The sequence below is a fragment of the Lepidothrix coronata genome, unplaced genomic scaffold (assembly GCF_001604755.1).
Source record: "Lepidothrix coronata isolate B3197 unplaced genomic scaffold, Lepidothrix_coronata-1.0 Scaffold49, whole genome shotgun sequence".
Lineage (NCBI taxonomy): Eukaryota > Metazoa > Chordata > Aves > Passeriformes > Pipridae > Lepidothrix > Lepidothrix coronata.
This window is the reverse complement of record NW_016690229.1, coordinates 743,368-815,456: the sequence shown is the minus strand read 5'-3', so window position 1 is coordinate 815,456 and position 72,089 is coordinate 743,368.

The window sequence follows — 72,089 nt, the reverse complement described above, 5'->3', positions numbered from 1 at the left end:
TGTACCCGGTGGCCTGTGTGGAATAGAGGTTTTCTTGAGCTCAATGCCATTGGAAAAGATGTTTGTGAAGCAGAAGAGTGAGCTCAGCCCAACCAGTCCTTCCCTGTCCCGTTTTCTAGTGGCATTTATTTTCACCCTGAATTTAGGAGATCATTTAATCTGCCTCAGTCTCCTAATGTGTAAAATTGGTCTTCATGAGACCACAATGAGGGCACAAAGGTCAATCAGAGCTTGAAGCTGTGAAGTGCTTTGCAAGTGCAAATTATTTTCCTGCCATGGACTTCTCAGCGAAGTTCTGGAGATAATATTTTAGCTTTTATTTTTTTTTTTGTCTTGCCCAGTTTTAAATTGTTATCTTGAAAACACACAATAGCAAATTTTAACAAACTTTAGCCAATCAGGATCAGCCCTCCCAGATAATGTAAATACAATTAGTTGATTTAAAGCACATTTCATGTTCTGCTTATCTGCTAAGTGTTTCAGTTATGGCGTTCATACAGAATGAGTCACTCATACATATTCCTCAAGGAAGAGCCAAAAGATGGAAGGAAAATACAGCCTGAGGAAAAAGTCTATAAAGATTTCTCGCTTTTCTAATCCCTTCTCTCTAATGTTTCTTTGTAAATTTGTCAGATGGGAATGAAATTGCCTCATAACTCTCCAGATGTGAAGAGCATCACTGCACAAAATTACGTACTTGTCAAAGCAAGGGGGAATTTATGTTGGTGTTCCTGAGATGTGATTTTATTCAGTCTATTTCCTTTGTGCACATCATAGCAACTAGAAAGACAAAAACAGCTAGTTTATGTATATCTTCTTTTTTGCTCCCCCCCCTTTTTTTTCACCTCTGGTGAATTTTTTAGCTTCTATTTTTCCCTTTTGTTTTCTTATCCCCCTCCCCTCCCTCCTTTTATCTACTGCTTATTGCTAGTGACAGTAAACTTCATCCAACAACAGTGTGATGAGAGCAGCTCTGATTCCACCAGCACCAGGCAGTTCAGACAAGTGCTGCAGTAATTTTCCCTCTGGAGCACGGAGAAAGGTGTGGCTTCTCTCCTGGTTAGGAAAGATGTTAGTTTAGAAACCTGCAGTGATTCTTACAGGTAACCAAGTTATTATTTAATTTAATACTTTGCTTTATGTTTTAGTATTTTAATTTAAACCTTGTGCATTTTCACCCCAAAGCTCCTGCAGTTATAACTGTTGTGGTTAAACTTGCTGAAAACTTCTAAGTCCAGGTTCTTTGTGCTATTTTGAATAATATAGTTGGAGTTTGTGCAGTATTTCTTCTTTTAGTTTAAAGCTCTGGTATTAAATGAAGTCTAAGGCATTAGGTACATAAACTGCTCTGAATTTCAGCCACTGCTGGCCATGACCTTCTTGAGACATTCTAAAAATTTCAGCTTTTTAATCCTCCTATTAGTGTTTCTCCAAGACACCTAAGATGTTTTTAAAACCATTATTAGTGGGGGAAAAAAAAAAAAAAGACTAAATGAGATCTTCAAAGTATTATCATGATGGATCTGTGAGCCTCTTCTAAGCAACTGGGATGACTCCTCTCACTTAATAGGGACTTTGGGTACCCTCTCATGGTACAGGATGAGAAGAGATACAGATCTATCTATCTATCTTTCATACTTGTCCTAAGCACAGTCCAGGGCTTCCCCTCTCTTGGGTGCACCTACCAACCATCTACTTCCATCAGCCACCAAGGAGGGTCTGGGTGACTGACTTAGCCTGGGCATCTTACAGGTGAGAGGAACCTGGATGCAGATTCCCAGCCAGCTTGCTGTTTTTTACTCCATATCACTCTCCTGGGCTTGTGTTGGACCACATGCCCCTCCAGCCCCATTTTAGGAACAGTTAAGCTCTGGTTTCATCTCACTTAAATAGCAGCTATATTTTGGCTCTTACAAACTGGCTAAATATGAAGCTTTGTATAACTAAAAATGGGTGAGAGTTGTGAAAATCAAACGTATCTTCTTTTTTTTTTTTTTTCTCTTTTTCCCCATCCCTCCTCCCTTCTTTAGTGTTCACTTTGGTGTTTGGAAATTGATGTTCACTTCTCTACTTGTATTTACAACCATCCATATTCTGAGAGTGCTAAAAGGGTAAACTTTGGTTTGCTCACACACCAAGTCAAGCTGTGTATTTACAAGTGAAAGAAACATTCTCGATTTGATGAATGTGGTGATATAAGAGTAGGTGATATGCTGAGGATGTCATAGTTTTGCAAGGGAATGTTAGAAAAAGATTATTTAAGTGGATGTTAAGTTGTCTGGGAGGTGGACTGTGAGGTTAGAAAAAAATCATAAATATTAAGCGTGATTTGGCTCTGTCTCTGCTAAGAAATTATTTGTAAAAAATACATTTGAACTAGTTCTCAAACTGGTTTTAAGTCACTTTAAACACATGTTCAGGCTTGAACTAGAGGTGTAATAGAGCAGAGAAGAGTCAATCCTGGGCTGTTCACCAGGACAGAGATGCTTTGTGCTACCTGTTGGACCAAAAGATGAGAGTGTTTCTTTTGCCTCCATCATGGTCTGGTCCTGTAAGTGTTTGTGAAACAGTCCTTGAAGTCAATGAACCCTTAATGCAGTTTGTTAAGATTAGATATCCATCAGCATTTTATCCTGGCGAGGGTGTAAAATACTGGCTTAGAACAATGAAGAAGAGTTCCTGGAGCCACCCCAGTGTCTTCTTAAAGCAGTTTTCCCTGCAGTGTACAAGGTATAAAATTATCATATATTGATGGAGGCGGAGGTTGGTCTGAGCAGCCTCAACCAGGAGCCTGGAGATCCCTGCAAAAAGCAGCAAAGTAGATGGCAAAGCCACATATTGTGAAGTAACAAGAAGAATTTTTATTATTGCTTTTTTTTCCCTTTTGTATTTTCCTTCCCATTTTGATGGGATGTACATTGTTTATAACCCCTAGTTTACTGGCCCCAAATATCATTACAACGTCTGCACTATGATGTATGTTTGGTTGTTACCCTTTTAATGGATAAAAAAAGATTTAAGTACTTCATTCTGTTGCATTTTGACAGCTGTTAGCCATCATTTTTCCATTCACCTGCATTTAGCAATCCCATAAAGGGAGGCAATCTCAGAACTAACAAGAGCTGGGCACTGCAAGGTGATAATTCTGTATCACTTTGGCCTATAAATACCTGCCAGGCTTTGGGCTGAGTCAGCAGTCTGTAACAAAGTGGCAGCCGTGCCCTTTTATCTGTGTGAGTGTTTCACAGCAATTGGACTATCAGCCCCTGCAGTGAAAATCCATAGTATCGATCAGGCTATTTCTCCACTGTAATTCTTTTGTAGGAAATCCCTGATGACAAATTTTATCTGCACCACTTTTTGATTGCTGGTTTGATGTAAGCGATCTCCAAGGGCAGAGTTAAGCTCCTGGCCGTTCCACATTATCAAGCACCAGCTTTATTTACTGAAACTACACTTGTGGTCACCAACCAAAATAAAAAAGGGAGAGAGAGAGAGAGAGAGGGAGAGAATGAAAGGAGGAGGCGGAGGAGGCTGAAAATTAAGAGCAAAATAATATTTCAAAATGCAGGAGCGAGGGGGTAAAACGAGTTGCATCCGCTGCTTGATTCTTAAGTAAAAGCAGGTACTGCATTTATAAATGCAAAAACAGGAGAATATGTTTTGATTAAAGTGTCTGTGTGAGACAGGGCTGCGTTTGGAAAGTGGATTGGGGTTGGACCCGATCCTGCGAACTCTTGCTCATGTGGATGGTCCCAGAGGTGCCCCCAGGACGCCCCTGCTGGGAGTGCACATGGGGAAGCAGAAAGAATTGGATTTCATTCTATCTCCAAACTGATAAATATTCCTTCAGAGCCGCTTTCCTTGAACTTATTGCAGTATGACTCTGGCCACACAAGGGCTTGCTGTTGTGACAAGACATCAGGTGTCTTCTGTACTCCTGAGGAGTGTGGAACGGGCTCTGCTCAGACCAGATCCCAATGAAAAGCTTCTCTAGGTACAAACCTCTGGTTTAAACATATTCATAGCACAACCTTGTATTAGTGATACCACTCTGTGGATTAGCTGAGGCTCTTTAGCCTACAAATTTAGCTTGAAAATCCTGCAAAATGAATCTCACGAATCTTCCTCAGCTGAGTAAGGCTGAGGAGCATCAGATATTACAGAACCCATCGCTGTGAATTCAAAATTTATTCCAGTTTTGATTTCAATGTAGGTTATTGTCTCAGCAGAGTTATTACACATTATTCCTTGCACACTCTAAGTTCCTAACTTTTCCATTCCTGATGAATGAACCCTTCACTCCTGTACCCTCGGGGAGGTTTTCTTACAGGCAGTTGTACATTGGTGTTACTCAGTATGACTTTGCAGAGATGTTTTCTTTTTACCTGAGTAATGCAGCATGAAACAGGGAAATGATGTCTGGTGTTTTTATTTAAAGCCCTGAGTCACTGACACATCCTGAACATGGCACACACAGCACATATTAGGAAAATACCCTACCTCCAGTTTGGTTTTTTTCACCCAAAACATGTTAAGCACAAAACTAAAAATAGCTTTGCATAGCAATGAGTCCTCCATCAAGAAAATATCAGTTTGTATTACTGGGCTCCTGCCTGTGACTATGTCACTCTGCTAAAATTCAGTTGCCTAGAAAACATATATCTTGGGATATAAACATATATCCCAAGATATATGTTTACTGAGCAACATATATTGGATTAGGCATGGAGCCAGTCCAATTTCGTGACTACACCTTTGAAAAATTGTCTGATTAATACTGAGAGGAATAATTGTATGTGAAAGGAATAGCAAACATTACCCACTAGAATGGATTTTCAGCAGATAATGTGAAATACTTGTCCATTCAGAACCCTATCCCAATGAAAGCACTTTAATCATTTTCTTCAGCAGTAGCTCAAATTAAATAAATTAATACCAATTAAGTGTTGAGAGTAATTGGGATTATTTGGGAGAAGCTGTTTTGGCTTTTTATACGGCTGAGCACATTCAAAGTCTGAATAAGTTCAAAGTTTGCAAATTTGATTCATAAAAGTTGAATCATAAAACCCAGAGAGAGACAATAAGATTTTCAGGGGGAGTTGAATGAATTTTAAAATCAATGAAATCCTTTATGTGAGTTTTACGGACTACAGATGTCTACCCAAGATTTTTGATATAATATAGAGAACCAAATTCCAAGCATGCAGTTTAGCCCAAGGTCTGTTATTATTACTGAATTATCATAAACCCCAAATGCATTGCACAACACTTTTCCTCTAAATTACCACAGGGTAATCGCTCATCCTATCCTAAATCCATGGATGCAATTTTGCCCCGTGCTCAAAAGGTTAGTGTTGTCTGTGACTGGATTGACCAATGGAAGATCTAATTCATTAATTACTGGTTTATGTTCCAACCTGGTTTTCTAATAAGGCATTTCAAAGGCTGTTGCCTCCAGTACCAGGGAGAGGAGAAAAGCTCTTGGGTAGGGCTTAACCCATGTTAAATATATTTGTCCTTCTGTGCTGGTGGCACTGGTGGGGTCACACCTCCAGTGCTGTGTCCAGTTCTGGCTCCTCAAGACAAGAAGGACTTTGAGGGGCTGGAGCATGTCCAGGGAAGGGAATGGAGCTGGGGAAGGGTCTGGAGCAGCAGGAGCAGCTGAGAGAGCTGGGGGGGATCAACCTGGAGAAAAGGAGGCTCAGGGGGGACCTTCTGGCTCTGCAACTCCCTGACAGGAGGGGGGAGCCAGGTGGGGGTTGGGCTCTGCTCCCAGGGAACAAGGGACAGGATGAGTGGAAATGGCCTCAAGCTGTGCCAGGGGAGGGTTAGGTTGGACATCAGGAGGAATTTCTCCATGAAAAGGGTTGTCAGGGAGGTGTTGGAGTCCCCCTCCCTGGAGGTGTCCAAGGAAGGACTGGACGTGGCACTCAGTGGGGGACAAGGTGGGGATGGGGCACAGATTGGACTCAGTGGTCTTGGGAGGCTTTTCCAGCCTCGGTGATTCTGGGATTTTGTGTTAGGGCCTTACAGACTGATGCTAACTTCGAGATATCAATGACTTATTTGAAAAAGTAGATGACATGGACTGTTTAGAAATTACTTGCATTTATTTGTTTTATGTTTTATCTTTAAATTTACTCCCGATGAAAAGCACTAAATTAACATCAACAATCTGCTTTTTTTGTGTGTGTGCTAAAGACAGGTGTTCACTCAATGCTACATTAAGACCACCATCCCATGTCACTTAAACTACTGAACAGCCATCAAGTAATAATGACTTCCAATTATTACTACTCTGAGCTAGACTTGAACCAGTGACCTTGAAATAGTCTGTATCCCATTAACAGTTCCCTAAGCCATCCAGTCCCATGGTGTTTGATTGTTCTGAATACAACAAAAGAGCTCTCCTTCATTTTTCTTTATTTCATTTTTTTAAAAAATGCTTAAAATTAGGGGTGGATAGGTATTGAAATACTCAATTCACAGTTCCCCTGTCTCCCTAATACCACATCTAGAAGAACAGCTTTCATTTGCACTGAGAATACCTCCCGCTGAAATGAATTTCTCTCTCCTCAGTCCTTGATGCCTTGTCTGTCACTGATGGATTTTGCACACCTAGATCTCAAGGATCAGTAAAAGCTGCCATGATTCTGCCTTGTGTGACATTATAGCGTGGTCTCAGACTCTCCTGATGATTCCTGGTACATCCTCTGTGTCGTGGGAGGACGTTAAGAGTGAGACACACAAGAAATGAGCCATTAGGTGCTAATTTCTATTTGCAGAATACCTCTCATTAAATTTTCTATATCAATTATATTTTTTCTTTTTTACTGTCTGCTCAGAAACAGATGCTCACATATTTGATGATTTCACTGGATCAAGTACCGTGTTGTTCTGTTTGATACCAGCACTGAAGCATCTGGTGCCCCTCACTGTGACACAAGGTTGGTCAAAGGTTGGAGTCAATGATCTTGGGGGTCTCTTCCAAACCTAAGTGTTTCTGTGACTCTGTGAAGTGCTTGCAGGGAGGGAGAGGGCAGTGGGGCTGCAGGTTCACCTGCTGGGGTGGTTTAGCCTCCTCTGGTGTCCTAAATAGGTGATTTGCTCGTTGTAGAAGCAAGGGGGAACAGTACCTTTGCACTTGAATATTAAAAAAATAAACCTTTCCTGCAGCATCTCCCCAGCTGTAAGGCTTTGCCAGTTCATTTGCACTTTTACAATCTAAAATAGGTTCAGCTGCAGTGCTTTGGTGCACCTTTCTGGGGAGAAAAGGTGTCAGTTCATTATGGTTTGTAACCCACCACCTGCTTGGCTCACATTAAGAGATCCAGTGATATTAATGGGAAATTTCATCCCACTTTCTTCTCCAAATTTCTGCTGCTTTGGGGCAAATTCAGTGTTTTCATTAACATTTCAGACAAATCTGGAAAGAGCACAGGCATTAATGCAGATTACAGGCCAGAAATGCTAAGCAGCAGCAGCAGCTTCCTTTGATCTACTGAGATATGTCAGTTGTAAATATTTCTGCAGCCCTGAAAATCAGCAACATGGAGCCCTTGTCCAGGCACACAGGAATTCAGCCATCCTGGTGACTCCTGCTCTGCTGAGCACGTCTACCCTACAGTGCCTTCCCAAGCCTGTGGTTTGGGGCTGGTTTAGGGCTGATACAGATGAAACCCCATTTTGGCAGGTTAGACCAATACTCACCTCACATCTCAGCGTGTAAGCAGGTCCCCCTTGAGGGACTGGTTTCAGGAGATGTTTGCCTCTTAAACTACCTTGTTGTCCTTTAGAAAAGGCACCAGGAGCACGTGCCCTCTTTTAAAACACAGGAAGAGGCAGGAAGATCTCTTTTACAAAATAACTCCTCCTTAGAGTACCTGCCTGGCAAGGAGCAAACCCGAGCCAAGCAGGTTTGACATAAGGAACTGAAATGCTCCAGACTTCCTCTCTGTGGAAGTATATCCTTCCTCCTAAACTGTGGATTATGTTGCACAGCATAAGGAAAATTTTCAGTTTTCCTGCTGAAGTTGTGCTACTGTGCAGAAAAAATCCTTGAGATTCACGATGCCAGGAGGGTGCACACCTTGGGAAAAGACCCTCTGAGGGGTCACTCTTCCAAGAACTGTGCTTTATCCAGCGGCTCTCTGCTGTGAAATGTGGAACTGTTCTTTGGAAATAACCATCAGGATGAAAAGGAAGGCACATGTTTTCTTTTTCCACAGCCTTCCATCCACATCTCCCCCTTTTTTAATCAAGTGAAACTTCTGATGAAAATTACATTCTCTTTCTAAGTCAGTTGGTTGTAATGGCACTTTCCAACAGGAGAGAATTAAACCTGGATCCCCCTACCTCCATCTGAGTGTTCCCACTCTGCAACCTGAGTGGGTGTCAATGCTGTTATCCAGCTTGAAAGGGAAGAACTTAAGCCCTTCTTTCCTGTACCAGAAGTCAGGAGATTGTTTTGGACAGTGGTTCCTGAGCAGACAGAGAGCAGGAGAAGACAGGAATATTATTCATACAGGCAAGATTTAAGGATTAACCCATATCCTTATTATTTCCTCATTGGATAAACTTAGGTTTGTGCTCTTCCCTCATAGTGCTGCTTTTGGTCCTGTTCTCAGAGGTCTCATTCACTTATATATTTCAATTATATATTCGCTTATTCCAATATATGCCTGACCAATATATGATTTTACTAGAACAGTCTCTATTTAGGCTTCCAAATTGAATCCTTTCTTTACAAGGACTTTGAGATTACCAATGTAAAGTAGTAGGCTCAACACATGGGAAATCATTCAGGCTGGAATTTACAGCTGAGACATGCTGGTCTCAGATTTACCCCCGAAAAATGAAACAACTCTATTACAAATGGTATTTGTAAACTAAGATGTTTCTTTCTCTGCTCCAAACTTGTCATCTTGGTGGTGTCCTGGCTACACACAACCTTTGACTAAAATTTTAGTATGTGACAAGGTAGACCCAGTTTGGTTGGGTCTAAATCAATGTATTCTCAAAGGTAGCCAGCAAGAAATCACTTGCTTTGCCTTGGCAGTTTGTACCAAAGAAAATGATTCCTTTCAGCACAAGGGCACTCACCTGGGGCAAACCAAAGCTACAGGAAATGTATCTTCCAATGAATTGACATCAATGTGTGAGTGAGGTTTTTCCCTTTAACACACCGATGATATTAATTATTCTTGTAAACTGCATGTCAGGTTTCATCAGACCTGTCTCCCACCATCAAACAAAAACAGCCTGATGTCAAAGCATTGAAGTCTCCCAGCTGGCGGAAATTCCACCTCCCATCTCCAAGTGTTTTTCTTTACCACAAAATAACAAGCAAGTCCCATGTGTTTGCATCGGTCCTGGAAGTGCTGTCTGTAAAAGTCATGTCATAACCTCAATCAATCACTCAGCACTGGCCAACAGTTTGGTAGATGATCCAGAAATGCTGCTTTCTGGCATTATACTTCAGGAAATAACACACTGCTGGCTGACAGCAGCAGCAAAATGCTTTATAAGGAGGTTGAATAACCCAGAGTTACCCAATAGTTCCTTTCTGTACTTTTTGGGGCTTCATCTATTTACAGACCCCTAAGTATGTGCCACAAAGTGCCACATGGAAGTTGGGTGACAGAGAGAGCACTTGGAGCTGTTTATTGCCATGAATATACCAGTAATTATTTTTCTGGAACTAAATCCTAAATATAGGCAAGTATTTATTAATTCCTTTCACTTGCTCATGAAAACACATTAAATTTCCTAGATATGAGCATAATTCACTAATCAATAAATCTGTTATGGAATAACAAAATGCCACTGACCACTTAGACCCATGGAATACACAGCCTGCAGATCCTAAGCCTGTCTTTTCTTAGACTGGATATTCAAAATTTATGGATCTGCCAGTCAAGATATAATAAAATGCAAAAACATGCTTGTAAAAAGAAATGTGATATTTACTGTTCAGCCATGTAATATCTTCTACTTATACATCTCCCTTGAGGATAACTTGATGTTATTGGAAGAGTAGTTTTCTTAGACAGGCTCCGTTTTCCTCTTTTCTAGTTCTCTTCTTCTTTTATTTGTCATATTTCTCCTTTTTTTTTTAATTTCTTCATTCTCCTTTGGAAAGTGCCAACCCTTATATTGCAATACTAGAAATGAGTAGCATTTGAGACATAATAGTAGGTTTATTTTAATTGATTTGTGACATAAGGCTGAAGAGCAGTTTAGAGCGAGTGTGTTTAAGACCACTGAGGCTTTAGACTTCAGTTATTTGTGCCAGAGCCAATCTGAACACAGACTTCATGGACATCCACCACCTCTAAATGAACATAAATAAAGCCAGAATTGGGACCTTTCAGTCTTTCCCTGCTGACTTTAGCCAGTAGGGTTCTGACTCTGTTTTCTAGCAAACTTTGGGAATTACAGAGCAATTGCCTGCAGGTAACTGGCTTAAAGAAGAGGTCAAGTGGTCGTATCCAAACTAGAACAGAGCTCTGAATTTAAAAGCCTCACAGCTTGTCTCTGTTATCCCGATGTGCTGCGTGCACAGGAGCCATGAGGTCTCTGGTGTTACATCTGTCTGTGTCCATGAGTCTGTCTGTGTCTGTGTCTCTGTCCATCAGTCCGTCTGTGTCTGTGTCCATCAGTCTGTCTGGGCCTGCACTTTGCATTCCAATGCGGTGCTGAAGGGATGGCAGCTTAAGGTCTTTGAGGAGGCAACAGCATGTGTTTTGTAATAGTCAGTAAACCCAAATGTCATTTGATGATGCCTGCTGGTGAAAGAACAGAGAACACACCCTGCTACACCTTGTAACTTCAGGTCTCCTTGCTTTTATCACTCTCCTTGCTTTTATGACGTGTTGTGGAAAAAAATGTCTCTTGTGAATGGAAGTCTGGCTTTCACTGCAAGGGTTTGTAATTGTGGAGGAGCAGCACAGGCCCCTCTGCTGCACATAAAAGGTGTTGCCTATGTGGTCAGGCAGCTGGGAACAGGAAGGGACTGCCTTCCCATGAAACCAGTCTCCATAACCATTTATATGATAGTTTGGGGAAATCCCTGTGACAGGCCAAGGAAGACGTAGCGGATCGACTCTGTCTTGGAGCTCCAGTGCTCAATGCAGTAACTCTGGAGGAGATGTAACCGCTCCTCCAGCATCCACAGAGGACTACACTGTATGCCAGATTCATTTCATGAATTCCTCCCTTCGCATTGCCTTAAGCACAATTACAAATACATTATGCAGTGTGAATTGTCACCCTTTTTTAGCATTCAGTGGTGCTATGAAACACCATCCTTTCCCCTTGGTGTACCGGGTTGAGATCAGTGCATTCCCCAAATATCCTGCTGCCTGTGCCATCCCACTGTGACCCACAGAGGGGACACCACAACCAAATGCTTCCCCTGACGGGGTTTAGTCAATCACATCCTCAATATCTCCCACCCTCAGCTTTCACAGAGGTCAGGAATCCAAGTGTGCTGCTGATCCCTGGGCAGCGCACAGCGAGCTGCCGCCGGGAGAGCTCTTGATTTTCAGCCGGGGGAAGAGTGGGATGTACAAAACAAAACAAAGTCAGATCCATTTGTCCACTGGAACAGGCACACGCTTCTCCCTCCTCCTGGAGGAGCCCCTGCTGCTCATTAGACTGCCTCCTTTCTGCGTGTTCTGGCAGCAGGCACTGCACAGCACCAGGCGTGTGGAGCTCCAGCGCGGTGCGGGGCACGAGACGCCGCGTTGGCATCTCCTGCGGGAAACGGGACTCGACAGAAATTTAGAAAAACTTGGGCTTTGGCGTGAGAGGCAGTGATCAATTCTGACAGCGTCCTGATCTGCTCAATATTCTCTCTGAACTGCCTGCAACCAAATGCCAGAGCAGAGCGTTCCTCCCCAAGTTCAGGAGGGGAGATGTAAACACAGCCCGTAAAAGACCTGCATGTCTCGAGCTTGTAGGGGTCGTAATTCTTCCCAGCAAAGTTACCTTTCCTGTTTCTATGAATTACTCTTACATTCTTGTAAGAGATACGGTTTGAGGTATTTATGGTGCATTCAATTCTGCTATCATTGATTTACTGGACTAAACCTGCTCCAGGATATGATGTAAAGCCCCTAATTCCAAAAAACTCTTACATCTCAGCGAGAACAGCATTTTCTGCCCTGTTGCCCTCAAGCAGATGACCAACGGAGATAAACAGAGGGCACTCCACTCTCGGTTGCAATGTGCTTGGTGATGTGAAGGAATCAATCAGACAAAAGCAGATTATTAGAGTGTCTGAGAGAGATCAAACATTGCTGGCATCTTCACCCACACACGGTTGATTTACAGGCAAGCTGATAAAGTGCTGCAGCTCACTGTCAGAAGTACATGACAGCTCCTCTAGCTCTATGGATAAATTATTGCTGAAGCCCATGATAACATTTCTCCACCTAGCAACCAAACATAACAGGATGTGGCTTTTAGTACTCAGAGCCAGAATGATACAAAGAGAAAACACAGAAACTCTTCAAGCAGTGAGGCAGCACACAAAAAGCGAGGCATGAATAGATTTTCACACGCACACGTGAGTTGTGTGTGTGTGTCTGTGTCGGCTCTGAGGGCGTAAAATTGATTCTGTGTTAGAGGATTGGGGAATACACGTGTCAAAATGCACATGATTGGGGCAGGCCATGGTTGCAGGAGCAGGAGGGCAGTGGTTTTAATCATGCAAGTGTGCAAAGTGAACCTGGGGGCTGTGGGAAGAGCCCTTGGGTGGGTGGATGGGGCTGTGCAGGTCACCCCGAACACCCACAGCAGCCCTACACACCCAAGGTGAGGCTGCACGAGCAGCAGGGAACATCCATGGAAAATATTAGGTGTTTCCTTTGGCTTGGAGAAGTGCCAGCAACATGAAACCAGCAAATGAGCCAGGCTTTAAATAACCCCCATCCTGCTTTAAAAAGAGGCAAATCAAAATAATGCAGTTATTTGGAAGACAGTGCTAAAGGAAGGTGCCATTCGGATATTCTCTTTATTTTTATCTGGTGTCTTATAAAATAATAACTGATATAATCTGCTAAATATTGCATCATGGCTATTAGACATTGGGACTGTGCTCAAAAATTAAGTTGGGTTAATTAGAGCATGTGCTCTGTGCCTATAAAAGACTAAATCAGGCTCTGTCTCGGGAGCCAGACGTGAGTGCTTTTCAAAAACTGAGAATGTGACCCTGACAACTTAAAATCTAAAGTACATTGAAAGTACTCACAGGTTAGAGGTTCTGCTGCCTCAGATGCCTTTAACAGATTCTCTGGCTTTGAAATACACTTTCTTATTTAAAAATTATTTTCTTCTCTTTGTTGCTCTATCAGAAGTCATCCCACAGAAGAGTAGGGAAATGAATATGGAAATAACTGTATGAAAGGAATTATGGAACCTGTTTATCTGCACTGTTCTGCCAAATGAACAATCAGAAAATGGGATTTTTTTTTTTTCTCCCTGTGGCTTTTTCAGTTACAAGAATTTAGAAAAGGTGAGAGGTAAGTGAGACATTCTGAGATGTAAAAGATGTAATCTGATTATATCCCTGAAGTAATTCTTTATATTATTTGTTAGTTTGTCATATTAAGGACTCGATATTGTTTTTATTAAGGACTCAGGACTGTTCATCTGCAAACTGAGATCTAAGCCCAGTTTGCATTTCTGTGTTTCTGTTGTGTTTCTTTAGTGGCTGCTGTGATTGAACAGTGGCCCCAGCTCCTGAGCTGCCTTAATTAACCATTTGCTCTTGTTAATACCTGCACAACTGCCTTATCTGCACCTGAATGGGAGGACAGACCTGACTGGAATGTTTTCCTTACTAATAAGCACGTTCCTGGCTGGATCGCTCCAAGTACATCTTCCCTTTCTGCCCACTGGGTGCAAGGGTGGATTCTGTGACTGTTTATCATGTTTTAAAATCTCCATCTGACGTTACCATAGGCTCTGCAGCCGTCCAAACACCTCACAGATCAGGCTCTGCAGGACCTCACGGGGAGGATTTACCAGTGCAACCCTTGCAAAAGCCAACAGAAATCGTGTGGCTTAATCCTCGTGCGCTGCCTTGAAAAATTACCCATAAATATTTCACCATTATGTTTTATTATTACAGTCAAATTTGTTTTATGTACTTATTATTTAAGGGATAATAGGGCAGGTGTCCCATTTTATGAGGCAATAATCTGGTTCACGTTGGCTCCATAGTTTATCCCTACCGGTGAGCTGCATTATCGCCAAGGGACGTGGGGAGCTTGTCTTATTATAGTAATAATAATAATAACACCTCCTATTTCTACAGCACCTTTCCTCTAGAATGATCCTAGAGTATTTTATAAATCCTGTTTGATTTTTGACAACTGGGGTCATCTCAAGGATTATTTCAATAATGCCAGCTCTGGAGTCAAGATAGAAACCAGATTTTAGACCATCCAGATACTCTCTCCTGAATCTCTGAAAATGTTTGCAGTTTATCTCTCTCTTACTCCAAGAGCTGGGTCTACACGTGCAGGGGATGAGGCTCCAAATACTGATGGATGTTCTTGGCTGTGGCACCGTGAGTTCTGGAAGTGGAATGTGATACAGTTTTTTTGTGAAAGTGTCTCTATAAGATGCACCAGAAGCAGCTCTCTGGGGAGGGTGGGGAGAGCTGTGCTGCAGGCACAGACAGCCCTCACAGTCATTGGAAGGTTCTCTGGAAACCAGATCAAAGGGGAGTGATTCCCAGCCCTTCCTTAGGTAATGCTGCTTTTCCAGGTGATTCGGATTATGCATCCTCAGTATGGCCATGGTGACAGCTGATGGTGGTGCCCTTTTGGTACATGCAAGTGCTGCTGACGAAAGAAACCATTCTAATTTCCCCTGTGCAGACTTAACTTGTGCCCTAGTTTGGTTTGTACTGGTATATATATATTAGCAATAATCAAGTGAATAGAGTGTATTAACTAAACTCAAGCTTGGCCCAGGCTGCTATTATTTCTCCTGAATAGCAGTGACTGGGTATAAAACTGAGTTGCCTTGAATGCAAGCATCAGTGTGAGCCCATTCCCAGCTCCCTTGGATGAGCCTGTGCCACAAGGAATCTTGGATAGAGTCTGGATGACGTTACCAGCTGTGTTTGCCTTGTGTGCTCAGCCTTCAGCTGACATGAGCAAGTATTGCAAGCCTATGGATGACTTCTGAGCTTGTGATTCCAGCATTTCTCCTCAGCCCAGCCTGCCCCAGGGAAAACAGTTGCCAAACTGAGATTAGGCTTGCATTTTATTAAAAGTAAAAAGAGGGTTTACCTACAAACATTGCTGATTTTTTGCTTTTTCTGCTCCTTCTCTCTTTAACATTTGTTCTTCCTTTTGTTCCTTTCCTTCAGCTGTGAACACAGAAAGGCAAAAAAATTTCCATGTTTTGTGTAATGTGAGTATCTATTAATTTCCAGTAATAGAAGTGGTTTATTTCTACTTGAAAGCTGAAGCCAACTCTGATGAAGTTATATATTCTTTGACTAAGTAAGATATATAAGGCTGAGGCTGCTCTCTTAACATCCTAGAGCCACAAGGGCTTTAGCTACTCAGAGGCAGTGTTACTCATTCCTCCCTTATCCACCATCCCAGGCTGACCTAAAAAACTTTCCCAACTAATGCCTCACTGAAATTGCCAGATTTCCACATTAAGTCAGAATTTTACAATTTGAATTTTCCCCACAGGGAAAAAAATACCTTTAAAAGCAGAGTTTTGCATCCTGCATGATTCAGCATTCTCTGAATATGCCATTTCATTTTGTTTTAGAGGGAAAAGGACCACTTCTGCCATCTTCATAGAGAATTAGTTGATCAACCAGATATTTAAAGTGTAAGTGCATAAGTCTGCCAGTAGCTGCTTAAAAGGATTTTTATTAGTCCACACCTGTGTTTCTGAGCACCTAAACACCTTGAAATGTTTCATCTCATTACACTTCAGCATTGTGGGGAAGGGATAATGCTTTCATTAGATCTATCACCCATTCACAAAATATGGCTCTGTGCAACATTTACATCAGGAAAACAAATCATATTGGGCCTCAACTTTCCCCCATTAGTAACTGAATGGATGTCTTGCCTCACCCAGGCAACAGGACATGTCAAAAGTTCATTGGATTTACGGATAACAAATCACCAGCCGTCTCTCAAGCTTTGTACAAATTATCAAATGTTATTTTATGGCACCCAGTGAACTGACTGGGTTGTGATTCAGGCATGTGCTGAAGCACCTTGTTGACTTCAGCATCTAAATATCTAAAATGAGTGTTTTGTATGAGAAAAAGATGTGACTTCTCCTTCTTCCCTGGACTAATGTGTAGGTTAGTCCCTCATCTCATACCTCAAGGAGAATCAAAGTTTATCCTGTGGTTCAGCAGATCAGCACCGGGTATTGTGAGTATCTGCATCTAAATTTCCTCTTTTCATTTGTTTGGGTTTGTCGGTGCATTTGTTTTTTTTACTTGCTTATTACAAAATGTCAGGTTTTAATAACTTCCAGAAAGTTGATATTGCAAGAAAAATAAAAAAGTTTCACTACCTCATTATATTAAAATGTTAACATTTCTAATATTTCCTAATGACACCACTATAAACTAAAGATTGGAATGAAAAGTTCTGTGACAGAAGTGGAGCCTGGAGACAGTTAATGTGAATGTGTTTCTGGGGTAGCTCAGGGTTTGCTTTGGGGATGTATAGAAGATTATAGAAAATTGGTTCAATTACACCTTCAATTACAATGTGTAAAGTCATTGTACCCTGCAACTGATGGCAGAGCTGGGACCAGACGGTGCATGTTGAGGAATAGGATGCAGATTTTATGTTGATTTCAGATTTTCTGCTTGTGTATCACGTTCTGTGTTACTGCCTGTTATTTATGCAAGACAGTTTTCCTTTGTCATCTGGTTGTTATTTTTTTTAAATAATACCCCAGATAGAGCCCGGAGGGCACATCCCACAAATCCCCCCACTACAATTTTTTTATGGACTGGTGAAAGTCCCATTCCTAAAGGAAACAATGGTGGTTTTTTCATGCCATGTCCAAGTCCAGATGTTCAAACTCAGTTGAAACCACTATGCACAGAAACAGTTTTTTTGAGAATGTGGATATCAGGACTTAGCTGTGTGATGCTTATGTGAACAGCAGTGCAATTCTATATTCATGAGAGGGTAAAATATGAAGTATAGTGTAAAGTAGCTGTTGCATTCGGCTTTATCTTGAAACAGTAATTGAATAGCTGCTAAGTGCTGAATCCTGAAGGGAAAAAAACCACCCTGTATGGTTCTTTGGCACTCTTTTGTGCTGCAAGAGTTCATCCATCCAGCCTGATTTATGAAATGCCTTCATATTTTTGGCCTTCCAAAATTCGACCAGATACGTTTCAGACGCAATGTCTTTATTATCTCGTGCTTTATCGGCGGAGAGGAGGAGAGCACTGAATTTCCATGAATTCTCATTGTTGTTATCTCTCTGAACACGCAGCCCAGACAAAGAACTCTTGGAATGCTAAGCAAGAGAAGCCCTAACCCTGGGCTGCAGCTCGGGGCTGAACTCTCACAGGCACGAAAACCCTCCTCACATCTCAGCACGTGCAGCAGCTCTGGCTGCTCAAATACAATCGGAGAAGGCACAGCCCAGCCCCAGCACCACGGGGAGGTCTCAGTAGCCTGTTGAAGGTGCCATTCATCACATCATTGAGGGCATCTGTGATCTGATCAGCTCCCTGACTCCCACTGAAATAGGAGCTGCATAGGTTCAGTTCCTTTTGGGCAACCTGCACCTCCTAAAGGTGCCCGACCTCCAACAGAGGGGCCACGTGCTTGGGCTGACAGCCCACAGCAAATACATTGGGATTTTGCTCTTAGTATTTGAGCTGCTTCAGCACCAGCTCAGACATCACAGAATCACAGTCATTAGGGTTGGAAAAGACCTCCAAGAACATCGAGTCCAAGCTGTGACCCATCCCCACCAGAGCAGAGCTCTGAGTGCCAAGTCCTTGACACTCCACTGTTCTGCTGTCCTGGATTTAGACAAAACTAGAACGTGGTGCTTTCCCACCAGGATCTCTGGAGGGAAACAGACTGCAATATTTCACAGGAAATTCAAACAGCAATAGCCCTGGCAAAAAATATTGACAGCAAACAAAAGCTCCCTGTAGTCACAGAGGGTCTCATGGAGCTGAGGGTATATCCATGGACTTCCAAAGCCCTGAATGCTGAGAGAATTGTGGGATTTGGCTCAGCTGGGCTGCCTCTTTCCTGCACCAAAATTTCAATGCAAACGTAAAATGAGAATTTCTTTCTTCAAATATATTTAATTGCTTTCAAGTTTTGGCACTTCTGTTACTATTGGATTTCCAGGGCGTCCCATGGTAATGATTAGAACTAAGCAAATACCTCAAAATATTTTCCATGAAAACTCCCTTGAATAAAACATTGAATAGCCTTCAGCTGTGTTCACACCCCTTTCATATTTGCTTTCTCTGAATATTCCAGTGACTGATTTATGGGCAGAAATGTTAACTGAAACAGCAATTTTTAAGGGAATGTTGCATAACATTTATGGAAAGCAGATTTTAAATATGGATATAGTATCTCCATGCAGCCTAATTGGAGCAAAAATAACACCAGGTGATTTGAGTCCACTCAATCTCAGTAACCCATCTCAGTGTCCAAAAGTGAAGAGACCACTAACAAAAGGAGTCTCTGTCCACCACAAGGACCAAAAATTAGCATCAGATACAGGCAGAGCTTAGGAGATAGTGAGTTTTGAAGAAGTACCTGAGCAGTCAACATGTCCAGCTCCTGTTGACAAAAATACCTTCGTAAATCTGGCCATAACTCAAAATAAATGTTGGGTATTGAACACATTTGAAAAATGTGAAAGTAATTCAAAGTTAATTGTGAGCAGCAGAAGAGACTCAGCTCATTGACTAAGTTGTTTACTATGAGTAGGTTGATTGGCCTTACTAATGATACAGGAGTCTTGGCTGCTTCTTGAAGATGTCATTGTCAAAGAGCAAATATTTGCATATTGCTCTTCAACATCATTAGTTTTGTTTTGGGAGGTGAGTCATTAAGACCAAGGTTTAAAAAAAAGTGTACAAATATTGCATGTCTAATTTGCATCCGTGACTAATCTGTGCATAAATCAGGTGAGACTGCACAGAGCTGACCCATCCTGGCATCCTTGGACGTGCAAGGATGCACACAGGCCACCTACATTATCAGCTGGATTTAAAGAATAAATAGATAATTTAAAAAAGCTGAGCACAGCTTTAAAATATGGTCTCAAACCTCAATTTTTGCATATGTAGCTCTTCTCCACTCTGTAGCATGTTCCAGGGAGAGAGAGCTGTGCTGGTACAGGGAACCTTCGACAGATCTGCATTATTCCCCTCAGAGTGCAAAAATATCTTCATGCAATATCTGAAAAAACCTCATTTAAATGCTCTGTGAATACAGCCCTTCCCAAAGGCCACAATGTATTCATGTATTTTGGATGATCTTCAGCTAGAAAAGCGTGCAGCTAATGCACCCATCTTACCACGTAAAAGATTTAAACAAAAACACCAGGAAAAAAAAAAAAAAAAGGAGAAAAGCTGAAAGGCAGCCCACAGCCTCTAACCCAGATTCATGCTTTTAAATAAAGATGGTCTGAGGATGTTCTTGTTACCCAATTCCAACCACAGCTACAGTTTGTTCTTTAAAAATGAAGAGCCAGAGTATCTTTGTAGGGACACTTGCACTGAATTGTACCTTTTTCACCATTCTGGGAAAATCCCTTTAAAATACCCAAATCAAACAGCAATTTCAAGGCTGGAGAGTAATTTGTTTTCTTTTTCTATGGAAATGGAAGGATTTCAAGGGATAAAAATTATGAGCAGATATTAGAGGTGCTTTATCCAAGAGCCAGTAACATTCAGGCTACTAAAGTTACTCCAACACCAGGTCTTGGGGCAGGAGGGATAAATTAACACACTTCTCTTTTTCTTCCCTAAAAAACAATTTACTTACCCTACTGCCATCACATGCTAAATTAAGCCATGTCTTTCTTTTATTAATAAGACAGCTCGTTTCTGAGCTCCTTAAACTTTTCTAAATTTTCTTACCACAAACACTGCTCATTTTGTTTTTTATCCAGAGACTGATAACAGGGTTTCTATAAAAATGAACATTCATGATCAAAGAGCAACTCTGTATCATAAACAAATTACAACAACTGGGCATGCTTTGAAATAGCTTAACCTAATTAAGCTCAAACACTTTTGCAAAAGCTTTAAAAAAATGGGTGTAATTGGAGCTCCGTTCAGGTTCAGCTGACTTCATATTTTTAGTTTGTTTGGCTTTTTTTTTTTTCCTTTTCAGAGCTTTGCATAAACAAAACATTTTGACAGTGTTGCCTTCCTGGGAAAAAAAAAAAATGTTGGTGGTGCTGAAAATTCAAATTTCCAAATGAAATGCAGTTTTAATTGCTCATTTTTGCAGCTCTTGTGATTCCTGTGAAATGTGCCAAATGCAAACCCAAGTGGCACGTGGCTGTTCCACACCTGTGTGACCCTCCTGTGCCACAGGAGAATGAGTTGGTGCCCATCACATGCTGAACCACCAGGCACTCTGGGTGTGGATCAGAAATGCTAATCTTGTATTTATTTTCCTGTACAAAATCATTTACAAAGTAGGAGTTTGGTTTTGAGGGCTAAATTGGATCCCTGTGGCATCTTCTTGTGTGTCAAGAACGTTCACATGGTAGATGTTAATCCAGCCACGGGGTGTCTTCCTCCTTTTCATGGCATTGGTTCCTTGTTGGTTCCTTATGGAAAAGTAACATTTAGGTTGAAATTATCAGACACTCAGATTTTTGTATCTTATTTAGGATCTCAATCTCTACCTCCACTTTAAAAGTTTAATGTAAAACTTTTCTCAATTATTTATTGGTGATAAACAACCAAGTTACAACCTCCTTCAATCTGATGCAAGGATAATTTGCAATAATAATTTGCAATAATAATAATAATACACCTGAATTCTTTGCTTACTCAAGTCAGTGTTTTAAAGGTACAGAAACACCTGTCCATGGTAAAATGACTCCCAAAATATCTCTTTATTGAAACATCAATTTTCTTAAAATTAGAAAGAATAAATCCTTTGTAATCTATATAGAATTGTGTACTACCCTCATCACCATAAAAACTGAATGCTTTGGTTATTACCTGTTGTGTGTTATCTGGCCTTTTCTTCTGTAGTGAATTACTTCCTCTTTTTTAGAAGATTTTAATTGTATTGATTTTTTATTTCATCATGAAAACAATTTGCTGTTTGCCCAGCTGTGGAATTTCCATAAGGAGGTAGTGATTTTCTGAATGCTCTAATGTATACTTATCAGGAATATTTGTGGAAAAGGAATTTCAAATTCATTCTTATCTGCTCCAGGAATTTCTGCTCAGCTGTTAGCACTAAATTTTACTCTTTGCATACCTATGCTTGTAAAAGTTTACTAATGATCACTGGAGGCCTTAATTGAAACAAATTTATGTATATAGTTCAACAAATATTTTTGTGCTCTAGTACTTGAATTTTTTAAGTATTTTTCATTTCTTTTCCATTTCTTGAGAGGAAAATTTTCTGTCAAATTTATTTTCATAATTGAGGAGCATTAGAAGTGCTAAGCCAAATTACCTGTAATTATATAACCTTCTGATTCTGACTGTGTTTAACAGATTAAATGTTCTGTCTTTACAACTTTCAAGGTTAAGTGCCCATAATGGGACATGCTGGTGAGTAGGTCATATAATCCCCAGCAAGTGGTGCTCAGCAAACCAAATGGAAGATAGTTATTAAAATCCATAACATGCAACTTTAATCTAACACTCAAATTATAAGGGAACCACTTGGAAAGAGCTAAAGGCTATTTGCAGGTTCAATATATTCACTTGGCTCTCAACAGTGATCAAAGTTTGGAACTTCACATGCCTTGGACTGATGTAAGAGCTAATTTGGAGGAGCTGCACAAAATGCTGTTGTATCCCCAAGCTACAGAGGTTTCTAATTGGAGTTTTACACCTGTGAAGGAGGGAGCAGCCACGTGCACTGCCCAGCTCTCCCCAGGGTTACACCAGCACGTCGGGAAGGGTTAAAAGTCAGGGAAATTAATCTGAGCACCAAGACAAATTACACCTCTATTTTTTACAGAAAGTTTTCTAACTGAAGTGGTTCTGTTTTAATTGGGGACTATTACTTTAAATGAGACCCAAGATTGAGAGTCTTTTTTGCAGGGATATTTCAGTCACTGTCAAGACCTCCCAATAAGCTCATTCCTGCCTCTGTTCCATATATTATTATTTTTTCACCTCGAATTTTCTTGAATTTACTGATATCTTCTTCCCCTAATCTACCCCAAATACCAAGTCTATAAAGCAAAGTCCAAAACCTATCTAGCCTTGGGGTGGCACATTAAAAAACAGGGTGGTTTTCTTTTTTTTTTATATTTTTTCCCAAAAAGGCCACTTTTGAATGTGTAACTCTCACACTGAAACAACTGCAGTGAGAGCCCTCGATCAAAACAACCACCCCACCTTTGCATTGCTGTTTTTCCTCTCTGGCTCCTTGAAATGACCTTGGCTTAATTACCTGCATCTCAATGAGTGAATCTACATAGCAAGTGAAGGTTAATTAATGAAGGATCATTTCTTACTTTAAACCCATCAGGCAGTGGCTGACAAGCAAGCCTGGCCCGTGCAGTGCTATCCTATATCTCATTAGAAATGGCCAGATTGATGTGCAAGCTCTGCTCTAGAAAAAGGAACAGGACAGTTTGTTAATGAAGAGAAGTGATGGTCTCTCATCACCAGCGTTGCTGAACTTCAGCTTTTCCCACCAGCTCCTTAATTTCCAAAGAGTTTAATCTGCGCCTTTTAAATTTATCAAACTTCCAAGTTTTCCACCCAAAAGTTACTGTAGTTTTTTCTACCTGGCTAGAACTGGTAAAGCAATTAGATCCTCTCTCATGTATTTGTGTGGCTGTCACAAAGCCCACCCAATTTGCACCATTTCAAATCTGGTGGCTACAAGAATTCCTGTTGTTGATCTGTACATCTGCATCCCTGAGGGATGCCTTGCCCAGGAGTGCATCCCTGTCTTTTAGAGCAGGATGCCCCTCTCTTAGCATTTCTCATACCACTCACAGACATGGCTGGAATGGGCTTCCCACTGGAATGTGCCTCCTCATACACTCCAGAAAGCTGTTTTCCAAAGGAGAACAGTAACTGTGGAGATGACAGAGAGGTGACACTTGGAGTCACACTGTGACACTGACATTCCCACACACTGGGTAAAATACCCACAAAGAGCATGAAGACCAAACCAGAACACTTGGAGGAAGACAGTTTCTCAAACCAAAATTCAGAAGGTTTGCTGAGAGCCCTGAAAGCCCCTCTGTGCCTCTGCTCCTGAAGAGACAAACTTACACTGCCCACAAATCTTCCCTTCCCAGTCGCTCGTGCTGGTGGTGCAAAGATGTGTGCTTGTGATTTTAGGAAACCCCTTGCAGTTCATTTGTTTTGAAGCCCATGGTGGAGAATGTATTTTTAAGACACTAAACAGTGTCCTACATCTGGCTATGGCTTCGTGTCATGATAGAGGGGGTTTGGTCCTGTGTTACTCAGAACTTTTCAGAACATAAAGTGAGACTCGGTTTACATAGTAAGTCTTTTCAGAGACATTTGCAGACAGATGGATCACACCTGCAGTGATTAATTGCACTCTGAACACATTGGATTGCAAAGAGCAAACCAGACCCTATTTCAGCACAGGACTGTACCTTCCAAAGGCAAAATACACCACTGGAATAAAGAGCAGGAAGATTTCCAGGCACTGCAAACAGAGCAGAGGGATCCAGCTTCACCTACAAAACCATCTTGGGGCATTTTGGGGTTTCAAAGCACTGATGCTTTGAGGTCAGAAGGTGTTTTCTTTTCCCACACCCCCCTTTTTGTTTTAATTAGGAAGTCAGATGAGATTCATAATTGCCGATTTTCTCATCATCAACAGGTTTTCCAAATACACCAGTGGCCAGAGAGGCAAACACTCGTGATGCTGGTGAGCAAAGAATGTCTCAAGAACAGAGGTTTGTTTCCTTCCATGTTTTGACTATATTTGATCTTGCAAATGTAAGAGATTTTGGCTGCCTTGCATTGTCTCTTTGCTTCAGGTTATAATATGCTCTTTTGCATCTTGCTTTTCCTCCACCTTTTTTAAGGTCTTCCCTTCTCAGTCTTACCCACTTTAAGAAATAATAACAAAATAAGTCTAAAATATTTGGCCTTTTCCTATCATTGCTTTTGAAGGTTTCCATGAGTAAAGGTGGGATTGAGCTTAAAGGTAAAAATAACACACTCTAGAAAACAATTCTTTTAATAACAACTTAAATGGTGATTTGCTCCCACCTTATACTAACTGGAAAATATCTTGTGTGCTGGTGCTTCTGTCTGGTCTATAAAATATGGAGTTTTTTTCTAGATGCAGAAGTATTAAGAATTGTCTCTGGTTTGGGCATGTGCCAGAATTTAACTCATCCCACTTCTATGTTTTCAAGTACCGGAAAAAAATTATATAAAAACTTTTCTGTAACTGTGAAACAGAGCTCATTTACCTTTGTAATTTTCTATTAATTTACTACTAGGATTCATTTTGCATTTAATTCAGTCCTCTAATGGCTTAAAACTGTGTCTTTGGTCTTTACACATTTGTGGTCTCAGCCATGTCAAGCTTTTTCATCTACTTTATGTTCATTTATTTTAACTTTTAGTGGTCTTCCAGCCAATTCTTTATTCTTTTTATTACAAGAGCATGAAATTTTATAATGCCCTAGAGCTTTGTTAGTCAGCTGCTACAAGGTTCTTAACCTTAGTTAATTTATTCTTTCACTTTTGACTTTCAGATATGGAGCATGCTTCAATATTTTGGTTTTGAATATGAAAGCAACTTTTATTAAGTAGGTTTATTGCATTAATAGATCCTTACTTCATTTTTACAGTAGTGTTTAGGTATCCTGCTAGACACAGAATGTATAATTTTACATAATTATCCATAATTTTTGTATTATAATTTAAACTGTACTAAATGACAATATTGCTAATATAACAATCATAACATTTTTAGGTAATTTTACTAAAGAATCATTGTAAACAAGCACAAGAATGTTCTTTTTCCCTGTAAAACCTGATTTTTTTTGGTTGCTTATTACATTAACAAATCCTAAGCAATGGAGGTTTGTTATGTACAGAAAAAAAAGGGAGAAACTTCTAAAATTATCAGTTGCTTTAATTTTACATGAATATTCTGAACACATCTCATATCCCTATCGATGATGTAATGCTGGCCACTCTTGTAGTTTGGGTAGTCCCACAGGAATTCATTAAATCCCTACAGCCATGTTATTATCCAAGATTTTCGTCTTTCTATCTTTCAGAAGTAATTATTATCATCCCCATCCAGAGAGCAAGGCTTGGAAAACTGAACTCTGGTCCCTGATTTGAAAAGGCTGATGAAAAACAAAATATTACAGGGAGGAAAAAACCCAATCCTGTTCATTTCTGGTTTAAATTCCCCTTGTTCTAAAGCTTATATTCAAATTTTATTGGTCTCACTCACATTATCCTTGGATGACTACATAAATATCAAACTCAGATAGAGGAATTGTGATTTTCTTTGGGACCCACAGCTGGACATACTCTGAAATCCACTGAAATAAAGGCCTGGCCCATCCCACACCCACCCTTGGACCCACCTGGGCAGCACTAGAACAAGTGGAAATGGGAGAAGACCCAACCTGGAGGGGGACAGGGATATGAGTTCTTTCCAACAGGTGAAAACAAGGCAGGTTTGAAGTAAAGACAGTTCAGGGTTGGGTATTTTAATTTGCTTTCAAGACCAGATGTACCAAGAGACCAAAACACCAATTCTGAGCAGCACACCGAGCAATCACCAACCCAGAAATAGAAAATCAATAGCACAGGGAAAAAGAATTCTTGTGAAATCCACTGGCAAGACTTCAAATAACCACAGTTGTCTGCACTATCCCATTTTATACCTTTTGGCTTACAGGAATCTCCATTAATCTGTAATTTCCATAAAAATGCATTTTCCCTTCAGAAGAGGTAAGAGTGCTTGCTGCAATTCTCATCCTCAGCGTGATGGAGTTGTTGTTCCACCTACATTATTTACTTGTGTGTAAGTATCAAACTCACTCCAGTACATTGGAGGTTCTTTTCTGTTCTACAGGGAGCTAACACTTAACATGATTTTATATATGTATATATATATATATTTTTTATATATATACGAACATTTCTTTGTCAGGTAGAAGCTTTTAGTCATCCTGACATGAGGCTTTCACACAGCAAAAATATTACTAATACTATTTTGCCTCTAAAGTACATTTGTTATCAATATGCACTTAAACTAGTGATCAAGAGTTGGTGGGAGAGACACCTGCTCTGCATTTCTTATCTTTTTAATACCTTAGGGATACATCACTTAATAATTTAGTGCTAAACCATTTAGCATTTTAGCCCATCATCTCTTATATTACACATAGGATTTCAGTAATGTCTGATAAAATTATGTGTTAGCTGCCTTATGTGTGTGTAAAACTTAATAAGTCTTCTTCCCCCCCTCAAGTTTAATAACTGATTTCTTACATTTATGGATGTGAAATTTTATTGCTCATGGATATAGTTTGAACCTAAATCTTCATATCTTATAAATTGATTTTTAGTTTCCTTTTTGACCTTATGAATTTCAATCAGACATTGACCTCTTGTTGCTCATGAATCTGACTGATTTAGTGCCATATAACAATAATACTGTAGAAAAGCATTATCATAAGAGCCCACAGGGTTTGCTGAAACCCATAACTAGATTTTGGAGGCCTCTAGCAATAATAATTCTTGACCCAAGACTATTCTCTAATGCCTTCATCCTTTACTGTTTTGGACTGGCCAATCCTTGTTTTAGTACATTCAAGGAAAGTGGTGGAGACTCCCAGGAGGGTACAAGCTAAAACTGTATGGAGAAGATAATGCTGAATATACTCCCATAAAATGAAGCTTATAAAAGACCAATTCTGTCTGGGATTTGTCACATTTTGAAGTGAGAGGGAAAGACTATTTAAAAGGAACCTTTTGTGACAAAAATTAGTATTTATTCAGTGTTTCAGATTTTCAAAAAATATAAATTTAATAGTAATTGTCTTTACTGGAATGTGTTGTTATTCTTCAGTCTATCACTGGCTGCAGCCTAAACAGAGGACTTGAATCATTACTGCTTTGTTTGCTTGGCTGTGCTAATTTAATTTACTTTAATTGCTTATATGCTTTGCTTTACTGAATAACTGGGTGTTGATGTTCATTATTCCTTATTAAGAAAGGATCTTAAAGTGAAAACAAAAGTGTGAAGGACATGGGCCTGTGGCATTAGTTTACAAACGCTGCATGGGCTGACTTTGGCCACAAATGTTTACTGAAGGACTATTTTTTTCTGTGCATGTACATATATAAGTTTATGGGAGTTTTATTTATTAACTGATTGTAGGGAGTCAAGAAATTCTGATAAAACTACTTGTGGTAAACAGGGCAGAGGGTAAAGAAACAAGGCATGAGCTATGAGCTGTGAAATGCTCCTGCCAGACTCAGCCCCAATGATACAGGTGTTCAGCAGGACGGGGGCAGACAGATCAAAAGGGCCCTTCTGTGAAAGCCTCCTGCTGTTCCAAGGCCATGGTCACTTTATCAGGGGGTTATTTATGAGGAGCAAACTGACACAGGCTCTGTCTTGGAGGGTTAAAGGATAATAGGTCTTAAGTACCCAGCATCATGTAAAACTTAGGTAAGAGAGACAGAGCACATCGATCAATCTTTTTTGCTTGTTCTTTGTTAGCGAAGTTGCCACAAAGAGAGGCAGAACTTGCAGCTGAACATGAGAGTCTGTGTTGCTCATCATAGAACTGGATGCAGAATTCAAGTGGTCTGTGGAAGCCAAGATTATCTGATCACTTTACAGTGGTCTGGGAAGCAAATCTGAAGCCCAAGCTCCTGCAGGAGGTGCTGACCTGGTCACCTCTACATCCTGTCCTGTTCTATCCCGTGCAAACACGTGCTCACAGAGGTGCTCCTGCATTACACCCAGCACCAGCATTTCGTGTTGGAGGACAAGAGAAAGGGACGATGGTCCTGTACTTCTCATTAAGGATATCATGTCCTTGATGCTTCGCATTTAAAAATTAATTAAAAGTGAAGACCTCTTCATGGCAGTCCAAAAACACACTGGCACAGAGCCACATCCATTCATCTTCCTCCAGAGAACCCTTTGCATACTGATGGCACTGGGCACTGTGGGCAGGTCTGGCCTGGATCGTGTGACAATGCTCACACCGAGTTCCCAAGGTTTCCAGTGCAGACATAAAGGTTAAAACCTGCATTTCCACAGTGCCACTGGGTTCTCACAGCTTTCTCCACCCATCACTATCCTTAGATGATGGAGTGTAAATAGGGGCTTGTGTTAGTTTTGAAGAAAATACGCCAAGTGTTGCTTAAAGACTAAAAATTAGACTCTATATAAGCTAGTGAAATAGGATTTCACATGCTCCTTCTTGTAACTTGCTGGGTAATGAGCTTTTAAAGTGAGAAGTTTGTGTCTGGTATATTAATGTTCAAGGCTTTCCAATTTAAACACAGAATACAATAGGTGAGGAGTCCAAAATAGTAATATATGAGTGGAGCTGTGCAGTATTACTGCTCTGTTTATGATGCTCAAAAGCCAAAACTGTGCCAAGCCATTCTGTTTTCTTATAAACTATGTAAATTATTTATTGACATGTAAAGTTAACAATTCTCTGTGTTTACTCCAGCTTGTGTTATATCTAATATGAATGAGGCTCTTTGGACCTTGCATTTTTATCTGATTTTCTCAATTTTGCTGTTTCAATAACTGGTCTGATTCACCTGCTGCTAAAAACACTTGTCAGGTTGAATTACATACCCTGCACAGATACTGTTGCAATTAGCAATTACAAAATATGACAACAGAAGTGTACAAAGGTTTAGAATCCAAACTTTTTAACTGTATGTAATCATGTCCTAATTTGCTTAAACGTGAGCCAAGGAGTTGTGTTCATTTGTACATCCTGTTTATTGATCTGCACGTGCAGGCAGTGTAATTGCACATGTAAATTTGGAATCACGTGACATGAAAATAATATGAAATTCCATGTTTGTCCTCATTCCCAGAGTTTCTGGCTGGTTGGTGGCCAGGCAGAAACATTGGGCCCACGGGCCTGGGGGAACTGAACCCATCTGAATTCAGGGCATGTCTTTTCTCAGTTAGAAGATTCCTGCCAATATGGTTTTTGAAGACGCCGAGTTCATGCATCAGTTCCCTTCTGCGAACGAGGACCTCCAAGGTAAGATCCAACCAATTTTTTTGTGTACGAATTTCCTTCCCTACTCTTCCACCAGCATTTCCAGGTGTGGCTGATGTCCCCCATCCCATGGCAAAAAAGCACTTGTGACACCATGTAATTGTCTTTAGCATGGAGCCAGGACAAATTAAATTTGAATTTAAACCGGTGTAGGGAGGGATGGTTTCCAGGGAGGCCTCCTGGACCCACTGGAGTGTGTAGCTGTGCATGGGTCACACATCAGCAGCATCCAACCATCCCAGATTTTTAGTGGGAAATGGACAGCTGGGCAGCTGGGAGACTGTGTGGGAAGTGCTGGTCTGAGTGATGCAGGACATGGGATGGGGAAAATCAGTGTGTTTGAATGGTGGTCCAAATTATAAGGATATTTTTCCCCCATTAGTATATGTAGCACACATAGAAATTACCCACAGTGCCATATGTTTTTTTTAAGAAATAAAAACATATTTTTATATATATACATACATTTGTGTGTGTGTATAAAAAAAATCTTTATATATATATATGTATGTATGAAAATATTTTTTAAAGAAATACATGTATATATATAAATAGACAGGGGAGAAAGCCCAGGAACATTTATTGCTGCTGTTCCCATCCAGTGTCTTGATACATCACTAACCAGTGAGTTACTGGACATCAACAGCTATTGCTTCTCTTCTGGCTCTCCAGCAACTTGAATCTATTTTGATTTCTTGGTGTCCTTTCTAGTTGTGCTGGATTACTCATAACTGCAGCGCAGTGGTAGCTGCCAATACAAATTTAGTCTTTTCTGTTTATTCTGTACTGTCCTGTCAAAGCAGATAAGTCTGCTTTGCATTAGAGCTCAAAAATTTAATTGTGGGAAAATGATGAGTCACTCCAGCGAAGGTAAAACCAACGTCTGTGTCAGGGGACGTTCTTTTGATGTACAAAGCAACAAAATGACATCAGGGCCATGAGCCAAACTTGCCAACTCTCACACCAAGGTGTCATTTACATCTCCCTGGGACAAGGAGGCTTTTTGAACCAGCAAAAAGATCGATTTGGGGTCAAGCTGGAAAAAAAGAAAAAGATAATAAAACAGGAAAAGAGAATCTTCCAAGCTTTATTAGCAATTCAAGACACCTACTTGTGAACGTCTAATGAAATTCTCTCAGGTGACTGCTCAGGATTGTTGGAGTATTATCCTTTCTTGTCCCTCTGAGGTTTGGATGATGGGCAATGGAATGACAGGAGTGACCATCTCTAGGAACCAGAAATGCAACCACACTGAGAGGAGCAGAGTCAGACCACAGCTTCCACAGAATCATCAAGGTTGGAAGAGACTTGCATGATCACTGAGTCCAACCATCAACCCAGCACCACCATAGTCACCCCTGAACCACGTCCCCAAGGGCCACATCCAGACACCTCTTGAACGTTTCCAGAGCAACGACTGCACCACCTCCCTGAGCAACTTATTCCAGTGTTTGACCACTCTTGAAGGGAAAAAAATTTCCTAATCTCTAATCTGAAGATTCCCTGCTGTAACTTAAGGCCATTTCCTCTCATCCTTTCACTTGAGACGTGGCAGAAGAGACCAACCCCCCTCACTCCACCCTCCTGTTGGGGAGAGCAATGAGCCTCCTTGAGCCTCCTTTCCTCCAGGCTGAGCCCCCCCAGCTCCCTCAGCTGCTCCTCATAGGACACGTTTTCCAGACCCTTCCCCAGCTTTGTTTTGACAAGGTTTGTTAGAATTGCTCTGCAACCATCTTTGAAGGCTTTTCCTTTCCCTTTTCCAGGATGGAGATCTGGCAGCCTGTAGCTGTTGTTACACATTCCCTGGCACCATTCTCCCTCGCAGAGCTGCTTCTCTGAAATCAAATTCATTTCCAGAGCTACACCAGTCTGGGAACTACATTCAACATACCTCAGGAAGGAGAGAATTGGGCCTTCCACGTGTCTGGTGGTGCTGTCTAAAGGAAGGACAGCTTGAAAAATGCAGCCAAACTGTCCTCTGGTGCTCCCTCAGGCATATTTTGAATCTCTCCCAGGTTAAGGTTGCCATGGGCCCTTCCCTGATGGCTGGAACTGTGGCTGTGAAGATCCAGTTTGTTTTGAGGGCTGTATCAAATATGCATATCTGAGCTTCACTCTGCATTTGAGGCTGTTGGAGACCTTTTCAAGGACAAACGTAGCAAGTCACATGAAGACTAAATTAAGTGTCTGCAGGATTTCCTTGTGATATGATAAATTTTCAGCAGAACAAAGCAGAAATTGAGTAGAAGTGCATAAGGAAATCCCAGGAAGGATTGATAGAAATGAATTCAAAACCTTTTCTTCAGCATAATTTGGACAAGACATAATAGAGTTCACAGTTTACAAGTGAGAAGCAAAAAGTAAGAAGTGTATAACTAGTAAAACAGCTCAATTAATTTACATTTCCTGCTACATCTTTATGGTGAAACTCAATTAATGATGCTCAGAAGAATCTGGACAACACCGATGCTCTACTTATACTTCTTATTAAGGGTAAAATTCACCCTATTGAAAAGGACAAGCTTAAGATCTATGCACCCACTTAGTACCACTTATCCCAATTTTCCCTTAACAAGGCCATAAGTAGTGTATACATCTGGATTGTCCTCCTGCACTAAAGTGAATTTGCTCCCTAGTAAATTAGATTGGGCTGATGTGTGCTTAAAAGGAAGAAAATCTTTGCTTTCATTAGGGGCTGTTCTGGGAAATTGCTGCTTGACTTATAACTTGAACCAAAAAATTTCAGTTCTTCCAAACTTCTTTGGGACGTGGGATATTTACACCGTTTTCCATCTGATCAAACAGCAAAGCTGAAGCAATGGAGCCCATCAATCACGAAGGGGAACAAAGTTTTTGAGGCAGCTGCTCATTCCTTTGCTATTCAGATCCTTCCTGGGGATGGATTTTTTAATATACATTTATCTTGATGTTTGAGTAAAATTGGTACAGAGTGGGTTGAGTAGCATCATGAGACCACAAGCATATCCCTGGGCAGAAAACACAGAATGGTGGAGTGCAGTTATATATTTAACTTCCATCTAAGTGAGATAAACATAAACACGAGAATTTTGCAAGCCAAGAAGTCATGACAAAGTTTAATTAAATGGAAGCTCTTGTGTGAATGCAGCCCTGTGCATCTTTTCCATGTTCAGTTTGGCACTGATGATAGGTCAGACTCACCTGCCTGTGCATCCACCTTGTTCCAGGCACAATTCCTGTGGCTGTACCAACACACATTCACCCTCTCCCAGACACAACTATGCAGGGCCCTCTAGCTTTAGCCTTTAAAATAGGCAGCTGGTTGTACAACACACTTTGGGGCACACAGGATACCTTCCTGTGGCCTCAAAAGCATGTTTTTATTTGCAGGAACACAGGCTTTGCCAGATATTCCAGTCACAGTTAATGAAGTCCTTAATGAACTGACAGGCCTGTTTCTTATCTCACTTATGCCAGATTTAAACCTATGTAACTCCATTAACTTGTTGAGTTGATCCTAATTTTACATAAGTGTAAAAAAGATGAAAACCAGACGTTTTATATTCTCATTATCTAAGAGAATACAAAGTATGAAGTTCTTAAAAATCTTCTTTCTGTCTTGTATCAGTTACAAAGAGATTTAAGTGCTCCTCCACCTTTGACCCTCCCCACTTTCCCTACATACCAATTTCTGCAGCTACTTACTCTGTTTTCCAAGTTAGTCTGATGATGCAAGTTTTGATCTCACTGTGGTTTTGTAACTCCTGAAACGAGTTTTGTAAACTTTATTCCTATTGAGCACATTCCTTCTCTCATGAATCAAACTCTGCATTCCTCCTTCCCACGGAGCCCCCTCGAACAGTGCAGCCTCCTCCAGAACATTCATAGCTTTCTCTAATATAAAGAAATTACCAGCACAGAAACCAGTCATACAATGTGAGTGTGAAATTGTGGAGCTGAAGGCAAAACCATTTTCCTACTCACAGTTTAACTTTGGTCGTGTTTAATCCGTTGTTTTCAGCTGATTACGCTGAACCTTCTCTGTCTCCAGTAGTTTACTTTCCATGTGAACTCTGAATTGAAAGGTCAGTTTTAGGAGACATACTCTGTGTACACAGAGAAAATGATTTCAGGAGTTTTGTTTAACTTTTATTGTGTTTTGATATTGCCTTGATATGATTTACAGTAACGTGTTGCACTGGTCTGTCTCCACAGCCAAGTTCAAACACCAGTGTGAACCTGATCTTCAAGAAATTCAAGGCAGTGATTCCTGTGAGAAGCTCATGCAGCAGGTCCTTTTGCCAGCTGACTCCAAGCACACACAGGACTGAATGACAGCAGTGGGCAGCAATACCCCAGCGAGACATCTGAAATCCTGAAAGCATGAATCTGAGCTGACCTACACCCTGTTAGCAGTGGAGTAATGCCTCTGACTTTGATGGAGTCACTCATAATTTACAGCTCTGTGAGATCAAATATATAGCCCAGAGTACAGAAATGTTAACATGGATAGTCTCCATCAGAGGAGAGATGTTTATTCTAATGGTACCTCCTGTCAGTCAAGTCATAGACTGGATGTCACTTATGAGGACAATGGGTCACCCTTTTTCCTCTATTCTGAATATGATTAAAAATATAAAAATGGGAGTTAGAATGGAAGAAATGAACTATTAAGAAAATAAATAAGAGGACTGAAAAGAGAAATCAGAAAGGAGAATGAAAGTCAAGTGCCTGAAACAGCCCCAAACCAATGACCTCTGGCTCAGCAGAGGCTGAGGTGGTGTCTGAGTGGCTGGAAATGAACCACATCACTCAGCTGGGTTACAGGAGTCATTTCTTATTCCATTCTCCCAAGGCTTATGCAAAGCTCCTCCAGGAAGTGCCAAGTTTCTGCCAAGGGAGGCAGGGAGAGCTCCAGGATCCCTCTGCAGCCAAGGCCAATGTGGGATGAGGGCAATCCCCCTCCAGGAACTGCATCTGGTGACATCAGAGACAGTAAGTGAGAGCAGAGCAATGGCCATCCAGTAAAGTCGTGTCAGATATGACTAAATAAACATCATTCAGGGACTGAGCTGAAAGAAAAACGAAGCAATTTCAGGAGGTGAAATGCTGACTAGGTGATTATTTCTCCTTTGTGTAGTCCTGCAATGTGCCCGACCCTTTGCACTTCCCACAGCAGTGACCAAAGGTGAAAATGAAGGTTAATGTTCCTTTTGTGCTGGATCATGCATAAAAACAAATGACTTTTTTTTTTCTGGAGAAGAAAAGAGGACCTAGGTCCACTGCTCATAAGGGAGGAGAATTTTCTGTACCTATTTGCAGGCCTAGATGTGCTGAGGGCTCACATCAGTTTAGAGACACACGAATTCTGCTCTCTGTCATAACCTTATGATGCCAAAAGAACCTCCAGCTTCAAGTGACTGCTGACAGGATGGGGTTTGGCCCTGAATTCCAAAGTGAGATGACTCTGTTCAAGGACCAACTATTCAGAGATGCCCTTGGAGCCCTGCAAATGCTCCTGCAATCTGAGGGCACTTACTGTGAGCACCACTGAAACACAGTCCTGCATCTCACACACTGGAATTTTTAAAACTGAAGACATCTGGAAGTTACAGGAGGCTTCCAAAAAGGTAAGCTGGGGATGATGTGCTTTTTAAAGCACAGCAATACCTAAGTATGACAAATACTACAGAAGTGCTAGTGCTGTTTGGCAATTTCCTGGGAGGTCTGTGGAGTGGAAGTTCAGTTCATTAACTGCTGCTGATACCTCCACAAGTCATTTCAGATTGTTTTCCTGAAATAAGACTTGAACCCAGATGGCAGAGGTGAACCTGCTTTGCCAGCCTGCAACAAGAGAAGTTGCAGGTTCAGAAACAATATTTATACTCCCAAATCTCAATATCTCTCTCTTTCTTAAGCTTATTAAAATTAAAAGCATGACCTGCCACATCACATTACATCAAAACATGATGTAACTTCTTAATTTAAAAAAAAAAGTTTTAATTTATGATGTTGCATTATGCCACAAAAAGCTTTTGTTTTCCCCAGAGAAACTATAAATTTTTTACAGTGACTGTTTATCCAGTATCTTTGGCAGACTGAAACACCGAGCGTTGGCAAGAAGCAGATATTTAACAGCTACTGACGAACAGCTTATGAATCACCAGCCTTGAATCCTGGCACACATCTCCCTGCAGGTACCTGTCTGAAATCACCATCCTCACTCCCTTCTCACTGCAGTAACACTGAGGAACTGACTGGTCCTGAACCACTAAACTTTATCTACCTTATCTTTTCAAGCCTTTATATTTTTGGAGGAAAGCACTCTTGCTGTAAAAGTGCCTCTGCAATAACAGTCCAGGAGCAGGGTCCAATATGGATTTCCTACTGATTTTGAGCAGCCCAGGAAAATACTTTTCATTACAACAACGCGTGGCATTTACATGTTTTTCATTTACAGATGTAAAAGGCCCTTGCAAAAACTCTTTACAGTTATATATGGGGGGAACTGAGGCATGAGCAACAGAAGATGTCATCAGTAGAGGCAAGAATAAGTCAGTCCAGGTCTGCTCTGCTGGTCCAAGTATCTCCAGATGATGAATTCTTAAGGTTGGACTGGATGTGAAATGATATCTTTGTTGGCCTGGGTCTCTCTCAGTCTGATGTGTTTTTTTGGGACTGCTCTGGCTGAAGTGAAGTTCAATAGAACTTGAGAAAAAGGACTTGTTCTTGACCAGAGGAGGGTTTTCAAGCCCTTGGTTCCTAAACAATTGCTTTAAAGGGTGCACTGTGTACTGTAAATCTGGAGCACAGGGTATGGTCATATTGGCTTAACTGTCTTACTAAGGCTGGACTTATTTCTCACACAACTGATAAAAGTCATAATGCTGTCAGTCTCTGGTATAGTAGCTGTGCTGAACTTTTACTGCTTCCTAGTTCCATGATCCATAGTGCACATATGGGGTATAAAGCCTCCTTAAAATCACAGCCCCTTAACTAAAAGCTTTTTCTGGGAGACGGTGTGGTTTGAATTATATTGAGGACCCCAAACAGCAATTACTCTTGGGCCACTGCCTTTGAAATAGATCTATTTTAGGTGGATATTCCTCTTTGGAAGGGGTTGTTCTAACCCTATTTATGGGCCTCACTGCTCGCCCCAAATAACCTGCTGGGGGAGTGAAGGCTCCCTGAGCACTTTTGATGTAAACACATAACACTGATGTTCATCACAGGCAATGTGTGGGGTGGAAAGGGGACCGGGCTTTTTCCCCACTGTCACTTGGGGTGCCCCAGTGAGAACCAAGACACAAGGCTATAACCCATTTTCCATGAGAATCCTGGAAGAATGTCTGTTCTATCTCAGTGTCAACCAGGGGAAAGTTCTAACTTCAAAACTTGTCCATTCCTGGAAACTATTCCTGATTTCATTTCTAGTATTGAGCACCTTTTCCATTCCCCCCTTTTCTTGGACTGGTGAATTAACCTGGACTGGGTCTGCATGAGGTCAAATCTTCAGCATGGTTCCATAAATGGTGTGCAAACAGCTACACCACCAAAACTGTCAGAGCACTGACTCTCACATGAGCTGGGAGCTGCTTAAAACACATTTGTCAACCCACACCTAAAATATGTTTGCCCCACTACAGCCTAAGAGAGAACACTTGGCCAGTGAGAGGAAATGGAAGAGGTCTCAGGTGAAAATGTTGAATGAAGGTGAGCTAAAAACATCTAAACTCTCTTCCAGATGTGGAAGGAATTATCTTGGATGAATCTCCTCTTGACTTGACATAGGAGGTTTCAAGTTTTATGGCATCTTACATTATTGTTTAAATTTGTTTCAGGCAAGAAACATACTTTTTAAGGTCAGGAATACAGATTTGTTAGATGCTAAGACACCTGAAAAGCAAGAATACAGATTGTAGGATGAATATTTCACAGAGTAATTATTTAAATATATTCAAGTATGAGCATCTTTAGATCCTAAATTTAGTATTCCCTAAAAACGTAATCTTACAATAGAAACTCACATTATTTGTAACATCCCAATTCTCTGCTCGAACCAGTTGTTTTTCGAAAGTTGTGTCTTGGTCGCTTATTTAAAGTGCCCCACTGATATTTTTGCCCCAGACTTTTAATTTTTTGGCACAGCACTTGCACATATGTTGATGATGATGCACATCTGAAGTTCTCAAAACATAAAGGCACAGTACTGCTGGTGTGTGAACCGCTCAGATGTGTCGGGCACAGGCAGCTCCCTGATTCCTGCACAGATCCCTGGCCTAGGCTGGGGGTTAAGTGCCTGTCTGGAGCACACAGCAGCAACCCAGAGCCTGCAAGATCCCTTGGCAGCTCCACTCAGGAGCAGTTTGGGCATTGAGAGTTCGGGGACCAGGAGAAAAATGGTCTTGGAGAGATCTGACTTGAAAGAGATGACAACGACTCAAGTAGTTGGGCAAGTAGTTAAGATGTTGAGAGGTCTGAGGATGCTGCTGAAGGAGGGGGGTTGTTTACAGCACAGTAAAGAGGAGAAAGGAAGGGATGGGCACATGCCTTTATCTCTACATGTGCCTTGGAAGTTAATAAAACACCAGGAAGCAGTAGAGATGCTGTTGTGAACTCCTGAGCAAACCCTAAACTTGAGGAACCTTGTTGTAGCACAGGTAAGAAATCCATCTGCTCCCCTGAATTATTCACGTATCCCATTTTCAGTTAGGTTCTCCACATCCACACACCAGGGTGAACTCAGATTTTAGGGTTCAACTACTTTGGGCACCGTAAACAACTGGATCTCTGAGTTTTATATCTGATTATACCTCTCACAGCTCTGAGCTTTATGTCTCATTATAGGGACAAAACAGGCACCTGCAGAAACGTGAGCCTGCCTGCAGCTGGTGACAACAGCACAGCTCAGATTCAACCACACCTGCCCTATTTATAACCAGGAGTAAATGGTTATTACATGGAAATAGAGAAGCCACTATTATGTTGTGTAATGATGTCATAGAATGGCACAAAGATCTTTTGTTATTCATGGTATCATTAAGCCTATAAACAGCTTCAATTCTGGATTTAAGTTAGGGCACCTTATTATCAAGTATTGGCCATAATATAATTGTTGATACCCTTCTCCAACCAGATATCTTCCCGGTTTTTTGAATGTTCTGACTGAAGATTTAATCTCCTGAGGTGCCCTCACTGTTCATCTTCAAATAGAGTGTGCAAAGATAATAGGGATGGTGCAAAAGAGCTCAAAAAAATTTCCATACCTTCAGTATTACCTTATATCTTTCCTACCAGTAAACCCACCTAATTTATGAAAATCCAAAAGGGATTGCAGGAGGCATTGCACAGGTATTCTTACATTTGCCATTGCTAAACATAATTTTGAAGCCAGAGAATGGTCACAAGTGCTGTATTTGGACCAAGGTCTAACTGTGGTATCCCCACTTTTCTGGAAGCAGCAGGTCAGAGTCACAGGAGCAATTTGAGGGTGTTAACCAAAGATTTCAGTCTGGACCCTTGAATTATTTCTCCAGTTTATTTCCCTGCTATCAAACCCTCCAGTAATCCAAACTAAATCTTCCCTAACGAAAAGGCCCTTTCTCATCAAGACTCAAAGCAGAATGCTTGGAGTAATTTACAATACAAATGTGCAATGAAATACCAGGCTGGGTGATGCTATGAGGAGGGAGAGTGTACAGTGTGCTTTATGTGCTTTTAGCTGTTCTACCCTACACTGCAACATGTGCACCCACTCTTGTAACCTTTACTGCTGTGCAAAGATGATCTGTCATTTCTACTATATATATAAATATATTTATTCCGAGGCAGCTTCGAGTCCTGACTGCCCTCTAGAGAAATTCTGCTGGAAAAGCTCAGACCGGCAGAGTCAGCAAAAAATAATTGCAGCCCTAATCTTAACTCCAGCAGCTGCACACGGTGTCGGTGACAAGATCTGGAGAAACAGAAATGCACTTAGAGGACCCTTTTTCTCTTGCCTCTCCCTGTCACTGGGAGTTGGGGCCAGACCCAAACACACCAATCCCATTCACTGCCTGGGAAAGCTCAGCAAAAACTGAGTTTCCATTACCTGCGAGCTGAAGCGAAAAAGAAATGGAAACGTTTTTTTGTAAAGAAATAAAAGCTGCCTTATATTCACATCACTGGCATGTGAGGCTTTAATTATTTAAGTTGCACACGTGTAACTACATGGTCTTACCTTGGCCTTCTCACACTTGTAGTTCACGTCGAACGTGCCTGAGGATGGTGGATGGAACTGGCTGTGATTCCCTCTCCGGAGACATTCCAAAGCCACCTGGACACGTTCCTTAATCACCTGCTCCAGGTGACCCTGCCTTGGCAGGGGGGTTGGGCTGGAAGATCTCCAGAGGTCCCTTCCAACCCCAAATATTCTGGGATTCTGTGTCTAGGTGCCAACTCCTGGGCTGGAGCTCATCCTCTGGCAGAGGCTGAAGTCGTGCACGTGCAGGTGAGCTCTTACAGGTATCACTGACCACTGCCACCATCCAGTGCTGCTGCTCCAGGACTATTTTTTTAGCAAGATTTATTTGTAAAATATTTAGCATAGAATATTCTAATAACGTAGGACATTTTAATTCTGTAAAATCAAAGTATTAGAAGACACAGCAGAAAGCATGTGTTTTGTAATGCCGTGGGAGTGTTGTTTCATGTGGTTGGGCCATCACAGAGAAAATGGCACGTGAGCCATGAGGGATAGTGCAGCTCAGCCCAGGATACATTCAGCAGAGATCCTATTTTGACCTGACAAAAAAGACAGCAAAAAAAATGTGAAATGCATGTCTCTGTGTATAATTTTTCCCAAAACAGCTGAATCCCACTATCCTGCAGAATCTTATTCATTGAACAAGCTGTCAGTGCAAGTTCCTTCACACAGCTGAGCCTTTTCATGCCTAACGGGGTTTGCCCTGAACCAGACAAAGCCTATTAAAGCTGGCAGAGGAGCAGGTGATGGAGCACTCCCAGAGCAGCCTGGGCTGCCCTCTAATGGCCCCTGTGCCAGGAGCACACACTGGATCCCCGGGATGCCAGCAGGAATGTTGGTCTGGGGTGCTTTGGATTGCCAGCAAGAGAAATGTTCATATCCTGGGAAAAATGAAAACATGGTGTATTTGTATATGTAGCATTGCTACAGAGATCAAATAAAGGCTGGATCACATCTGGAGGGTTGTGTTCAATTCTGGGCTCCATAGTTCAAGAGGAGCTACTGGAGAGGGTCCAGCAGAGGCCACAAAGATGGTTCAGACTGAGTGAAAGCTCCTAATTCTGGATGTGTGCTGAGTCAGAATTTTGTAACTGTTCACCTGATCTGAGTGTGTACGAACCTCAGAGCATGTAGGAATGAGCTGGGCACTTAATCTGCAAAGCTGCTGAATAACTGTAGAACTGTACATGTAGAAGAAAATAACCCTCTAAGCCTGAGAGTACAAAGTTAGAATTGGCACACAGACACAAAACAATAACAATTGTTACTATTGTTGTTGGTTTGTTACTGGAGTAGGAAGGGGTCCAGTGCATCCCTCTCTGCTGCCAGATTCTCTTACATTCTGAATAAATAAGGGCTGGAAAGGAAATTAAGGGTTTGGTAATGAATTATTTTGCCCAGTCTCTCAGCAGCTCTGGAGTGGAGCTTCAAACTGAACACAGAGCTTTTCAATCCCAGACTCTTCTGTCATTCCCTGAACCATTGATGTCCCTTTGCATCCTCTGTTACTTAAATATTTCGCTCATCAGGTTTTTTGAAATCTCTGCTTGAATTGGGGAGTAAAGAAGCAGCAGAAATCTTATTCACTTGTAGGAAAAATGATTCAAACTTCTCTGAAACTTGAAAAAGTTTCTGCTCAGTTTGAGGCAAAGTAGCAGTCAGGGTTTTACTTTATGTGGACTATATCTTATTCTACAAATGTATTCATTTCTATTGACTCTTTCTTCTTCTCCACTGAGTAATGTGGATGCAAAGGATGAATGGAGGCTTTGAGCTCAGACAGTCTTGGTTGTTTAGACACTTTTATTTATTTTCCTAGTATGTTTACTCTGAGGCAAAGGTTTGTTTTCTCTCTGAATAGGGACCATCACTCTGATTTTGTTATTGCTGCTTAAAAATGGTTCCTGAAGATCCCACATATTCTCCCAGTGCATTGATGATCTGCAGGTAAGTTTTGTGACAGAGACAATAAAGGCTAGTTCAGAAAGCAAAATGACCATTCCAAAAGAGTGTCCTGCTTGGGGCAACTTACTAAACTCAGATTTAAAAAGATCTTCTCCAGGGCAAAACTCATCTGCTCACGTGTGAGTTTTAGTGGTGTCCATGGGATTGGACCAGCACTACCTGGTTCAGTTTTAGGAACTCCATGTCTGGGGGAGGAGGATGACACAAGTACCTCGTGTCTTCATCACTGGAAATGTCAGAAATGCATTCCCAAACATTGATTTTTCTCATATTATTCACGATTGTTCACCTCTGTGTTGGTCAGTGTGAGGATGGGAAGGGGAATTGTAACAGCTGATGGTTAAAGTGATGAGGGAACTCTGCCTCCCAACCACGTCCATGGAAAGAGTTATTTGCAACTAACTTAGCACTGTGGTCCCCTGGATCCATTAGCACACCTCTGAGCCTGCTGGGAGGGGAATAACACAGCCAGATTTCTGCTTGACCTGGCAACAAAATCAGCAACAAATCTTTTTCTTTTCTGAAGGGGCTGTTTGACAGTGTCTCCTTTCTCCTCCCCAGGTCCGGAGAGGGCAGTGAGCTCTGAGCACGACGTGGAAGGAGTGAGTGGACAGTGGCTGCCCCTCATTGCAGTGTAATCAGATACAGAGAATGCTTTCTCTGCTGGAAGAAATACTCCAAATATTCTGATTGCTGCTTCATTGCTCTCTCTATCTCCTCTCTGTGGAAGGAGGACCTACAAAAGAGTAATCTTAACAAGCAACCAACATCATGGAGGCATTTGAACTCACATCTCTGTTGCTGGTGAGTGTCTTACCTACCATTGGTTCTGTGGTTTATTTTGCTTTGGACTAGAAAATCCTCTTGACACTCAAGAAATCTTCCTGATAAACACTTACTCAAAACTGATACATTTCCACACAAGAAATGGGTTTAAATACTGAGTAATTTCCAGTGAAAACCTGTTCAGGCAAAAAAAATTACGCAGGTAGCTCTATTAATTGACCTAATCCTGCCCTGCTAGTGATAACTAAGCATATGTTAGATAATGCCTGCTCAGCTCATTAAGAGGGCAGACTGTCCACAGAGGAGCTTTGGTTTGTGACCATTATCCCTCCTAGTGATCCATCCTCTCCTATACCATCCCACCAACAGCCAACTGTTTGGCTTGTGTTTTTATTTCTAAATACTTCCTCACGTTCCATTTTCAATTTTTTGTCTTCTCTGAAAAACTTCCTGACCCAGTTAACAGGGGAACCAGCAATCTGGTGACTTGCTGGCAAATCAGATAACTTGTGTGGTGATTCTCACTGATCTTCAACCATCAGAGGACTCTGCCATTGGTTTCTCACCGTAAGTTGTGGCTGCCCCATCCCTGGAAGTGTCCAAGGCCAGGTTGGACAGGGCTTAGAGCAACCTGGGCTAGTGGAAGTGTCCCTGCCCATGGCAGGGGGTGGAACTGGATGAAATTTAAGGTCCTTTCCAACCCAAACCATTCTGGGATTCTATAACTGAATTTCTGATGCATCTCATCCCTGGCCCATTATGTCAGATGTGCACTAAATTGGATACTTTGGGGTGGAGTCCAACACTGGCAAATTTTCTTCATTGCAGTTGTCAGTTGCATTATTCAAAACAGCTTAATACTGTCTGGCTTCTTGCACGAAAATGTAACATGCTGATAATATCCATTCCCTTTCTTCTGTACCTTTGTCTCTCTCCATTATCATAATTCTGTCTTCCAGCTTTTTCCTCTGCTGAGCTTTCAGAGACCTTCCTAATCAACATTCGACACAGAGGGAAGGTGGGTGGCACCAGGGTGGGTAAAAGGCTGTGCTGTAATTTGAGGGGCTCTACAGTCATCTTCAAGAGTGACAGCACAACCCAAGCAGCAACTACAGCTCTCTCACTCTGGGGAGAAATTATTTGATTTTAGATATAAATGTATTTATATTTATGTGCATATGCTTGTACACGTCAAATATTAATTTCTTTTATTCTAATTTTCCCTCATTTCCATCTGTCCCTGTGCCTCATCAGTCTGGGGCTGGGCTGGCTCTGCACGAGCTTTGCCTTTGAGGTGGCACAGAGCAACAGCACCCTGGGAAAGAAACTGTCCAAAAGGCCAGTTCTCATCTGTTCCTCCCTGTCACGGGACTGTGGGCTGGGCTGGGGTGGCTCTGACACCCCACATGCCAACCAGTCAGTGCTGTAAAGTACTGGGATAGAGGCTCTGGGGTCCCCAGGAAGGACATGGACCTGTTGGAGAGAGTCCAGAGGAGGCACCAAGAGATCAGAGGGATAGAGCAGCTCTGCTGGGAGGAAAGGCTGAGAGAATTGGGATTGTTCAGCCTGGAGAAGTTTCGGGGTGACCTAATTGTGGCTTTCCACAGGAAACATGGAGAGGGACTATTTTCAAGGGCCTGGAGTGACAGGACAAGGGGGAATGGCTTCACACTGACAGAGAGGAAGCTTAGATGGGATATTGGGAAGAAATCCTTCCCTGTGAGGGTGGGGAGGCCCTGGCACAGGGTGCCCAGAGAAGCTGTGGCTGCCCCATCCCTGGAAGTGTCCAAGGCCAGGCTGGACGGGGCTTGGAGCAACCTGGTCTGGTGGAAGGTGTCCCTGCCCATGGCAGAGGGTGGAATGAGATGTTCTTTAAGGTCCTTTCCAAGCCAAACCATTATGATTCCTTGATTCCAGGAGCAGTGGAGCGAGATCCAGTGGGGACCCTGAGTGTGCCAGGCTGGACTGTGGGGACTTGCACAAAGAGGTCACTTGAAGAACCTCAAGCAGGTGAGAGCAAAACAGGAGACACAACTTGATCCAGGCAGGGATCCAAGACTGATCTCAGAGAGGTGCTGTCCCAGCCATGACATCAGATGTGACACAAACCACCTTTAATTATTAGCCCCTATAATTTGTAACTCTTATAACAAATCTCCCCGTTCCTTTTGATGTGTACATGAGATTCTTTATGTCCTTAACAGGAGGAGGAATCCTCTTGTCTCCCTCCATGCTATCCTGGAGGCCACCAGGTTAATTCCATGCTCTATGCACGGATAAAAAGGAGGGTGAGAAAAAGAGTAGGTCATGCAGTGGCAAAGGTTGAGAAGCTCTGCTTTAAACACTTCATGGGAAATTGTAAAACTTCTAAACAATTTAATAGATTAACTTCCCCTTTCAGTGGCATCAGTAAAACTGAATTATCATCCTCACTTTTAACTGATGCCCAGACCCAATCCTCATCCATCAGGGATCATTTCCTGATAAAGCAATCAATCCTGCCATGGTGCAGAGGGGACAAACTATTCAAGATACCATCACCAAATATCCTTTCCACCCCAAAGCAGCCTGTGAGGCTTTGTCAATGAAAGTGCATTTGTCTACTCTTATCTGCTGCAGTAGACGTGGAATACAAAGGAAGAAAGTAAAATATGCATTTGATGTACATGTGCAGATGCCAAACACATTATCCACGCAAGGAGGACTCTGCCTTCTCCCAGGAACTGAGCACAGCACCTGAAAACCAACCCCTGCACCACCACCTCAGGTACCAAATTAATAGAAATGAAAGCAAACGTGAGGCTGCCTTAAAATAATGCTGTGACACATGAAGGATTTGAGAGAATAATGAGAGATAATTGTAGAAAAAATGTGTTTCTGCCTTATCCTTGTTTCAGGAAACCTTGTGTGACTTAAGCCAGAATCTCTAAAACGCCGGTCATCTTTTCAGATCATGCAAAATATACTTTTCTTTTTTGACTCTTTATCAGAAACAGTTTGGGTTTTGATGTTTGCTTTTCTAATATATTAAAGAATTGTTTTATTTATTTATACATGTATCAAGATGTTCACAGACCAAAAAGAACTGGGAAAAGTTGTGAAATTTCCTGTAATTTGTTTAATCAGCAATTGGATTTTATTAAGGTATGTATCATGTACAACTATCATTTGAAGAAATAGCTTTAAAATAATTTTTTTTTACTCAAAATATCCCTTGTCCATTTCCATTCCAAAACAGGGAGATTTTTAGTAACAGGAAATCATGTTTGAATGAAACATATAATAACTTATTTGTTAAAACAGGGATGATTTTAGAAGTGATTGATTTTCCCTCTCACTGTAATGACATTTCTGTACTATCTGACTACAAGGTAAAAAATTAGAGCAAGTTTATTTCTCAGCCAGATGTGAACTGTACAAAGACCAAGCTCCTTGGACATTTTGTGAATGATAATGTGGCTACTGGAGCAAAAGGAAACCTTTCCCTGTTGCTGCCGAGGAGTTGGGATTTACATCAACAAACAGGTTCAGGGTAAATTAAGAGGTTCAGTGTAGCAGAGTTCTTCAAAGGCTTTCTAGTTGTTCAACTCCAATTAAAAGTCAATTGAATTGGACACTTAATTCCCATTTGTGTCTATGAAAACCTCTCTTCTGTAATGCACTGTGTTACAATTCTGGGCTGAAAAAGCAGGTGCATGTATAAAGAAGGCATGGCATGTACTTATCTTGAGGAGTATCATATCAAATCCTCAATAGTTACAATATTAAACAAAGAGTAACTCCATAGGAGCACACACATAACCGGATAATAACAAATTAAGAATTTAATATCTGTATTTATGTGTGTGATCTATCACCCAAGACACTATATGATTTTTATGTCCAGAAAATATGTTTTATTTTGTGTGCCAAAGGAAGCTCTGAGCAGCTGATGGAGGACAGCCAGTACAAAACAGACCTGCTGGTGGCACAAAACTGAACATCTTTTTAAGGGAATTAACAGGGGCAGCAACTGGAGTGGGGCTCAGAAGTGATGACAATAGAAAATTCTTCAGGGAAGATAGTCTGACTCTGCAAAAAGTTACTGACATATGTAGGACAGGAGAAACAGCCCGAGAGCAAACACAAATCCTGTCTGAAGATCATGTGGTGAAATGTATCAGAAGGAATTACAGGAGATGAAAATGCAAAGGTAAAATGTAAGGCAGAACCGTGTGTGCAGAGGAAACCAACAGTGTCAGAATTACAGGAGACCCTGGAAGGGTCAAACTCTGATATTCAGTCTGAAATACTTTTGAATTTATATATGAGTTGGATTTGAGTGAACGGACCAAAACCCACTGTGCAAGATTTTGATTTTGAGAGAGATTCACCAGCAGAAGGACTTTATTCCTTGTTTCTGACAGGGATGTGAGTGAAAGCTCCCAGCAGCAATCACTCCCTGCAAGTCCCTGTGATCTGGGGCTGAAACACTGTCAGAAACCTTCTCAAACTTTCCATTTCCCTGAGCAGGCCAAGCTGCCAATCTGTGCACCTGAATCAGATATCACAGCAATCCTAACACAAACTGCAGGCTTGTAAATCAGTTAAAGCAGCTGGTAACCACTGCACTCCCCTCACCATCTTCCTCTGCTGGTGTTAAATCAAACAAACCTCTGGTGTCCACCAAGGAGCTGCTCACAGGAAGCCACCCACCAGCAGAGCTGTAGCTCCCCCCATCCTGCTTGGGGTCCTGCTAAGCTTCTGAAGGTTATTTCCCTGAGTTGGAGTGCTTTTATATAAACTGTCTTTAAAGAGACTGGTCCAGGCTCTGAAAGCAGAACAGTAATTAGAAGGAAAATGAATTGCATCCTTGAGGTGTGACCCTGTTGAGCACCATTTGGTCAGCAGCAGTTTTGGATGCCAACAGCATGAACAAGAAGTCAGCCCCACTGGCTGAAGAATTATTCCTGCAAGCTTGAAGTCTAGTTTTACCCAGGCAGTGCTAAGCAATAAAAAGCTCCTGCTATCAGTATGCTGATCACTCATTTCATAGAGGACACTATCCAGCACTTCTCTGTAGAGCAAATACAAGAAGCATTTCCTAATTCTGCCAACTAGTCACTGGCTGATGGGAATTTCTGCCAAGAATTTGTAAATGATGTAAAGCAAGCTGAAGAAAAAAAACTTGCCCAATAACACAAAATATGGCATGATATGCACACATCCTCTGCTTGGACAAATAGGAAGGCACAGAAAGAAAAGCAAATAAGTGAAAACCTCGCAATGAACACAAATGTGGCAAAGAGAAGCTTGCTGAGCTGAGCAACATTATCTCTCCATGACATCAGGCAAGAGCTGGAAGGTTCACCATGTGTTTTGGTTGCAGGTGTTCATCACCTGGCTGCAGGTGATGGCAAACCAAATGTGGTTTGGGGGCCTGTGGAGCTCAGGGCCTGTCCCCACCATGCAGGGGATCCACTTTATCCAACACGAACCAGGCAGGATGAATGGGAAAAGAAAACAAACCCATCCCCAGAGGAATGGGAAAAGAAAACAGGAGCTTCCCAGAGGTTTTTCCAGCTCTGCTCTGCCAAAGGCAAACCAGTGTTCCAAACATGGCATGTACACCCAGTAACTGCTGTGGTCACCAAAGGGTGAGCAGCATCTTTATGCATGGGCTGTCATATCATCTTACTCCAATGCATCCTACTCCAGGAATCTTGTTTCTTAAATAGTCCCTCTGGCCCCTCTGGAAGCCATCCTGAGATTGACTTTTCAATACTTTTTAACAGTATTAGAAGGGACTTTTTGCCTCTGTGCACACAAATGATTGGAACTACCCCTGTTTACCACTGTGACAGATATGTGTGCTAATTAGATATTCTTTTAAATGTCCAACCAAGTCCCAACTCCTTGGAAAATCAGAGCCTTCACTGTGCTCCTCAAAATGGCTCCTTCCTCTAAGACAAGACTTCCCAAGCACACTGCATCCCACCCCGAGGAAATGGGGCTGCCAAAGGTGCAAACAAATGAATGCTGCTCAAGAAAGCCACGATAAAACAAGCTTTGGAGGTGTAATGATTTCCAAGTATGAAGTGAGACTGCAGGTTGTACCTTTTTACAGCTAAGTAAATGAAACAGGGCAGAGGAAACACGTCGGTGTCCTCCACACAAATGATCTTTGTGTTGTGTTACTGAAACCAAGAGAGCTGAAAAGGCAGTGGCTGCTCATGCAGCAAGATGCCTTGGATGCTGCCTGGCTCCTTGGGAGCTCCAGGATGAAACAAGGAGCAGTTACAGCATCACTGGTGGGGAGTGAGTCCCTGCTCGCCTGGGGGGAGCTCCAGCCTGGGTTCCCCCAAGTGCTCCAGCAGCAGAAGCCAAGAACCATGAGAAGGATTAAAGACCTTCCAGGAGAAATTCTGTGCTGGTCTTTCTCTTTGTACACCTGGCACTTGATGGGCTTCACAAGAAAGCAATGGAGGGATCCTCACCGGGGGCTCCAGACCCTCTGAGAGCTCAAGGTCCCACCACAAGGATATGGAAGGGACTCTCATCCCCTGGGTAGCCCTGGGAACTGATGAGGATCAACAAATATTAAGAGGTAAGAGTCACATGCAAATTCTCAAAACACCTCAGGGCCCGTTTCTATATGTTTATTACTCTCCACAAACTCCTGATTTCCATAAGCACTTTGTTTCTATTTAATGAAATGAGTAAGCCCCAGCTTTGTCAAAGTGCTTCCCAGATCCCACCGCACTGGGATACCATTGCTGAGCTCATCTGGGAATCTGGCTGCAAGGGCGTGTGCTGAGTGCTTGGAAAATCCAGCTCATTCCGATCTGGCAGCTGATCCTGAAACAGTATCTGGAAATCCACTTGCAGCATTTGTAAGAACTATCCATTTGCATATACAAAAGCTGACTTTTGGCATGAATAAAATTTTCTTCTAGCTTCCTTTGAAAATCTGATCCAGACTGTCTAGACAAGTCAAAAGGCTCATTTGTGCTTAATATTTTATAATTTATTATTTCGCCTTCCATTCTGATTAATTTGGAAAGGTCTCTCAGCAAAGTTGCAGTGATGGGAGGATATAGTTTTATAGGCTACTCATATAATCCCACTGCTCTGCTCAGACATACCCTTGAAGTTTGTTCTAAACTTACACACATAAACCCAGCCTCATAAATCTAGTTCTACCTACGGGCACGAACTTTCAGACATCCACAGTTCACCCAAACACACACACATTTGCTTTTTATTTCCTCCTATACCATTTTTTTTTAATAGTAGCACTGTAAATGTTTCAGCAGGTGAACATTGTAGAGCTAAAAGAAATTTAAACGTGCCATGTATTTGCTAAGCAGAGATACCATGGCAAGACACTGAGACACCTTTAAAAGGGTCTGTCTCTCTCTTTCTTACTCAAAATACAGCTTTTACAAATATGACATCTTAAAATTAAAATGTTTGTTCTGAAAGTAATAGCCAAGATCATAGAATATTTATGTGATCATTAATATTTGAATTTTGAATAATGTATACTTATATATTTCCACAAAAGAATGCAATGTGTGTTTTATACTAAAGTCATATTATTTTTCCCATAACAAGTACAGAAGCAGCTTTATTTGCATTACTCACTTGCAGGTATGTAATATCAGATTACACTGTTAATTCCCTTTGTTTCCTGGAAATATCTATGTCAGGCTTTTGAACTTTGCATACACAGGAGGTCCATATTCATAACAGCCTGTTTGAAACACAGCAAAGATCTGGGCACTGAGTTGTTTGTTCACTGTTAAGCAACTTCTCTTTTAATTCATTCCATTCCATTTGTTACTAATTGTAACTTGCTTTTAGCAAAAGGCACTCAGAACTGTAATCCCCATCCTTACCACTTCATCCATAAAGGTCTGTCAGGTGCCAAGAGGATGGTGCCAAGCTCTTTCTGGTGGTGCCCAGTGACAGGATGAGGAGCAATGGCCATTAACTAAACCACAAGTTCCACCTCAACATGAGGAAGAAGTTCTTCCCATGAGGGTGGCAGAGCACTGGAACAGCTCCCCAGGGCTGACATGGAGTCTCCCTCTCCGGAGACATTCCAAACCCACCTGGACTCATTCCTGTGTCACCTGCTCTGGGTGACCCTGCCTGGGCAGTGGGGTTGGACTGGGTGATCTCCAGAGGGCCCTTCCAGCGCCAGCTATTCTGGGATTCTGTGTCCAAGGACACAGAGCTGCACATCTCCCTGCACTGCCACCCCCACCCCTCCTCAGGGTGCTCATGGATGTGCTGACAGACATTGTCAGGTTTCACAGAGCCAGATTTTGATGACACAGGAGAAATAAGAGACAGAGCAGGTAATAAAGGAAGTTTAGAAGGAATAGTAACAGAGGTATAGACAGAGAGGATTTCATGCACACGGCCTGAAATACAGGAGGGAACTGAAGAACCCAAGAAAAGCACAAAAACACGAAAGAGGGAAAAAGCAAAGGGGAGCCAACTCAGTCCATAGTGCCCCTACAACACAGAAAACATCTCAAATAGGAAACTGGGTTTGGGTGGCACTGTCAAAACTCCGATCTGCTTCACTGAAGTGCTTGTGTAGAGTTCCTGAACCTACTAAGCAAATGTGAACCCATTTTCATAAGAGCCTAGACCTGTATTTTGTATTTCAAATGGTGGGCTCAGCATGCAGCAATTTCACCTGATTTTCACCTTGAGATCTGGGTGCAGACACAGCCATTACAAACGCAAACATTCATTAAAATATTTTGCTGGACGTTCCCTGACAAGCGTGATTACAGGATGTGATTTATGCCCATCGGTGTGTTTTTGTGAGGCTACTCGTAAATGGACAATTCCAGGCACACAGACACGGAGTTAATTTGAGCACAGCCCAGACTTGACACTCCTTGATGCTGCCTCTTACCATGGTTTCTATAGCACTCAGGTGCTGGAGAGCTGGTCAGGTCTTTGAGCACAATTGTAAAGCTTAAAACCTGAAGAGGGCATCTAATTTGAAAACCACCTGAGAAAGATGCTGAGAAGTAAAACAAACCCACGAAATCGTCCTCAGACAGTTTTTCTTTAATTGCAACTGATTGGAAAAGGATTTTCTACACTTCACCCTGTAATTAAAAGAAGATTCACAGCCTCTGTTGCATTCTTCCATTAGAAATCTTGCATGTATTTCCAAAGCTGAATTTTGAGCTTTAGAAAATGTATTTGAAATATTGGCTAACATAAATCACCTTTTCTCCACTATTTTCAGTAAAGCTGCACAAGCTGGGGATATGGACCACGTTCCTGAATTATTTGGGTAAGTGCTTGTTAGCAGAAACATGGGAGGGTTTCCACTCTTGGACAATTAATGGGTGTTATGTGGCTGAGAAAGAACATGTGCATTTAAATCAGTTGAGCCTGCAGCTGAAATCTCTTGCCTCAGTTTTTAAAGGGAGCCAGAGTGCTTGGCATCTCCTTCCCCAGCATAATCCCATCGAGCCAAACACACTGTGGCCAGACAAAGCGTCTGCACTGCTGCCTGGGAGCTTCCATCAAGGATTTAGACATCTCCCTGATCTAAACTCCAGTTGTAAATAATTGCAGGTGAAATATGCACCCATAATTATTGTTTTGCTCACAAAAAAAAAAAAAAAAAAAAAAGTTACCTTTTGATCCTTCCCTTTCTCTTGTTTTTATTATAAAGCACAACCATGAAAACTAGACCTTCACACTCTGCACTGTGCACAGAGACATTTTACCCTTTAAGCCTCCAAAGAAACATCAGGCCCAAGCAAATGACCTAATTACTGTGTCTCCGTTCAGTGTGTCCCAGGTCAGTGTGCAGACACTTGCATAAAGGCAATAGCAGCTTTGGGAAATAATCTTCTTGATTATAAAAGAGCCATATACATGTTCTCCTGTGTGTAAATATGTGCCACTCACCAAAATACACCCACCCGGTATTGCTGAGTAGGTATCGGAATGGATGGGGGAGAGAGGAATGTTTAAGGAGGATTTTTAAAGCTATTTCTCTCCTAATTCACACACAACATCAGTCAGTGGGAGTTAGCCTTTTAAATCCTGACCTTTGCATCACACATAATGTCATTAAGTTGGATATTTTTCCCAGTAACTTATACCAGAGGTAGCTGAGTAACACTCCCCGTTAAAGAGAACAAATACAATCCCTGCCTTTACTTTTATTTTCCCAATGTCCCTAAATTGGGGGATTATTGTTCAAAAACGAGCACTTACTACCCCATTGAGTAAGGAAGAAGATGTGTCTTTTTCCTCTTCTCTTGGCATATGAATTGGATTTCTAAAAATTCTCTGTAGTAATCACAAAGAGCTGCTGCAAAGAATTACTTGATAAAACCTTTTGAGATTTCAGCCTACCTCGTCCCTTTGTTTCATAACTAGAAGGAGTATAATGAATGCAAAAACTCTGTGAATAGAGCTCAGCAGGGCCTACTTTTTTCTCATGACTCCTGTGATTATAATAATTTGATTTTATAGGTGTCTATCGTAAGACCCCGGCTAGGGAGCAATCTTTACTGAGTCATGAACTTTCACATCATTAAATCTCTCTACATTTATTTTAAACATATCAAAAGTGTCAAATAACTTTAGATCCACTAAATTTTATTTGCACTGGGTGAAATGAAGTTTAGCCACTTGGGGAAATAAGTGGAATAGTTTCCTTGGCACTCGGGAAGAGAGTTGGGCTCTGGAGTCTGAGCAATTCCAACCATGCCGCAGGTACAGCATCTCCTGAAAGGGCCAGGACATGTGTTTACAAGGACAGGAACCTGAGTAATTTCCTCCCATCTGAAGGGAATATTAAACTCTTCTGTCAGTTGGATGTATATTATTTATGTTCCTTTTTTTTTATTGTTGTTGTTGTTGATTTTAAAAAATATTTCTTTGTTGGTTCAACGCTGACTCCCGATAGAAAGTGATGAAATGCCCAATATGTTAAAAAACCTTATCACTAAATCAGAAGCAGAACTATAAATTTTGGCTTTTGAAACTGAACTGACTGTTGAGGATCATTTTGCTCCTGAAATATTACAGCAGTGATCAATTTGCTGTAAAATTAAGCAGTTTAGCTCTGCAATCTATAGATGGAAAACATGTTGTTCTTGAGCAAAGTTTATGCCCTGCCCAAGGGATAAATTAAATTTTATGGGTAAGACATGCATTATTATATGCTTATCTGTTTAACATATCATTCTTTTCCACATCAGTATTATAAATATTTTTAATCATACAGTTGATCTCTTGTGCATATAGTGATATGGTAATTCCCCCTGCCCCCCTCAAAAAATATGACCAAACACAGTTAATTCATCACAGAACAGGGGAGAATATTCTAATCTTCCTAAGAAATATCCTGAAGATTGAAGCAGAGGCACTTAGAATTGGGGCTACTTTGCTATCATTCAGTGGGATAAAATTTTCCTGAAGGAAGGGGTGGAGCCACGTTACCCATTTTTATTACAGTTGTTATTCTTGAATATTTATATTACAAGTCTCCAATCAAAACTGGGGGCTGCAGTCAAAGACAATTCAGTTACAAAAGTTAGGGAAAGCAGTGAAATATGTGCATTTAGCAAACCTCTTCACGGTTTTATAAATTTCTGATGATTTTCCTTGAATTCTATAAATTTAGGGTCAAAGCTCTCAAAGTGACCACAGCCCTGGCTTTCCAACAGTGGGCAACTTCTCTCAGAAGTTTCTAACAGAAATGGATCTTCTGAAGGGAAAAGGAAGAAGAGTGAGAAGCTGAGAATCCTTTGCCTTTCACGTAGGAGAGACAGCACAGAGAAGACCCTGAAGGTGTTTGTAGGAAGAGGAGACCAAAGAGAACTGATGCAGCAGCAAACAAAATCACAGGTATAATCATCTGTTCAACACTTATAACATGTGACACTATAGTGTCAAAATTAGAAGCAGATGAACTCCACTTGCCCGTGTTTGCCATCAACCACATCCCTGAATATATTTTTTAAATGTCACTGTTGTAAGAACAGAGCTGAAGTGAAGGTGGACGAGATCTGGGAGAGTCAGGCATCTCCAGTATCTTTTATTTGTTTCTGTTAAAGCAGATTAAAGGGGGTAAACCCTCAATTATGAATTCACCTGCTCAGTTTGAATGGGAAGAGTAAACAGCAAAGACACCTTAATCTGGATATTTGCTCACGAGTCACCTTCAGCATCCCTCCCCTCCACTCACTTCTGTCCACTGCGAATACTCCACGTCATGTTTTATGTGAACTCTTCCCCCATGTGCAATTTTGACTTGAGATAACGCAAATTCTTCTAATTTCATTTGGAACTAGTTCTTTCCTCAGCTTGGAAACCTAAAGCGTGGGTCCTTGTAACATTATCTTCATGGTTGACAGCCCTTTTCTGCTCTCACCGCCCACTTGCTTCCTTTCAGTCACACAGATCATCAGTCTTCTAGTTTTTGGTGACATGGGTATCACTGACATATTATTTCGAGTCATCTTAATCTGCACTTGTTTCTTACTTTTTATTTTCTGGAGCATATGCTTCCGCCTTTTTTTTCCTTCTCACACAGAAATGCTTTAAACAAGCACGTTTTAGCCCATATTTTAGGCTTGCCTGGGTTTCCACGTGAATAACCTTTTCCCTTTTCGCGGAATGAGGAGGTGAATATCAAGAAAAAAAAAAAAAAAACAGAGGAAAAAAAACTTGCACTTTCCTTCAAGATGAGATCTATTCCACTGTGGAGAAACCACTGGGTGACACACACAGGGACAATGTTTCCTTGTGAAGATGTACGTGGTAGATGTAACCTCCCTTCCTCACTGGGGTGCCGTGAGGATTAGTCAGTGAATGTTTTATAGTCCTTAGAAGTTGTAAAGAGCCAGAAAATTGCTAAATATTATTATTCTTTTCATTGCCTTGCATTCTCACAGCTTATATTCAGAGGTGAGCAGGTCTGAGGAGACAATGCAGATGTGTCCCACGTTCTCCATCACGGAGAGGAAGTTCTGCAGACGTAGGTACCTCCCAGGAGTCTGTGCCAAACTGTAACTGCTGCAGGTGTATAAATGGGCTGCCTTCTCAGGCCTTTTGGAAAACTTTAATTCTACTTTTATAAAATTCCTTCTAAACAATCGCTCTCTGAGGCACCCGGAGACACCCCAGACGCATTAAACAAGGTGAGATGGGGTTTATGTTCTAACTTACAAAATATTCATTGCAAATTTAGGACAGAACATGTTTGGAATTGCACATTGCAATTTCACTCAGAACAGGAACAAATCCCCAGATGGGACAGCAAAATATATTCATACCTTTCCTTGTCTCTTGGAGAAGAACAAGACAAAGGAGGTGGTTCCAAGACTCCAATATCTCACACAACTCAACTACACTTGATTATTATTTGCTTCTCGCAACCTGAAAAGAATCCCACTACCAGATTTGTCTGTCTCAACCCTGCTGAAGCTGAATACTTTCATACATATGTATGGATAGCTTAAGTTTTTATGAGCATAATTTGGGCTTTTCAAAATAGTGACACAATAACAAAGCAAAATTGAGACATGCATGTAATTTGAATACTGATTTGGTTTTATCTCTTCCTCGTGCTGGCACTTTTGATGCTGCTCTTTTCCATTCCATCTTCTTTCTGTTCTTATTTCCCAATGAATGGAATTAGTTGTGAGTGCATTCTCTGCTTCTACCAACCAAATATGCAACTTGATCTACGACCTCCCTAAGAGTTTTGGACAGTTGCTCATTTGCTGCTACCTCTAAGTTTTCTATCAACTACTTATAGATGTGTTCCTGATCCTCTTGTCAAACAGGAAAATGAATGTTGGCAGATGACTGTTGCCCATGTTCCGTGGAATTTCTGACACCATAAGCCCTGATTTTTATTATTTTTATTATTTTTGTTTACAGCAATGCAGCATTCCAAGGAGGCTACTGCAAAGGACGTTTGCTGATTATATTTCAGGTCAAACAACCTCTGTGAGCTGTTTGCATCAATTTGCAGATGCAGGGCAGGATTCCCAGTGCTCTGCTGGAGTGACTGGGATGTGCTTCCCCAGTCAGGTGTGGAGCACAAGAGTCTGGGTCGTGTCTGCTCTGCTGCAAGGTCAAAGTTATCAAAGTCTATAGTAGACAAGCAGGTATGGTGAAGCTCTGACATGTCTCCTCACCCTTTTCTGAGGTTTCTGAGTAAAGCCCAGACCCATCACACCTGTACAGCAGCACAGAGGCCCCTCGTGCTGCAGGAAGGTCTGAATGGTTTAGTGTCATGGAGAATCTGGTCCTCAAAATTATTCATTAAAAATACCCACTTAATAATTTCAAAGACAAAACTAAAAGATGCTCAGGGGCAATCTGTGAACAGAAAAAGGGGGTTAAATTCACCTAATAAATTATTTGCAGACTGAATAATTCATGGGAAATCCAGGGTACACTTAGAAGGGTTTGATTCGGGCTGTCAGACTTCTCTGGAATGTGAAGAAACCTCAGAATTTGGCATTTTCTAAGGCATCATTTTGGTGCATTACCACAGCAGAATTCCCATCTGGAACCAGATGTGTATTTGAAGTTTCTCGTCCCTGACACCAGCCAGTACCTGATGTTAGAGGGAAAGCCACAAGAAAACTCTTGCAACTGGTTTATTCTGTCACTGTCTAACAGGAAGCTTCTTGCAGTGGGCAGAAATGGGAGTAAAGGGTTTTTTCAAAACCAGGACTATATTCCCAAGCTGGCAGCTGTATCCACATGTTTGAACTTTGTAATGTGAGCAGAGATTTGCTCCCTTCTTTAAAGTTAAGCAGATGCAGGGACCAAGTGGGAGAGTACATGTGTGGATCATTTACTGGTCACCTTATCATCTGAGGAATTGTTATATCATGGACAGACAGACTTAATATTGCTCATATATAAACGCAAAGGACCATCTAAGACCTTTTTGAAAGCTGTTAAACACTTGGCTTCCTCTTGTGGCAAAGAGTTAAATTCAGCACAAGGACTGGGTTTACTTTAGCTTGGGAGATAAAATTTTCAAGAGGTACATGAAAGTAGGCTGAGCTACGTCCAAATGCAACTGAAAGCCTGGAATTTAAATATGTGAAGTAGGTAAGGAAAGAAGCACATGAAACTTCGTAAACAGAGGTGTTAAAACAAACTTAATAATAGACTTTTTAAACTACCAAATCACTGTCAGAGTATATATGTGTTAAAAGACCTATAAATATATTTTAAAACAATCTATTTTCCTTTCACTTAGCTGCCAAGATCTCCATTAGGAGGTTTGTGTTTCCTTCCAACATTAAAGAATATCTCTAACATCTGTAGCGATGAGCGGTGAAGAGTGTCAGTTCTGCTGCTGAAACAAACGGTGCCACCATTTGAAGGAGGAAAAATGTGAAATAATGAATATGCCTTTGCAGAGCAGGCTGCTGTGTGTAACAGGAGGCTCTTGCTAGTTTTGATCTTCTGAGTTTCTTCTACACACCTCTAAGGAGGGCAGTTAATTATGCAAACCTCGGGAAAAGCATTGCCCAGAGATGCTGAACCCTGATATAAAGTGCCACAGGCACACTGCAAGGACTGCACTTCATGTTTCCCTCCCTCCAGGTATCAGGAAGGAGAGAAAGGGATCCCAGTACAACATGAGCCAATCTCAGCTTCCCTGGAGAGGTCACGACTTGAAAAATTATTTGCTTTTTTTTTCCATGAAGGTTCCCAGAAGGCAGAGAGGGCGGGACACTGGCTGGGGATTTGCAAGGTTCGTGATGGGGTTTTTTCCACAGTTGCTATCACAGAGTCACGGAATGGCCTGGGTTGGAAGGGACCTTAAAGAACATCTCATTCCGCCCCCTGCCATGGGCATGGACACCTTCCACTAGTCCAGGTTGCTCCAAGCCCCATCCAGCCTGGCCTTGGACACTTCCAGGGATGGGGCAGCCACAGCTTCTCTGGGCAACCTGTGCTAGGACCTCACCACCCTCACAGCCAAGAATTTCTTCCATATATCTAACCTAAATTTTCACTCTTTCAATTTGAAGCTATTCCCCCTTGTCCTGTCACTCTAGGTCCTTGTAAATAGTCTCTCTCCATCTTTCAGGTATGGAAGGTACTGGAAGGCCACAAATGGGTCACTCCAAAAACTCTTGCAGCAGCCTTGGGCCCCTCTATACTCCACTCCCTTATCAGTAAAGGAAAGCAAAACCATTTTCTGATGTTTTAATAACTAAACAGGTGGATATACTAATGATTGCAAGATGCTCAGTCACTGTAATAAAAGGGAGGATCATACAACCATCACAGGTAATAAACACAATGTCTGCAGGAGCTTTACTGTAAGCAGAGCACAGAGAGCCACAGGTCGGGCCAGAACAGGATGGGCAGGATTTTATCATTGCAGGGAACTTTAAAAAAATTCCCATGTCTAATCTATAGCAAAGAAATGTAACAGAACTTCCAAGGCCAGGAGAATTCACAAACAACATTTCCAAGCAAAGTGATTTCGCTCCTTATTTCAAGAAGAAAACGCAACCAAGCCCCACTCGGTGTTTTATGTTGTGTAAAGGGTGTCCAACACTGAGAGGCAAGGCTGGTAAACTCTGATTCTGCCTAAAACTTCAGAACATTTACAGCATGAATGTTTTCACAAATATTGCAGATATTCCCAAATTTTAGCAGAAAAGTTCCTGCAATTATGCATGGAAATGCATCTTACTTAATCTAGACAGACAGTCCTGCCACTCCAGCAGGGAAGAGTGGACATGGACTTCAGTGACACTCAATCTTAAAAATAACAAAAAACCCCCTATTTTTTTACAGTTTTCAAAAATATCTTTGGGTACAGTTGAATCTCAGAACTGCATTATCTGGATGTACTTATAAATGATTTCAGCTGATGTGAATTGGGTAGTTTTATACCCAAAATGCACATATACAATAAGCGTGAGTATGTAATTTATAAAGACATAGGGGTATTCAAAGGACTTTATTTGCAGATCTGAAGATTTTTAAAACCTGATTCCCAGTACTCCTGTGCAAAGACAGAGGTTCAAAACCACAGTGGGTAAAAAGAAAGATAATAAACTGCTTACTACTTGACCTTAACTACAATGAAGGGGGGTAAATCAGTGTTAATCTTACTACTCAAGCCTTAATCTACTTTATTTTTCCTTAGCTTTTCCTTTTTCAGCATGCATATAATTTTATATACAAGATATGCACGGGTTTACATTTATTATCTGTATATATGATAACCCCAAATTGTTAATTCATCCTTAATTTTTTTGGTTCGAGTTACACTCTTAATGTTATTTTAACATAAGGCTTTTTTGTAATGTAATGATATTTAATTTGCATTAGCACAAGTGACATACAATAGATCATGCTATTATCATGATTGATATCAGATGAACTGGCATAAATTCAACGTTATAAATTGAGATTATAAATGAAACTATGATTTTACAGGAATTACTGTAGTAGAAAGGCTATGGACCCTCAAGTCAACCTTAGTCAAACCCACTATTTAGAGTTTTATATATTTTATGCCTGCAATAAATGCTTTTGTGAAAGCCCATAACCCGCAAAAAAAAAGTCATTGGAAGTCTATTAATTATAATAATACCATCCAAAAAGCTGTGAGGGCTTATTTTTGTGACATCACTCTTTGATTTCTTACTGCCTTAAATTATCCCTTTGTTGGCTGGGTGAGGGTAACAGTCATACTTTTGTCATTAAATATAAGGAGTTTTAAAGCCTGATCCACCCTAGCTCTAATTGATATTGCTTTCATTTGGCAGATAGTGACCTGATTTATAATTTAAATATGCATCATTATATGCACCTCTTCTGTATAATGAAAAAGCGAAGTTACTCTCATCTTTTCCTGCAATGTTAACATCAAGGAAAAGTATCTTCCTTTTTTCCCCTTTTATACTCAGAGCCTAATTGAAAACTGTTCATTGAATTTCAACATGATAGAAAAGTCTTTTTATCTCTCAATTTGTCCATTAGCTATTATAATTGAAGTATCTGCTACACAGCTGAATTGATATTGTTCTTGTTTAAATTCTGGATTTCTCTAAATCTTCTACGAGGCATCAACTAAAAAAATACGGGTTAGGAGACATTAGCGAGCAATATTGTCTAAATGGGACATTAGACCAGCACTCCACATGTGTAAAGCTACCCAAAGTAGGAAGTCATCTAATTTTACTGGAGAACGTGTTGCATAATAATCTTAACAGCATGACCATAAGGTTTGCTAATTGCCACATCTGTTTAACAGCTGTCAGATGTTTGCCATATGCTGCCATCAATATTACAAGAGAGTACATTACAGGGAGTTTTATTGTGTTCGACTGTTATTTATTTGCCACAGACATTACTCCAGCCAGTGACGTCTATTTATGTTACATGGTTAATTATATTTTAAAAGCTGCACGCAAAATTCAGGCTTCTCAGCTCCCTTAGACCCCATTCCTGACGATGTAAATGATAACTTTTTCCCCTCCAGATCTCTGAACTGGTTTATAAATTTCCATCTCTTCTCGTGGTAAATAATTCTTCTGCAAAATAACTTATTTATGTTGTTTTTGAAGGATGTTTCTAAGCCCAAGTCATGTTTCAATGGCGATGCTCATAAGGACTCAAACTTCTTTTATTTCAAAGAATCCACTTCATTATTTTTTCCATCAGGACACAGGTCAGGGATGAAAGACAGTTCAGCTTTACAGCTCAGGAGGTTGATACCCCAATTCTAGTCCCAAACCTGCCACTGACTCATTCCATGACCTCGATTCATTGCACGACCCTGATTTTCCAACTTCTGAGCCAAATACCTGCTGTAACATCAGACTTCACTGAATGTCTCGGAAAACTAAGAGGTGAAACACAACTATTGCCTTTAAAGCATATAAATATGGCTGTTCTTTTACACATTCTTTCAGGGATTTTTGAAACAGCTCCTTTCAGCTGCTCCGTGCAGTACTTTTTCGTTCCATGTAGCGACGGCGGCAGCGAAACAGGGAGCAGAGATTGACAATGTGCAGAGTAGGCAAAATATGCATGATGTGATTTAATGTGAGTTGATAGGTGTCACTGATCTCTATTATAAATAGACTGTGTGAATTCCATATGATGTATTATTTATCTATTGTAGATGCCTTTTTGTTTCATTAATAAACCTGGAAATCAGACGTATACATTTCCAATGATGAGTTTTTGGCAATACAAGGCATTGTGACATTTGTCTGCAATTGCTCAATTATTTTGATGATTTTCTTCTTCTTTCTCTATAAATGATTAATGCTTGAGATGTTTGTTCAAGTTTCTCCTGATTTTAGCTCATTTGTCCAGCTGAATTCTTTCTTCCTTTTCTAATTAGAGATTATTGCAGTGTAAGGACTTCCACTGTGACCTGAATTCTAGTTCCTTGGAGATGTTGCACTGGAGAACACAACACAGGTCCTCTGTATGAGGTTTATGTTCAACTGTGGGGTCTGAGACCTCCAGAAGATCTCACATTAACAATGTGGTTTCCATTTAAAACTGCCTCAGAGCAGAAACTCTGTGCTGTTCTTCTACCCACAGTTAAAAATGTTTCCCTGGTTTTCTGTACTTGAGAAAATTAAGAAAACACTTTGCTGTTTATTTAGATAGGAAAAGACTTGAATTTTGCCAGTTTCTGAAGAGAACAGTAAGCAGCAGCTGGTGCCTCCAATTCACAGTTCTGGAAGATGCTCAAGCAAAGGTATCTTTGAAGACACTAAAGGGCAAAGAATTCAAAACAAAAGGTAAACCTGGGGGTCGTTCCAGGAGCCAAATTGTAAAGCCTCAGAGTCCTTGAGATGGGTAAGGATGAGGGGGGGGTCGCTGAAGGAGGGAAATAGGGCTGTGGGTTCAGGCAACACGTGCCTACGGGAGAAGCAGGTGCTCAACTCCCACGAGAGATCCAAGTGCCTTGCACGAACGCCTCCATCAGTAATCTCAAATTTGTCTGCCTTCTGCATTTGATCTCCTTATTTTCCTCTTCTATGCTTTCTTAATGCTGTTTCCAGCCATTTCAATTATGCGATTTCCTTATCTGGGGACCATTGAGAATACTGTACAAGACTTTATAAACAGCTACTAAGTTTATCTGCCTGTCATTTGGTTTTCATTATGCGAGATAACAATCTTCCTCATATCTTATAAGAAGATATAATGTGATTGTTTTGAAACGGGGAGGGGGGAAAAAGTCTAGTCTGCATTATCCTCAGCCTCGTAGCATTTGTAACGTCAGTGGTGTCAGCACAATCTCCAACATTTTTCCTTGCTGTGGTCCAGGAAGAATTATCTCTCTAGTTTTTTGTGTTTGCTGCTATCTCCTCTTTTTCTCCATTTTAGACACAGTGAGGTTCTTATCTGCAGTGTAGTTATGCAGCTACAGATTTGCCTATATTCAGTCTGATCACTCCGAACCGTTTCGTGGGGCTTCTGCACTGAAGGGAGGGATGAGAGGCAATTGTCAACAGTTCTCTGTATTAAATATGGATAGATATTATTCATGTAATTTGACAGTTCTTGACTTTCAGCTGTATAATGACAGTGAAACGGCAGGAATTGCAGCAGCCCAACTTCTGTCTTACTTCAAGATAAGCTTATCAAGTGTAGCCTGAATCCATTCTCCTCATAAGCAGATCAGAACTCGTGTCATGCTGAACCGCCACGCTGACTCCTGCTTCCTACTATTGCTTTGCATGTCCATATGGTCCTACTTGTTTGCCATCTTACAGCTATTTTGCAAGGTTTTTAGGAGACAGACTGACTCTTGTCTTTGTTCAGCACCTTGTACAGAGCAGCCCTGGCTCCTGCCTGATGCCACCAAGCGTTCATGGAACATAAATAAGGTAATGAAGTGATAGCAGGTGATGGTCAGCCCTGGTGGGTTTTTCTCTCTTCAGCAGTTCTGCACTTCAATCTGCAAAGAGTAGCTGCTTTGTTTGGCTTCTTTACAGGAAAAACACCCTGAGGTTCATCCCGTGCTGTTCACCCCAGAGATTCAGAGGGATCTCTCACCAACATGCAGGAATCACATATATCATTTGGGCTCTCCCAGCCCAGTGTGGCAGCTGCAAACCCAACAGTGGCTTAAGGTTAAGAATTGACCATGAGTCTGTGGAATTTCCATACTCCCTTATGTTCCTTCCAGATTACAACACTTTCCAAACTTGTGGGGTTTGGTGTCAGGGGAGAAGAGCAGATTTGGAAAACTTTTGGCAGTTGAATGTTCAATTAAAAAAAAACAGGAGAATTGAGAAATTAAATTCAGTCGTTTTATCTTCCAGGATTTGATCAGCCCGACTTTGATCTTCCAGGGGCTGGAAACTCCTCCAGGCTGGGATTGTCGTTCTGTTTCTGCCTGTGCAATGAAGAGCATAAGAACATATAAAAATGTAAAAATGGCCACGGGCTGGTGTCCTGCCTACAGTCAGACCTTGTCCACTCGCCATTGTGTCCAGTGTTCCCCCTCTAATTGGAAAATATTCCCCCTCTAATTAGAAAATATGGGACACTAAAGAAAGTCAATCACTACAGACTTCCCCAGAATATTTCCAAATAATTTGTATTTATTAAATCATTGTTGATTTGGTTTTTTACTCTGAGTTTGGTCACTTTTGAGGACGCTTTTGAGCAGCAGTAAACAAAAATAACCATTATCAGAATAATGGAAGTTACAGAAGTTTTGCAATTTCTTATCAGTGGGAAATTCTTTGCTGTTTGACTTTTCACTGGAATATGTCAGTGGAAATATGAGTTCAGGTTTCAGAATTAAATGCATGCCTCAATGGCTCAGTTTATGCATTCATAATTATATTTACAATTAGAAATAATGTAATCAGGAATAGAATTCCTTTATTGGCTGAGTGCACAAAACGAGTTGTGGAGAAAAAGCAGTTTTAAGCCATGCTTTCTTCCCCACAATTTAGGAGCATTTAAGCTTCATCTCCAACATACATTAGGAAATTATAGGCTAATTAAGTCCATATGGGGCAGTGCTCCAGTGAAACACTGCTGGATCCCTCCCTAGATTCCCTTTGGCACAGCAAAGCCCCAAATGCTGCGGACACGACAGGACACAAAACCACTGCGGGGACTGCACACAGTTCCACGAGCAAGGGTTGCCTGCAAATATTTTAATTCCTTTCTAACAGAAAAGTGAAGCTTTAAACGGAAGCGTGGACGGGGAGAGGGCACACGGCACGGTGTAATTGAGAATTCCCGTGCCCTGCCAGGCAGGGTTAATGGGCATTGCCCTGCAGTGAACTGGCTCCTGCGAATCCTTGAAATGTCAGAGTGGCACAGAACAAGACGGTGCTCCGGGTCCTCGTGGTGTTAAATGGAGGCTGCAGGGCAGCTCTGAACCCACCCGCATAATTTGTAGGCACAGGATGTCATTTACGATTGCTTACCTCTCATTAAAACTAATCAGAGTGGCTTTCTGAGAAAAATTGATTTTTAATTGGAAAAGTTAAATCTGTGAACCTGTTTTCTTTTTCCTTGAAAAGCTGGAAACGTTTAGCTGGGAACTGATAGACAATGTCCTTGTTTGCTGATAGCTCTGAGAACACCAAATGACCTTTTTTTCCTTCAGTCTTTGGCCAAAATTAGCACTGAAGACTATTTGTTTGCACACTTTGAAGGGTGATTTCAGTCAGAAAAGTAATTTTCCATCAAAAAAAAAAAAATTCAAGGGATGTTTTCACTTGCCAGATTGGGAAGCACATTGATGCTGGGATGCAAACAGGGGGGCACAGACTCTTGCAGTGGGCTTCCACACTTCTCATGATACTTTTCAACAGGACTGTCACTGGCAGCACAAGGTGCAGCAATGTCAGCTTTAATTAAAACCTTTTGTTTTACCCACCACACAGAACAGCTGCAGCATCAGCCGAGAAACAACAGCACCACAACATGTACAAGCCCAGGGTTTTTGGAATATAAAAGGAGACATTGGTAATGGGAACCCCACACAAAGCTGGTTTGTCCATAAATTCTACAAAACGCTGATTGCTTCTCCCTGAACTGTTCCACACAGACTTCTGCTGATGTTCAAAGAATGTCAGCTATAAAAATGTGCAGGGGCATTTTCCTCAAAAATTAAGAGCCAACCAACTATTTTATGCTTAGCTGTATGTGTGAGTGGCTTGTGAATCACAGCAAGTAAGCAGCCCCCAAAATTTGCTGAATCTAATTCAGTCACAACCATAAATGTAAGGTTGCTCCCCAGGCTTTCTGAAGAAACAACACTTTATGGTGTTGATAGCAGCTGTTTATTGTCACTAACCTCAATCAGATTTTGAAGATGTTTAAGATGAATTGGCTTTAGATAACCTTTTTTGCTTCTTCTCCCAGGGAACAAGGGACAGAACAAGAGGAAATGGCCTCAAGCTGTGCCAGGGAAGGTTCAGGTTGGACATTAGGACAAATTCCTTCATGGAAAGGGTGTTCAGGCATTGGAAGGGGCTGCCCAGCGAGATTTGGAGTCCCCATCCCTGGAAGTGTCCAAGGAAGGGCTGGATATGGCATTCAGTGCTCTGGGCTGGGTGACAAGGTGGGCATTGGGCACAGGGTGGACTCGGTGACCTCAGAGGTCTTTTCCAACCTCAGTGATTCCATTCAGAAGTTTAATCCCATTACTTTGAAGTGGACAGTGAAGTTCTCCATCACTCAAAAGATCGATTTGGGGTAAAAAACCCTGGGCAGAGAGACCACCACAAGCATTTACACTCTGGGCTGACCCATCACACAGGAAACACTGAATGCCCACGTGAGTATGCAGGGAATGATCTGGATGAGCAGGTGTGATCCTCAAGGACGTAAGTTATCTCCTTCCCCAGATGCTGGAGTGTGTACCACAAACCTGGGGTGGGCCTTATTCTCCCTGAGGACCCATTATTAACTAATTACTACAGGATATCACAAACTGGTGAGTCTGACAGTCCCTGCCTTACAAATGTGAGCTGCAGCCATGAGGGTGTAAGTGGAAACTCTGAAGCAGCTCTGTGAGCAGAAAGGCTCTACCATGGCCCAGTCAGCTGAGCCCCCAGCAGAGCTGTCTGGCTGTTTCCAACCCCTGCCACCCAAAATCAACCCTGAATCACATAAAAGCATTGACTGAAATGGAGTGGGGAGCACTTTCAGTGACTGTCCTGAGCTGTGACGGGGTGGAGGTAGAAATGCCCTGCACAGGAAGCGGTGATGAGGACCTGGAAATGGCAGCTGGATTTCAGGGAGGACGTTTGGCTCCAGCCCGGCCACCACTGCTCGCTCCCCTCTGCTCCCTTCCTACTTCCATGCAAAATGCAGGTAAAAATATTCATCTCCAAGGAGGGGGAGCTTGTTAATTAGATAATAATAATCAAGTTATTTTAAACTGAAAAGCTGCTGATTCTGGTGAGCAATGTGGGTTTATTTCTTTGCCTGTTTTTTCTGAGAATTTTTTTTCTTTGTGAGCACTCAACAGAAATATCCTTGCAAGATGTGCATCTCATTTTCATGAGAATTTTATGAAGACCCCAGGGAACAGCAACTATATTACCTGAAGTTACCTTTATATCATAAGATACAGGTAGCAACTAGTCAAGAGACACAAAGGACCTTTGGAATTTAAACTTGTTTGGTGTTTTGCTTAATAGGGCTGAGCAAGAAATTATGCTGGCATCGAAGTTTTCCGAGCTGGGCTATGCTATTTAAAATGGAATTTCATACTAATGAGCCTAAAATAAAACAATGTGTGGAAGGAGATTTCAAAGTATCCTCAATTGTATCGGTCGTTCCGCAGAAACAGGAAAAAATGACAAATCCAACCGAAGAGCACCCTCTCCTGGACAGCCCCCGAGTGAAACTCAAAAATACCCATTTTGCAGCAAAGAAGAGCTGTGCTGGTCCTAAAGGAGAAAGGGAGAGAAGGTAAGAGGCTGTGGATAATACTTCACGTTCCATTTTCCAAGGAAAACACAGAAAATATAATTCTATTTTTATTTTTCTCTGTTTGATATTAAATGATGAAAAATTAACAGAAACAGAGAGTCAATCTGCTTCAAAAGTAGATCCTGGTTATGAAAGGTTCATTTTCATCACGGTTTTATCGTTCCTGTGAGATCTTTCAGGTGGGTCACTCAACAGATCGAAGTTAATAATTTTTCGTATCCAACAGATACTTCATTTTTAACTACTTCCAATATTATCATAAAAAGATATTTTTGTCTAGTTCTTTATGAGAAAATATATTTCATGTATTTTCTATTCTGGCTTCTTCAGGAAGATGCACTTATGTTTCTGATTCTTGACTAAATAAATTTGATTCTTTAGTTCTCAATGCACATTCAAAATTAGCTTTGGATGAATACTCTGCCACATTCTCTCAGATTCATGGAGCCTGATAACAGATGAATGAATTTTTACAGGATTCCTGGAAAGCAAACACATATGACCATGGGGAATATTACCCTGCTAAAGATTTAATTTTAAGATGAAAATGAGTAGCAGTAAAGTTCAGATAGTATTTCCGTGGCTGTGATTTCTATGTGCAGACATCATTCTGAAGGAAATTCAGATGCCATCCCCTCATGTTTGTTACCCTTTTCATGATATTTTCAGTGCCTGAAAAAATAAAGTACCAGCATCTTGTGACATGAACATAAAGCAAAAGCTGGTTTTTTCAGAAGGATTATGAATTTTTTTTTCTGCAATGAGTGGCACGGAGTTCATTAATAGCACTGTTGTGACACAAAAACAAAACACTTTATTACTTTACATCAGGACTGACCAAGGTAAATAATATAATTATTTATATATATATAATATCTATAATATAATTAATTATAGATCAGCAGAGAGGAGTTTCTAGTTGGAATATCCTCTGATGCTCTGTAAAACAGCAGCGTGTTCATACAGCTCAAATGCACACTAGTTCTGATGCAGAAGATGTGGTGTTGTACTTCTCCTCTGTGTCATGGCTCAGTTACTTCCTTTGTGTGCAAATTTTAATTGTCTCATACACTTTGTTTACCATTCTAACAATATCAAATGTAAACGACAACAGCATAAGCAGAGACTCAATTCTTGCTCACTTAATCCCACTAAGCCCAGAACAGGACTCTTCTCCTAAAAAAAACCTGGCAGTTGCCAGGAGCTGTGGCTCCAATGGTTTGGGACGTGGTATTTAATAACTGAGGGATAATTATGCAACACAAAAGGAATGCTCTTTTTATCTATTTTTTATCTTCTAATTTGGCTGAAGAAATCTTGTTAGAAGTTGAAGAGGTTTGATCTCTAATAGCCAAACATAAGCAGAAATCCTTCTGCCATTGGACAGTGAAATATTCCCTGTCTGTGCACCTTTGCACACCTGGTTCTGTGAAGGAGAAACCCAAAAACTGTGCTTCTGTGGCACATTGATAGGCATTGCTTGTACAGAATTCTGCAGCCTTCTGCATGCACAGACTTTGTGAAAGACGGCAAGATTTATAGAGCAAAACCGAAGGAAGAAGATTATTTTTTGTAAGGTTTGGAGGGTATGAATTAATAAATTCTAGTTGTCCCAGCTCTTAGGAATTCCATTCTGTCTAAATTTCAGTTTTGTTTTCTCCTTTCCCTCCTCGGTAGAGTTGAACCTGGGAATAGCATCACTCAATGGCTCGTTAGTTTGATAAAGTGGCATAAGTGACTCCAGCTCTGACGGGCACTTCCAGCTCCAGAACATTTACACGTCCCCAGGGAATTCTGAAAAACACCAGAAAGTCTTTAGGTACTGAATCACAGGCAAGTATTTTGAATCTTTAATTTTTTTTTATATATATTCTTTTCTATGAGAATGTCAGAACTAAAATATGGAATATGCTTTTCCCACTTGGTTCCTATTACTTGTAAAGCATTCAAAATCTTCTGGAATAAAATTACCTCTCTGCCCTGCCAGGGAGAGCTCCATGGAGTATCAAGGGAGTCCCTCTGCTGGTGTTGCTTTCCATTTTTAACTCAAATATAATAATAAAAATGACTAAATATTAGACTGGAGCTGCACAATCTTAGATTCAGCATTTATTTGTTATCATGTTTATCCCAGCGGAGTTTTACTGTACATTTATATTTATAAAAAAAGGGCTGAAAGGTATGCCATAAATTAACGAGCTTATTGTCAGGTGTGACAGATTCATCATCATCAGAATGTAAGTTTCTTTTAAAAGTTTGGTCTTATGAGAGAAGGCAATTTGCATTTAGGAAAAAAAAAATATTTGAAACAGAAATGCAAAGAGATAAGAGGCGCAGGAAACTGAATTCATCCTGAAATTATCTTCCTTAATTTTCTATCCCAATTTCTGTGTATTTTCCATGGTGGGAAAAACACTGAAGCAAATTTGCACAGTTAACCCCATAAACAGCTGACATTTCTGCTGGGTGGATTCAGGTCTGACAATGAAGAATTAGACAACTCAACACAAAAATACATTTCTGTTTTGTTCCAGTATTCATTGGAGGTTTAATCACAGTTGTCGATGTGCTATTGCAGTGAACAATATTTTCACATAGAGTTATTTTACAGTTCATACAGCAGTAAGAAATATCTTAAGGTACTAACTGATTATTTCAACTTTATTTATTATACAGGAAAGTGATGACATTGAAAATGTTGTATAAATAGCAAATACATTAAATAGCAACATCCCTCCCTTGCATTATGAACTGAAATGACATTATTTTAAAACATTTGAAAAAATCATCATAATTATATGTTATCAACACAGAGACAGATTACCTATTATTTTAACATAATTAACTTGAGCTCAGAGCATTTATGTTGCTCTGTGTGTCATTATCCATTAAAATGCTAAAAATTGGGGTTTGAATCTTTAAGTTATTGTGACTTTTTTCTCTAAATCCATCATTTGTTTCTCTCCACTTTCAACATCTGAAATTTTAACTACAGTTCACATTTCTTTTTCTGCCTGTCCCCTAGGCCACATCCCAATCTCACTTGGGATGTTCTTGCACCAGGGCCTTCAAGAGAGAGAAGGTTTTCCTCTTTGGTGACCACAAGCTTGCAACTGAGTTTATATTCTTTCCTTACAATGCTGTTGGGGTTTTATGGGGGTTTTTTTGCATCTTATTGATATATTCTGTTCATTTATATATTTATATCACCAGTTTATATATTTTTCTTTTTCTCTTTTAAGCCTTTTAACCCTTCTCCCGCTACAGAAAGGCAAACAGAACAATAAATGGTATCATATTTAAAGATTTGGGGTTTGTTCTCCTGTCTGGCTCAGCTGGTAACTCTCTTCCCCACTACTTGGGGATGGCTTTTTCTGTGCTTGCAAGGTAGGATACTTTGCTCCTGTGTGATCTTAGACAATGGCAGTGTGGATGGAAGCTCTGTATGAAGGTAAAAGTCTACACATCTCTTGTTGTTCTGTCTCTGGGAAAGCACTGAGGCCGCAGCTGTCCAACGCTGCGCCTGGGAACGCCTGTCGCCGAGGCTCTCATGAGCCCTGACTTTTTTATGCCTCTGATTTTTCTTTTCCTTCTCTCTCCTGATTGACATTTGTCTTTTCTGGGCCTTGTTTGCTTGCACTGCACTTGTAGGGAGCCCGGAGCGCTGCAGTATTTTCATTTCAGTCAGGTTAAGGGTGACGAGGATTACACATGCACACTGATTTATGCCTCAAAGGCTGGAAATAGTGTCAAGTGTGATCTCAGCAGAGCTGGGCTCGATGACTCAAGTGCTCAGCGCAGTGTTACACTCTCAGACATCAATCCTCAGCCACTGAAATGGAAACTCAGTGTCCAGAACATCCCTCGACAAAGCCCTGATCTGTGAGTGTTATCAGTTATCAATAAGATCATAACAGTGTTTCCAGTGTTCATGCCAAAGCCAGAATTACAGAATCACAGAGTCATCAAGGTTGGAAAAGACCTCCAAGACCATCCAGTCCAACCTGTGCCCGATGTCCACCTTGTCACCCAGCCCAGAGCACTGAGTGCCATATTCAGTCCTTCCTTGGACACTTCCAGGAATGGGGACGTCACCACCTCTCTGGGCAGCCCCTTCCAATGCCTGAATACCCTTTCCATGAAGGAATTCCTCCTGATGTCCAACCTGAACCTACCCTGGCACAGCTTGACGCCATTTCCTCTTATCCTGTCGCTTGTTTCCTGGAAGGTGACTGTTCCCCCAAATGCATGTGGTGATTTTTTAAGTATTTCAAGCTCTGCAGTGTGTTGAAGTCAGTGCCCAATGACTGCTTTTACTTTTTCTAACCATATATGTAAAAAAAAACTGAGAGAGAGTGATTTGACAGTTAATATTCCCTTAGGATACAAAAGGCCAAGGATTTGAACCACAGGTGCCTGCACTACAAGCTACTGCTGCTTCTGGTGCAGGTGCCTTTCTCCCTCTGGTTTTAACCAGATCTGCCTGGACATGAAAAACCAGCACAATCATTACCAAAATTCATATGTTCCTATGAAATACATTAATTTGGCCCCATCTCATCTTCTCCTCCATAAAAAGAGCCTGAACATTCCCAGCCTGGCTATCTTTGCAGCATGCTGGGAA